Source organism: Miscanthus floridulus, chromosome 1 (assembly GCF_019320115.1).
Source record: "Miscanthus floridulus cultivar M001 chromosome 1, ASM1932011v1, whole genome shotgun sequence".
Classification (NCBI taxonomy): domain Eukaryota; kingdom Viridiplantae; phylum Streptophyta; class Magnoliopsida; order Poales; family Poaceae; genus Miscanthus; species Miscanthus floridulus.
Window position 1 is genome coordinate 22929153 of NC_089580.1, and position 67977 is coordinate 22997129.

The 67977-nt window shown below is 46.5% G+C and overlaps 6 protein-coding genes and 1 long non-coding RNA gene across 9 annotated transcripts; 3 read left to right on the forward strand and 4 right to left on the reverse strand.

Moving 5' to 3' along the window:
- The first annotated feature begins 13396 nt into the window (after positions 1–13396).
- Positions 13397–13879, forward strand: LOC136476006 (proteinase inhibitor type-2 CEVI57-like). The gene is made up of 2 exons (XM_066473674.1): positions 13397–13456; positions 13553–13879. The coding sequence occupies exons 1-2, from the start codon at positions 13399–13401 to the stop codon at positions 13762–13764; spliced, it is 270 nt and encodes an 89-aa protein (XP_066329771.1). The 5' UTR covers positions 13397–13398; the 3' UTR covers positions 13765–13879.
- Positions 13880–15964: 2085 nt separating this feature from the next.
- Positions 15965–16887, reverse strand: LOC136476016 (uncharacterized). The gene has a single exon (XM_066473687.1). The coding sequence runs from the start codon at positions 16803–16805 to the stop codon at positions 16302–16304; it is 504 nt and encodes a 167-aa protein (XP_066329784.1). The 5' UTR covers positions 16806–16887; the 3' UTR covers positions 15965–16301.
- Positions 16888–20903: 4016 nt separating this feature from the next.
- On the reverse strand, positions 20904–21474 carry LOC136476025 (uncharacterized). The gene has a single exon (XM_066473690.1). The coding sequence runs from the start codon at positions 21362–21364 to the stop codon at positions 21068–21070; it is 297 nt and encodes a 98-aa protein (XP_066329787.1). The 5' UTR covers positions 21365–21474; the 3' UTR covers positions 20904–21067.
- A 17377-nt stretch (positions 21475–38851) lies between these two features.
- Positions 38852–39432, reverse strand: LOC136476030 (uncharacterized). The gene has a single exon (XM_066473702.1). The coding sequence runs from the start codon at positions 39312–39314 to the stop codon at positions 39012–39014; it is 303 nt and encodes a 100-aa protein (XP_066329799.1). The 5' UTR covers positions 39315–39432; the 3' UTR covers positions 38852–39011.
- A 3300-nt stretch (positions 39433–42732) lies between these two features.
- LOC136476039 (folate transporter 1, chloroplastic-like) lies at positions 42733–47734 on the forward strand. 3 transcript variants are annotated; one of them, XM_066473711.1, is made up of 11 exons: positions 42733–42955; positions 43055–43134; positions 43721–43797; positions 44031–44124; positions 44396–44489; positions 45142–45215; positions 46050–46160; positions 46531–46605; positions 46705–46725; positions 46816–46883; positions 47391–47734. In XM_066473711.1, the coding sequence occupies exons 1-11, from the start codon at positions 42820–42822 to the stop codon at positions 47521–47523; spliced, it is 963 nt and encodes a 320-aa protein (XP_066329808.1). In that variant the 5' UTR covers positions 42733–42819; the 3' UTR covers positions 47524–47734. The 3 variants fall into 3 exon arrangements, with proteins under 3 accessions (XP_066329808.1, XP_066329813.1, XP_066329817.1); XM_066473716.1 differs by lacking the exon at positions 46531–46605 and having other exon boundaries at positions 46649–46725; positions 47391–47529; XM_066473720.1 differs by lacking the exon at positions 47391–47734 and having other exon boundaries at positions 46705–46747; positions 46816–46889.
- Positions 47735–49606: 1872 nt separating this feature from the next.
- On the forward strand, positions 49607–50400 carry LOC136476050 (uncharacterized). The gene is made up of 3 exons (XR_010763396.1): positions 49607–49795; positions 49883–50234; positions 50328–50400. It is a non-coding gene; the product is annotated as an uncharacterized lncRNA (long non-coding RNA).
- A 4045-nt stretch (positions 50401–54445) lies between these two features.
- LOC136455605 (uncharacterized) lies at positions 54446–60390 on the reverse strand. The gene is made up of 6 exons (XM_066455567.1): positions 60264–60390; positions 58745–58783; positions 56137–56330; positions 55539–55683; positions 55051–55172; positions 54446–54761 (listed from the first exon to the last, which is right to left on the reverse strand). The coding sequence occupies exons 2-6, from the start codon at positions 58755–58757 to the stop codon at positions 54756–54758; spliced, it is 480 nt and encodes a 159-aa protein (XP_066311664.1). The 5' UTR covers positions 58758–58783; positions 60264–60390; the 3' UTR covers positions 54446–54755.
- Positions 60391–67977: the final 7587 nt, after the last annotated feature.

Sequence of the window (67977 nt, forward strand, 5' to 3'; positions counted from 1 at the left end):
TCTGCTTAAACCCCGCTGTAAGTAATATGCGTACTACTACTCGCTCTTTATTTACTATCTCTCACCAATCACCCGGAGGGAATGTACCGCCCACGCCACAAACGCCATACGATCGGTTCCCCTACGGCCTCGCGTCCTCCGTAGACACATACGCTCGGGGGCTCCGAAGGATGCTGGCACCATCCCCCCTCACATCCGAGTTCGTGGGAGTGGCGGGCTGCGTTCCTGCCATTTTCCACAAACTCTCGGATGGTGATGGCGAGAGCGACGGTTCTAGCATCGGTGACGTGGCGCCCCGCCACTGTCCGTCCTGGGAGTGCGCTATGGTGGACGCTCCGGGACAACCACCGGTGGTTGCGGAGTCTGTACAAACTCACACCCCTCTAGACCCGCATGCAGGAGCCCTCACGTCTATGCAAGTACACGCTGAGGAATTACGACAACGACGGCAGAATCAGCCACCGCCTGCACCGGTGCTGTCGATACAGCACGTTGTGCCCCATGCGCCTGGCCCGGCGGGTGGCACCCGGGGTCGCGCTCGTCAGGTTCATCACGACATCATGAGCGTGGGGAACGATGTCCCATAATTCGCCCGGGCCGGCCAGAATATTGCTGCTGCAGCAATGCTTCTCCACGGTGTTCCCGAGCCCGTCGACCCTCAGGAGCGAGCAGTCTACCAGAACCTCTAGGTTCTAGTAGAGGCCATCGCCGTCCAACAGGTGGAAAGCTCCGCATCACGACTTCGACCCGTGCCCTCTCTCCCCACAGGGGGGACGAGGACGCACTAGTTGGATCGATTCGTTCGCTCGCCACCGTAGCCAGTAGGCTTGGCTCGAGGAGCGGCAGCCGCGCCACGGTCCAACCAGGTGCCTGCTCCACACCAACCGCACCAGGACGCTGAAAGGTCCTTGTGTGGTTTTGGTAATTGAGTGACAACTTAGGTGGACTAATTGAGTTTATGTGAGATACACAGGTGATTAGTCCACAGGTACATGTGTGTGAGCAACATATGCCATGAAGGTGAAAATGGCTTGGAGATGTTGCAAAGCTCACACATGTGATGATGAAGGAGCTTATTGAACATGAGACATGACATTGAGTCATGTGATCAAGGTGGAGAAGATCAAGACAAGACTTGGCTTGATGGACCGGTTGCAAGCGTGAAGGGCAAGTCGAAGGCTTTAGAGTGATGGACCGCGTGGCGGTGAAGCTTGAGCAAGACTTGGCGCCGATGGACGATGGCAACGGTGAAGAGCAAGTAAAGTCAAGATCGATGAACCAATATGATCATGTGATGATATGAAGTGGATCATATCATTGTTGATCGTGTTGGTGCATGTGTTGCATCGACATTGGAGGAGATGGAATGGAATGCGCAAGGCAAAGGTATAACCTAGGGCATTTCATTTCACCGGTCATAGGTGTGTAGAGAAGTTTATGACCGGATTTAGAATAGATGGCCGTACTATCAAGAGGGGCAAACTTATTTGCATATCGGTCATCTAGTGCCACTTGAGTGATCTAACTTTGCATCGTCGCTAGGATCGAGTGGCGTGGCAAGTTGAGTGGCTAACATCCTTTGGGAAATGATTGTGAAAATGCTAACACACATACACATGGTGGTGTACACTTGGTAGTGTCGGTGCTTTCGGGAAAATGGAATGCCTATTTTCTATTGCGCCGGATGCAAGTTCTTGTGGTTGGTACATAGGAGCAAGGGTGAAGAAGTTAGAAGTGAAAACGAGTTGATCGCGAAGACGCTGGCGTCGGTCAACTGACCGGATGCTGGGTCTGAAAGCACCGGACGCTGGCAGGTGTGTCCGGTCAGGCTGACGTATGGTGACGCAGAAGCTGGAGTGTGACCGGACACTGGGCTGCGTCCGATCAAGTGTGACCGGACGCGTCCGGTCGAGGTCAGTACCTTACTAGAAACGACCAAACGCTAGGGGTCCAGCGTCCGGTCAGTTAAAGCTACTGCGTCCGGTCGGGTCAAGTGACCGTTGGAGCTAGGACACGTGGCCATCTATGGGTGACTGGACGCTGAGGTCCAGCGTCCGGTCAACACGACCGGAGCGTCCGGTCGGCCTGATTTTTGCCTAGTGAAGGGGTAACGGCTAGTTTAGCCCTTGGGGCTATAAATAGAAGTGGCCTTCGGCCATGGCTAGAGTGGAGCACCTTGGGGGACTTTGTGTCCATGCTTGAGAGTGCTTAGGAGCCCTCCATCTCACACATACTTGATAGCGATCATCCAACTGTGTGAGTGAGCGATTCTAGTGCGATTGCATTGTGAGGTTGCATCGAGTGGCACTAGGTGATAGAGTTGCAAGCCAGTGGTGCTTGTTACTCTTGGAGGTTGCCAGCTCCTAGACGGCTTGGTGGTGGTCTCCGTCGAAGCGCGCAAGAAGCTTGTGCGGTGCTCCGGAGAAGTGCTTGTGAGGGGCATTGTGCTCGCCCCGTAGGAGCCACGAAGAGCAACTCTAGTAAAGCGTGTCATTGAGCTACCCTCACTTCCGGGGTAGGTTCTTGCAGCGCCCGACGTGCGGGCTTAGCGGGTGATGCTAATTAGCCGCCGAACCACCAAGTGAGCGGTCGATACAATGGGGACTAGCGTGTTGGCAAACACGTGAACCTCGGGAGAAAAATCACCGTGTCAACCTTATTCTTCCTGTTGGTTTGTATCCCCATTACACAAGCTTACAATTACTTTTATACATATTAAGCTTGTGTAGTTGCTCTTGTAATTAGATAGCTTGTGTAGCTTGCTAATTACCTTCTTGCTTGTGTAGCATAGAAGTAGCTCCCTTGCGTGGCTAATTTGGTTTTAGTAACCTTGTTAGTCACATTACTTAGTTTGTGTAGCTAAGTATTTGCGCTCTCTAATTAGGCATTGGTTGCCTTGTTATTGAGCATTGCTAGAGAGCTTTATTAGCTTTATGCTTTTGCTTACTAGCATGTGTAGGAGCTCTCTTATTGCTTAAAATACTAGTGGCATAGGTTTGTGTAACCGTGCTCCTAGAATTGTTTATGAAAGCTCTAACTAGCCTAGCACCTTTGTTGCATAATTGTTATCTTTGCAAGGTGCTAGTGAACACATATAGTGGGGTATAGTCTTGGCTAGACCGATAGTTTTAATTCCGCATTTGTATCAGTTAGCTGACGCGATTAAGTTTTAGAAAAGACTATTCACCCCCCTCTAGTCCGCCATCTCGACCCTTTAGACGCTTGTAGCGTCACTAGCAACCATCGTCGGGCCCGACACGACAACGACGTCCGCCATACGGCAGCAGGCGACATGGACCCTGGCTGAACCATCGAGGGAAGCGGTGAAACGCGCCCCAGGTGCGGTCGCCAGCTGGATGACTAGAGCCCCAGCCCTGAGGGCCCGGGGCCATGGGCCTTTAGCCGGCGCATCCAGAGAGCACCATTCCCACAGCATTTCCGGCCTCCCACCAACATCACCAAATACACCGGGGAGACAAACTCAGGCATTTGACTTGAAGACTTCCGGCTCGCCTGTCGAGCCGAAGGAGTGGATGATGACTTTTTCATCATCCAATATCTTCCCATTTGCGTCGGGGAACATGTTCGGGCATGGCTCAAATTCCTTCCACACGACAGCATCTATGACTGGGCAGACCTCAAGAGGGTCTTCGTCGGGAATTTCTAGGGGACGTACGGCCACCCAGGAAACTCCTGGGACCTCAAGAGCTGCCAGCAGGAGCCCAGTGAATCCCTATGGGATTACATCCGTAGGTTTTCCCAATGTTGTAACTCCCTCCCTAATGTCGTAGACGTAGACATCATCAGTGCTTTCCACTCTGGGACAAACTATGAGTCCCTGATCCACAAGCTTGGCTGCCTAAAACCCCGCACCATCCACGATCTGCTTGACGTCGCCACCAACCATGCCTCTGGCAAGGAGGCGGTCGGAGCGGTCTTCAGCGGAGGCTGGGACAAAGGCAAGCCCAAGCGTGCGGATCTAGATGAAGGCCCCTCCACTCAGAGGGGCAAGAAGAACAGGAAGGATCGACGCCGGTCAGACGACACCGTGTTTATTGCCGTAGCTGATCGCACACCCAGGCAGCCCCAATAGGGACTGCCTAACCACTTCAACAAACTCATGGATGGTTCGTGCCCCAATCATGCCTATCTCGTCAAATACCTCTACAAGGAGTGCGAGGTCCTCAAATGTTTTCCTCCGACAGGCCGACGCGCCAAAGGAGGGGGCGGTAAGGAGCCGGTAGCCAAGAGGGTGGCACGGCAGGCAAGGATGGGGATGGTTTCCCTAAACCTGAGGAGTGCATCATGATCTTCGGTTGGGTCCAACGCCATCTGGTCCAAACGCTAGTATAAGGTACGCTACAGGGAGGCGTGCATCGCCGAAACGACCGTCCCCTCCTTTCTCAGCTGGTCGGAATCCCCGATCACCTTTGATCAGAGGGACCATCCCTCCTATGTCGTGAGATCAGGATGCTACCCGCTCATCATTAACCCCATTGTCCACAAGAAGCGCCTCACCAAGGTGCTAATGGATGGGGGCAGCGGTCTCAACATCCTGTACGTCGACACCCTCGATGCCATGCGCATCCCCTGATCGAAGCTCCGCCTAGCGGGCTCCCCCTTCCACGGGGTAATCCCGGGAGCGTAGGCATGCCCACTCAGACAGATCAATATGCCCGTCACATTCGACAGCCGAGCCAACTTCTGCTCGGGGGTCCTCACCTTTGAAGTGGTAGACTTTCCAGGGTCCTACCACGCCATCTTGGGGCAGCCATGCTACGCAAGATTCATGGTGATCCCCAACTACACCTACCTCAAGCTAAAGATGCCGAGACCAAACGGTGTCATCACAGTGAGTAGCACCTTCTCACATGTTTTCGAGTGCGACCGCGAGCACTACGAGCTCACCACTGCGGTCATCAACTCATCTGAGCTCCTGCAGCTCGGGGAGTCGTCAACCCCAGTAGTCCTAGACTACAACAAACCAACCTCCTCGATGGCCTTCCGCCCACTCGAGGAAACCAAGGCGGTGGGTATCGACCCCACCAACCCAACCAAGACAGTATGAATTAGGACCCAGCTCTCGGCCCAATAGGAATGCGAGCATGTCGACTTCCTGCGCAACAATCATGATGTCTTTGCATGGCAGCCTTCTGACATGCCAGGGATACCACGAGAAGTCACCAAGCACGCGCTATGCCTTATCCCGAGCTCAAGGCCTGCCAAGCAACGCCTGTGTCGTTTCGATGACAAGAGGCGTAGGGCCATAGGCAAAGAGATCGCCAAGCTCCTAGCAGCCAGATTCATTAGGGAGGTTTCCCACTCCGACTGGCTCGCTAATCCCGTCCTTGTCAAAAAGAAGACCGGGAAGTGGAGAATGTGCGTTGATTACACCAGACTTAATAAAGCATGTCCGAAGGACCACTTTCCTTTACCACGCATAGACCAGATAATTGACTCCACCTCGGGTTGTGAGATCCTCTCCTTTCTGGATGCCTACTCAGGCTATCACCAGATTGCGATGAAAGATTCTGATCAGCTCGCAACCTCATTTATCACCCCGTATGGTTCGTACTGCTACGTAACCATGCCTTTCGGTCTGAAGAATGCTGGCGCCACCTACTAAAGGTGCATGCAGCAATGCTTCGCCGACCAAATCGACCCGCCTAATCAGCCTGACCAGGCTGAACGGTTGAAACCAACAATCATCGTCTATGTTGATGATATAGTGGTCAAAATGGCTCGAGCTTGCGACCTGATCGTAAACTTGGCCACAACATTCATGAACCTTCGAAGGTTCAACATCAAGCTAAATCCCAAAAAATGTGTTTTCGGGGTTCCAAGAGGAAAGCTGCTTGGATACATCGTATCCGAGCGCGGCATCGAAGCCAACCCCAAAAAAATCATAGCCATCTCCAACATGGGTCCCATACGCAATGTAAAAGGCGTACAAAGGCTCACCGGCTGCCTAGCCGCCCTTAGTCGCTTCATCTCCCGGCTTGGCGAATGGGGGCTGCCACTTTATAAGCTCCTCAAAAAGACATACACCTTCGTTTGGACCAAGGAAGCCCAGTAGGCTCTCAAAAGCCTCAAAACATCCCTGATGTCAACCCTGATCCTCGTCGCTCCCAAATGGGGAGAACCCCTCCTCCTTTACGTCGCGGCAAGTAACCATGTGGTGAGTGCCGCCTTGGTCGTCGAAAGGGAGGAACCAGGACGCCGCTCAAGGTACAGCGACCCGTGTACTTCATTGGAGAAGTACTTACCGACCCCAAGGTTCGGTACCCCTAGGTGCAGAAACTCCTATACGCCGTGCTAATGGCCACCAGGAAGCTCCTACACTACTTCACCGACCACGAAGTCATAGTCATCACTTCATACCCACTCGGAGACATCATCCACAATCGTGACGCCACAGGACGAATCTCTAAGTGGGCCCTTGAACTCATGGGCCATGACATCAGGTATACCCCCTGCACCGCAATTAAGTCTCAGGCTCTCACGGATTTTGTCGCCGAATGGACGGAGGTCCAGCTACCGGCCCAGGACGTCTCCCACGAGTACTGGACAATGTACTTCGATGGGTCCGTAATGGTGCCTGGCTCGGAGGCTGGAGTGGTTCTTATCTCGCCAGACGGGAGTAGGCTTCGCTACGCCATCCGCCTCCACTTTTCAGCTTCAAAAAACGACGTGGAATACGAGGCCCTTATCAATGGACTATGCATCGCCATCGAGCTCGGTGCTATGCGACTCTATGTCCGCGGCAACTCGGAACTAGTCGTTGATCAGGTCATGAAGGAGTCCTCCTACAAAAGTCCCCTCTTGACAGCATACTGCCAAGAGGTGCGTAAGCTCGAGGACAAATTCTAGAGAATCAAACTGCATCACGTCCCTCGAAGGGACAACGCCGCCGCCGATTTCCTCGCAAAATTGGCCGCCAGGAGAGATCTGTCCCCAAGCGGAGTCTTTATCAATGACGTCCATGAGCCGTCCACCCGTATCCTAGAAGGTTCGACCTAGACATGCCTCGACGGCCAGCTGACACTCGGGGGCTCTGATCCCAGTACCTCTATAACGACATCACCCGCGGACGTCGCCGTATTGGCACTCGATCAAACCGATTGGCGAGTACCACTACTCGCCTACCTCCTCGAGGAGGTTCTCCCACCTGAAAGAACTGAAGCCCGATGAATCGCTCGATGCACCAAGACCTTTGTTTTGCTTGGCAACAAACTCTACAAATAGAGTCCGTCAGGAGTGCTCATGAAGTGCGTTCCCGCCAGTCGGGGAAAACAGATCCTCCTCGAGGTCCATTCCGGGATACGCGAGCATCATGTGGCCCCAAGGTCCCTGGTCGAAAAAACCTTTCGCTAAGGTTTTTACTAGCCCACCGTGCTACGAGATGCAGATGAGGTCGTCCACAGATGCGAAGGATGCCAGTTCTACGCTCGACAAACCCATTTACCAGCGCAAGAGCTCCAAACCATCCCAATCACTTGGCCATTCGTGGTCTGGGGCCTCGACATGGTAGGACCTCTCAAGAAAGGTCCAGGCGATTTTACTCACCTACTCGTAGTAGTCGACAAGTTTACCAAATGGATAGAGGCCAAGCCCATCACCAATCTTCGCTCAGAAGAGGCGGTCAAATTCTTTCTCGACATCATCTATCGATTTGGTGTTCCTAACTGTATTATCACTGACCACAGGACTAACTTTACCGGGAAAAAGTTCTAAGACTTCAGCAATGGATACGACATCAGAATCAATTGGGCTTCGGTTGGACATCCATGAACTATCGGTCAGGTCGAACGCGCCAATGGCATGGTCCTCCAAGGACTCAAGTCGCGCATCTTCAACCGACTCAACAAACACGTCGGGCGGTGGGTTGCAGAGGTCCCAGTGATCCTTTAGAGCCTAAGAACAACCCCAAACCGATCCATGGGATTCACACCTTTCTTCCTGACCTACGGAGCAGAAGTTGTGTTGCCCTTCGACCTCGACCACGACGCACCGAGAGTAAAAGCTTTCGACCGTGACTGAGCCACGGTGGCTCAACAAGACACAGTCAACCTGCTCGAAGAGGCCCATGAGACAACCGTCATCTGCTCTGCTCGCTATCAACAAACCCTCCGCAAGTACCACGAAAGGAAGATCAGAGGAAGGATTCTCGAAGTCGGTGATCTCGTGCTCCAAAGGACCCAATCGACGAAGGAAAAACACAAGATCTCTCCACCCTAGGAAGGACCCTATATGGTAACCAAAGTAATCCGACCGGGCACCTACCGACTAGAGGACAACAACGGCAATGTTCTCAACAACACTTGGAACATTGAACAGCTACGTCGTTTTTTCCCTTAGAATCGGTCTAAACACCTTCGGTTAAAGCACATGCTCCTGTAAGAGCGCCCCCGTTCGAACACTTTCAACCCGGGTCGCTCAGGGGCTCCATAAATATACAAATATTGAGTATTGCCTCTCTTTCCCTTTACTTTCATATGGAGAAACTCCTTATCCAAACGAAAGGGCAGTTCGCTCCTTTGATTTACCTTACGCAACTTTACTTTAGAATGTTCCGACTGATTGCACCCCGCCTTTTCCTACGGCTACGACCGGCCAAGCCTTGCGAGCCATGCCCCGGGCTTGTGAAGTTGCAGCCCATGAAACAAATGGGCAGGTATGAGAGAGAAAGAAATTTAAAACAAAATTATGCTAAGGGAGAACTAAGGAACAAAAGGGAACAAGCTTCCTCGAACGGAGCAACTCCATCACAAAAACAAAAACCGATTGCAGTCATTAAAACACACACGAACATTTAAACACAGGGGTTCCCCCCCATGAACTTAACCATTACATTTTTCTACTATTACAAAAACTACTATGGCCACTCGACAACTTCACTTGAATGTCAGAAATCGCTCGGTTCTGTTCCTTCAAAACTTTGGCAAAACGCAATAGGTACCTCAAGAGCGTGGCACCTATAGATGCTCAGTAGAAGAACATGGAGCTCCTGACCTTCTTATGCAATCAAGGCAGCTCCTGAGGGGGGGGCACCGCTACCGAGGTAAGGTCGCCATGGCTGGAAGAATTCTCATCAAACTTTATGAACTGGCCAACTTGAGCAGCTGTAGGCACGGAACCCTCCACCAGCATAGTCATGAGTAACCTCCCCTCTGACGAGGCTCGCTCAGAAAAGATCCACCAGAAAGTCTACACACGGCTCTATCCCGAAGAAGACCTCACAGACCAGATCCAGCGTCACCTCCAATCTGACATCACTTACTCTTTCTCTCACTTAGGAACCACCACAACGTATAGGCACTCTCGGTGAGAAAGAAGAAGGAAGAGAGAGCGAGGAATCTCCGCCAGAAGAGACCACCAGACCTCCCTGAGTCGATTGAGTCACCTAGGAGGGACACCAGGCGACAAGTAAGGAGCAAAGGGACGCCTCATGTAGGCCATGTCGACTCCGTCTCGAACGACGAGCACGGGTCCCGGGCGGACATTTCCGACTAAAGCCCTCCAAGCCCCATCACTCCAGTCGTCAAGGTAAACGTTACCAAACCCCCCTCTATTTCATTACAAATCATTCATACATTCATACGTGCATTCATCTCATACGCCTGAACCCCCCCCCAGACGGTTAGGGCATGAACCGCCCGGGGGCTCGGGAACTAAGCATCGCACGTGCAGCGAAATGCACTGGAACGCCCCGTGTTGCGCCATGAAGCGGCGGCTTGCCTCATTTGACATGAGCAACCAAACAGAGCCAGGGAAGAAAACCGTAGATGAGGAACCGTGCGGCCTTCGCCCGGTCTGGCAAACCGAGTCATCTCAACCTTCTCGTTCGATTATGAACCTCTCGCTAGACCCACAGAATCTCCATCGAGGAAAGGCCGTCAGGCCACCCGGGTCAGTCTCCGGAATGACCTAGGCATCTGCCTAGTTGTAGGTAAAGGAGTAGTGGAATGCCACAAGAGGGCTATGCCAACCCCGTCATGAACGACGGACCCAGATTCCGCTCGATCACACCCGTTAGCGAGCTCACCGAGCTAGTCTTTGAGCCTGAGCGATCGGGACAGGCGACGAAACTCAGTCCCTTCGGTTGTGAGGAACCAAATGGGGTATCGCAAAACAACTCACATCGACCCCCACGAAGGCCCAACAAGGCTTGGGGGCTTAAATGCCATGGGACCGCAACTCCGAACTCGCGTCGATAGGATCGGCGACATCCGGCTATGGCTCTTGGGACCGCAACTTTGAACTCACGTCGATAGGATTGGCGACATCCAGCTATGGCTCTTGGGACCGTGATTCCAAACTCACGTCGACAGGATAGGCGACATCCGGCTACGGCTCTTGGGACCGTGACTCCGAAATCGTGTCGACTGGATCGGTGACATCCGGCTACGGCTTTTGGGACCACGACTTCGAACTCGCGTAATGGCTTCACTAACTAAAACTAACTCTCTCGATCCATGGCGAGCACCGATGCCTAGGTCTACTCGCAACTCCACCTTACCCGATCCCATGGCGCGCACCGATGCCAAAGATCAAACTCTATTGCATCCAAAACTAAACTTCCTCGCCCGATCCCCGATGTGCACCGGCGTCGGGATCAATAAGTTCTGTCTCAATCCAATCCCCGCGCTTAAAAACACCTCGGCTGCACAACGACGCCATGGTTAAACAAAATTACGTCTTAAAACTCAAAACACGCGCACCCATAGACACAACACAAAGAACCCCCCAGCCGGTTCTGCCCGAACCACCCGGGGGCTCAGGGGCTACACCCGTGGGTGCGCTCGCGCGCACCCGCCAGCAAGACAAAAAAATCCCCTGGACGATTCAGCTCAAATCGCCTGAGGGCTCGGGGGCTCCTGTCGGGTTCATAAACCCGGGGTCCCTCGAGGACCAGCTTCCATGCCCGGGCTCGACCCAGGAAAACAACATATAGTTCATGGGTCGGCCCAAAAATCTAAAACATAGCAGGCCAAAAGGGTAGTTCGGTCGCCGACCGGAAGGTCTACCCTTAAGAACAAGCGTTCGCTCGACAACTTCTTCGGCCCACCTCTCCAACTGGAGCGCTCGCTTCGGGCACCAGTGCGTCTCTGAGCGGTTTCTCCAATCGGAAGGCCTGAAACGCTGCTTCCTACTCTGACCCCGCGACTCCGACCCCACGACCGGGGTTCATGGGAACCCTGCTCATCGCTCTTCTCCGACCGGCGCACTGAGAGCCGACTGGAGCCATCTGACCGGGGGCTCCCCGTTCAGAAGGAACTAGAAGACGTGCGGAGAAAGGCAAGGCATGGCTCACAAGTCAAAACCACTGTACTAGGGACCATACCATGTACGAAACAGTGCTCTGCAGCCACCCTGACACAAAGTATTGTAGGGGCCGCTGGAAACTCCCATACGGTAAGCCCCCCGCGTGTCTCTGGACATCGATCGCAGTATGGGCTCTAGGATTTGCCATACCGGGTGAACATGGCGCAGCTCCTCACATGCCACTAGGCATCAAAAAGTATTTGCAGGTACCGGCATTATCCTTCCTGAAGAAGATAGCTCGATCTCCCGTGCACATCTGACATCCTACAGCAACATCGACGGTATTGGGGGGCGTCAACCATTATCCAGTTTTCATCAACGTAGGCAGCAAGGCTTAGAAACATCTGTACTCTCTCCCTCTCACCTGTAAAGCCATCCACTTCATCTATAAAAGGGGATGCGCTCCCTCCAACGAGGGGAGATCGACTTCACCAAGCTTAGACTCACTAGATCGACATCAATACCTTACAACCGCAGGACCACCAAGTTCCGACCGCAACCCTTCCGGTCAGAGCCAACCGAATCTCTTGTACACCCTCTCCTTTCTCATTCTTGTTTGTAACCCCACTACAGACTTCGAGCACCTGGGCTCAGGAATAAAGTCACCGACCGACCCCGACTAGACGTAGGGCACGTTGGCCGAACCAGTATAAATCCTGTGTCATTGAGTGCTAGGCCACCTCCGATCACAACGTACAGCAAAACTACAAATATTCACTAGTTGGTCACTTTCTGCACCGACAGTATAAGTTGGTGGTAATGTGCGGTTCACTCAACGTGCATAGTGTATCTAAGTTGTTTGAACTCTAGGGGTGTGTAAATGGTATCTAGGCTGACCTTCGTGGACACACACATGTGCCGGTACCGGATGCACGATCGCATATACAAAGAAGAAATATTTTTTGTCATCGTTCCGGTCATTGCCCAATTGTAAGTGTGTTGTACTAACGAGGACGTTGACCCAATTGAGAAAAGGAGGAGGGGTCATATATGTGACATTCAGGGGCTGTTTGGTTATACTTCTTCACCTAGCAACTATGTTGACTCGTTGGGCGAGGATATAAAGCCAACTTATTTGTTTGGATGCCTAGCCAGAGTACTTAGGGACCTGTGTGGGTAGGATTTGCTTTGCCATTGTGGGAGAGCCAAATTGTGTCTCCTAGATGGGCAAGCTTCTCGTTGCTTGCACCAAGGAGATGAGGCAAGGCAAGCTAGCCACACCTAGGAACCAAACATGCCTTCAATCAAGTTGGATTTAGTCTATAGTGACATGTATTATGTATTAATGTGAGATTGTAGGGGTTTAATATCACCTTGGTTGTTGAAAAGATTTGCCCTTATCCTTGCAAGAGAGCCAAATTGGCTCTCCTAGGTGGACAAGCTTCTTGTTGCTTGAGCTAGAGAGGTGAGGCCAGGCAAGGCTAGCCACACCCAGGAACAAGCATGCCCTGAGTCTAGTTTGGATTTGGCCCATAGTGGTCCGTATTATGTATTGAGATGAGATTGTAGGGTTTAATACCACCTTGGTTGTTGAATGTGGGTTAGACCAACATATAAAGGTTATAGAATCATTATCACCATCCCCGGTTAATTCTTTTGCGTAAAGTGAGAACGAAAACATGAGTTGGTAATAATGTATGGATCTGAGCTATTTGGACTATGGTATTATTCCTTCTGCTCGTTACGTATATGGATCTCACATCTCAATAAATAGTAAACAGCATTTCAGGTTCTACAAGAAAGAAAAGAGTGACGATTTTTTTTTCTTCAGGATCTACAAGAAAGAAGAGTGACGATTCTTTGACTAGACCATCTTAGCTTGGATCCAGATCACACTCTTAAATTCTGGGTCGGTGCTTACCTACAAAGTCAAAAGGAGAAATCAGAAATACACGCTAGTCAGACGCAAAGCCAGATTTTGCTGACTTATTGCAGCTCGCCTTCACACAAGTTGCATATCTTCAGTCTTCTCTTTTTTTGGTGCTGCTGCAGGATATATTGACCAAGCTTCCTATACACTATATATAAACTTCACTACTGCAGAGACCATGGCCACCATCAGAAGCTGTGAACATGGCCACCATCAAATCTTGCTCTTCCAGACTTCTTCCAGTGGCTCTCCTGCTGCGTGGTAAGCTGCCTCTACACCCTCTCTTCTCGCTTTGATTCTTCTCTGCCATCGTTCTCTTGCTCCGTCTTGAATGATGCTCATTTCTTAATTATGCAGGGCTCATAGTGATGGGCTCCACTCCAGGATTGGAAGCAAAGGACAAGGACGGGAAGGTGTGCATCGAGATCTGCCTGGAAGCGGACTACATGACGTGCCCGTCCACAGGCAACGCGAAGCTCAACCCGGCGTGCAACTGCTGCCTGGCCAACGAGGACGGCTGCACCATCTACTTGAAGGACGGGACAGTGGAGAAATGCCCAAGAACCTGATCGGCGGCTTCTTTTGTATGGCCAAACAATAAGATATGTCTTGATGTTGAATAAAAGGTCTATCCCTTTACGGACTTACATAATTGGGATAATTTCTGTTGAACCCAAGTCATCTTGCAAAAGTAAACGAATTGTGTCATAAACAATGATTCAGTGGCTCCATATGATTCCATCATCAGGTGACTTAGAAGTTACATTCAACCATTGATGGATAAATTTATATGAACACAGGCAGTGCCATAAAAAATAGGAACACAGAGAGTGAAACCAAAAAATACCAAAAAAAAACAGAGCTAATTCTGCTAGAAAGTTCAACATCCAGTTCAATACAGTTGAAAATGAATCGGAAGTGGTTGCTGAAGCTGCTGCTACAGCAGCACCCCTCAGCAGAACTGTAGTAGCAAAAAGCCACGGTTGCCCCGCTCCTAAAAAAGGGCCGCCGAGCAGGGCCGTGTGCTATCAAATCTCATAATTTCACAACACAACACATTGCTGGCTAAACAATGACAAGTCACAACTAGTACATGCACAATGTACAAGAAAGCTACAATCCACAGAGCTTTTATCCAAAATAACTTCAAGATTGGTCATGATTACTCACATGAATCATCAGAATGTTACAACATGATGCAACTGAGAGCATAACTCTTTTTATTCAACAATACTAAATTATTTAGCAACAGAACGAAGTAATGTTTTTCACCTGTCTTCTACAAACTCAACTCACATTTTTCAATTAGTACACTGAGATTTACAATACTAACTACTCTCATGTCAGAAGATTTAAATTTGCCTTCAAAGCAGAAATGTAGCAAGTGTAATATGCAAAGGAGATTACTTTGGTTTGTCTAATCCTACAACCTACAAGGTACCATGGTACAACAATGAGATTAAGAGCACAATTGCACAAATTTATGTAGGATAAGTACAGTGTATTCAGACAACACTTGAGATTTAGTTAGCAGAACTATATGAGAAATGTCTCGCTTCATTTGGTCCACAGGTTAAGCATGATTAATTTTCTTCCACAACGTTGCAGTGCTTGCATTTCTGAAATCTTGATGGGAAGAAATGACTTTCTTAAAGAAAATTCCCCTTAGGAAACCCATGCTATGCAATCTATCTACTACCACTTTCTCCTGTGTTAGCAGCCTGCCAGGCCATGCACTCCAATGGAGCTTTTCCTTTCTCCTTGGCATTCCCACCCGTCTATATGCTGAATCTAGCTAATTATTTCAGAAACTCCTTATCACAACTGTATATAGAAGAATTTGAAGACCTTAGCAATTATTGGTGGTAACATTGGTAATTCTGCAGAAACAACTAATTAGATTCACAAGTCAACTATTTTAAGCTAGCCAAAAATTACTGTTGAAACTGAAGTTCCACAAGTGTAATCAAATGTTAAGCATACCCGGTTTTGATACCCAGAACATTGACTCCAAACATGGGACATTAGCAAGATCTCAACTATAACCATGATATAGCAACTCTACATTCATATGCCCAATTGACAACCTCGGCTCAACAGATCAAAGTTATGTATTTCTCAAACTGTGGTGCTATAAAAGTAGTTTCACCAGGCCATGATCATTCCAACTAGTAGAGTCTCTAGTAGTTCAAATTTCAAACCAAATTCTGCAAAAGAAAAAGTAACACCTATCTTAAGAAACACAGTACCACCAATTTGATTCAAAATGCGACTACAGTAGCCAGCCAGAAATTATTGTGGAAATGAACTCACTCATGCATAATGAACAGGGTTCTCAGAAACATAATATTTGTTAATTAACTGTTAAGCATGGCCCTGAGCATGCACAGAACTAGATTGATTCTCAATACCATTCTTGGAATCTTATGAATGGCCAGACTTCAACTACAAGATAGCAACATTACATTCATCTTAACACTTGACTTCGACTACCTCAGCTGAAACATTTCAAAACTTTATAAACATTTTTGTGCACATAAAAGTACTCTAGACCACAATATTTCAGCAGACTACTCCCCTCTAGATGAAAACTTCTATAAGTTCATAGTTCAAACAAATATTGCCAGAAATATACTTACTGAAATGACATGCATCTCTCCTGCGTTGTTCAACAAAAAAATATTGCCAGAAATGATAACTCACCGAAGTACCAGTTTTTGTCCCAGTGCAAACAACTTAACAGTTCAAAGTATCCTTACTTGCAAAACCTTACCTAAAGATATCAATGATTGCAGCAACCACAGATCGGCAAGTGAAAGCCATCTAATTGCAATCCTCTCCTTAAAAAATAGAATCAGCAAAAGAGGAACTCTGATGCTACGAATTCACTATATGTCATACATCTCATAAAAAGCATTGATACAGAGCTTGAAACTTGATCACTAAGTCTAAGTTCGTATTCCCCGAAGCCCAATTGGTGTTTGCACTGGCAGTGAAAAGATCTCCAGTCAAATTTACTAATTATTGACTCCTTGTTCCAAAATTCTCTCTTTTTCGTACAAGAAACAAAAATCAAGAAACGAGGGCATACACAGCTCTCGTCGTCTCACTCGAGAACAATCTTGGCGCCGACCGCCCTCATCTTCTCGGCGATACTCTCCGCCTCCTCCTTGGGAACTCCGGCCTTCAGCACGGCAGGCGCCTTCTCCACGAGCTCCTTGGCCTCCTTCAGACCCAAACTCGTGAACGCCCTGAGCTCCTTGATGATCTTGAGCTTCGCCGCGGCGTCGAACCCCTCCAGCTTCACGTCGAATGCCATCTTCTCCTCCTTGGCCTTCGCCTCCTCGCCGGCCGCCCCGGGACCTGCTCCGCCGCCGACGAGCGGCGCGGCGCCGCCCGTGAGGATAGTTAGTGGGGGCAGCTGGTCCACGCCGAGGCGGCCGAGCAGGGCGTCGGCGAGGGAAGAGGCCTCGAGGAGGGTGAGCCCGCAGATCTCGTCGACGAGCGCGGAGACGCGCGGGGTCGGGGTGACAGCGGTGGAGAAGGAGGCAGCAGGGAGGGGGGAGGGGGGAGTCAGGAGGCGGCGGAGGTGGAGGAGGCGGGACGCCATTAGGGTTTTAGTGGGGGAGCGAGCTGACGCCGTCGCGGCGACCGGCCGGAGCGGAGCAGATCGCTTGAAGTGAAGGGGGAGAACGTTCCATGACTTTCATCATCAGTTCGTCACTTGAAGAGAGAAGGCGGATTCAATATATTACGTGTACTGAGTATGAAGGCGTATTAGAAACAACCAGATTTGTGAAAGAACAGTCCACGAAAAAAGAAAATTGTGTCAAGCTTGGTCGTCCCGTAAATTCTGCTGGAAATTCAATATCAATATTTGAAAAACTTAAATGGCCGAACCGAGATTGTTCATTGGTTACTCGACTCGCAACGAGTACTTATAGCTTTTCCAAATTTATTTCAGTAATAAAAAAAGGCTATGTGTTATAATGGATACAATTGCACGATCTGGACCCATGTCAAGTGGTATTCGACGATTAAACATGCATGATTGTGTCGGTGTAGTGGAAATGCAAATTCAAACACATTTCACATCGCTCAACATCTTTCTTGTCCCACGACTTGTAAATGCGTGTACTATTGCTCAAATTGATTGATTTCTATATTAATAGTTTAATACACGCCCGATTTTTTTATTGCCTGTGGCTTTTCGAAAAAAAAAGATTGATGAGGATGAGAGAATGTAGTGAGTATGTGTAACTCACTAACGCTGAGTTTGTTTTCAACTATAATTTTGCCATGGTAACAAGCAAGCAAGGGGGATCAGACGCAGGGATGGGAATGGAACTCCAATGGATATACATGGATCTTCTCTAGTTCAACCTGATAAAGTAAGTGCTTCCATTCCGAATTCTGAAATATAGGCTATTTAGTTTTGTCCTAAGCAAAATTTATCTAGCTTTTACTAAATTTACATAAAAATAGATTAATACCTAAGATACTAAATAAGTGCACTATTAAGGTATATTTCAAGGTGAATTTAACAAAAATAAATTAGTGATAATATATTAGTGTGTTTTCTATAAATTTAGTCAAAATAGGTGAAATTTGATTGAGGATAAGATTAAAACAATGTACCATTTGAAACAGTTGGAGTACACCATCTAATTGGCATGTTATTCGATGGTAAGGTGTTCGATCACAATTTCCGAATTCCTTGTCTTTGCCATTTATCTTAATGTGTTTTTTTTTCAAAAATGAAATTTCTATGTGAAAGTAAGAAATTTGAAACAAGAATCTTCGAGAATACATTCGAGTTGAAATTTAAAAGCATTCAAATCTATTTTTTTCTTTCAGAAAAATCACTGTGATGGAGAGTATAGTATGAAGTTGAGAGTAGAATTTCTACGAATACCAATGGTTGATCTCTCTTTTAGGCTTCCCCAACGCACCACCGTGCACTACTGCCTCAACTTCCACGTCTACTCCTCTAGTCCAAATCATCATGAGTAGTAGTCCCGTAGTGCGCCAGAGCTTCTTGCAGAGGAGTCCATGGCTCGACCTGACAAAAAGGATGAAGCATCCTTTGTAGCGCACGTTGCAGCTGAGAAGGGATCTGCCTGCCTGCCTCCCCTGGTCCCCAACAAATAAAGTTGAATACTTGCAGAGTGTTCGGCTGGTGGTAGAGCCCGCTGATGCTGATTTGTATGGTTGATTTTTTTAAGAGAAAAAATATTATACCGTAGCTTATAAGCCAGTAAATAAGTTGGCTGAAACAACCAGCCGAACACTCCCAATTGTCCGCTTGGATCACACCAAACCAGCTGCCTCCGATGTGAGTTTTGACAGCTCTACTTTTTTTTATCTACAAGTACAATTGCTTTTGGCCGAGGGCAACGTAGCCCGCTGTCGGGTATCAATATTAGAGATACCCAAAGCAAGGAAGTTAGCGCCCACGTTGACTTCCCCAGATGGCTCGAGACGTATTAAAAGGTCTTGCCCGATCCCAAGGCCGCGAGCAGCGTCTCGTCCGACCTCGAGGTCGCGGGCTCCGTATTGCCCAACCTCGATGCCGTGGCCTTTGCGGGCCCGTCTCGTCCGACCCCTTGGGTGCGGGCCCCGTTTCGCCCGACGCCAAGGACGCAGTTTTCATCTTGCCCAAGATTGCAGGCTCCGTCTCACCCGACCTCAAGGACGCGGGTTCGGTCTCGTCCGACAGGGACCCATACCGCCGCCAACCACTCCAGGTCCAAGCGTATGGGCCTGGGTCAAAACTCTAATGCCAGGGAAGAGGCTGACACGCCTCGATGTAACCCGTGGCCATGACGGACCATGCCTGGGGATTCACATCAAGAACAGTGTCGGACGTGCCGGTACTGTTCTGCCTAATCCTCGTACGGACGCTTACAAGCGCGTCAGTTCACCACGACGTCCGCCGGGACGGAGTAGAACGCCATGACCGGCAGATGACGCCTACGCATGGCGCCAGTGACAAACAGAGCCATGACATAGAGCCTTCCCTGTTGACATCTACAGGATCGACGGGACCCGCATGAAGGAGAAGAAGGACCTGGCATCTCTAGAAGCCTTCGTCTCTCTCTCATTCTTCTCCTTTTCCTTATCTGTAACCCGCGCTTTCCCTTCGTCTATAAAAGGAAAAGCAGGGCGTCCCATGAAAGGGGATCGAGATCGAGACACGGAGATCGAGACGCAAGAGCACGACACGAGCACACGGCTGAGTAGCAAGCGAGCTCTCAACACCCGTTCACTCCTTCCACCAGAGACTTGGGATCCTCTTCCTCTCTCGTCTGTTTGTAACTCCTACTGCAAACCAAGTGCCGGTAACACGAGCAACAGCGAATTGGACGTAGAGACGTTCCACCCGAAAGAGTATAAACCCTCATGTCCTTCGAGCACACCATCCAAGTTAGACACGCAAATATAAATTTACTCGTGGATGGTCCGAAAACACCGACACCTGTGTTGCGCACACGATAGAAATGACATCATGGAGGCCATGCACAAATACAGGTAGTAGTTGAGTGAGAGCATGCGATGTCTGTGGACTCGTCGTCACTTAGGGCACCCGCGGTGGTGAACCGACTCATCTGGGAGGCAGGCAGCCACGTAGACAAAACAGAGGAGTCGACTCCTAGCCCAACAAGTACCGTGGGCCCACAACAAAATAAAAAATCAGATGTAAGGCGAGGCGTACCCGTTTCTTCAACATCGGTCCCGTGTGTCTGCTCGAGGAGTAGCCGCGGAGAAGCGCCCGCACCTCTCACCCACGTTACAGGCTGTCGGAGTTCGCGTACATGGAGTGCGTCCCTCCCTCGCCGTCGCCAGGGGCCGCGTCCGAGATTTGGGGTACTGCCGCGCCACCACGCAAGGCGAGATTCCTCGGGGGCTGACGGGTACCGCCGCGTCGCCGTCGCCCCTCGACTCGTACCGCCGCAGCCCGACTTGCTCGCTGCACCACCGCTTGGGTTGCTCCACTGCCGCCGTTGCCGTCGGACTCGCTCCAACACCGCTCGATTTGCTTGCTGAAATCATTCTTTATTCGGGAAGAGTCAGACTCTGAATTCTGACTCGACTTTTCCCTCTCCTCGCCATGAGTCGATTCCTCTAGCCCTTGGGTCGATTCATCTAGCTCCCACATCATATGAGTCGCTTTTTCTTTTCCACGGGAGAAGCCCTCGAAGAATCTTCAGTGCAGTACTACTTGACTGGGTCTGGAATAAGAGACCATGTCGGACTTTCACCTGCTTCCTTCCCTCTGCATCACCTAACACAATTCAGAATGTTTGAATAATGTTACTGCTAATCTCCATCCCATCCCTGCCAAACAAATTGCGGTGTTCATGACCCTTCTGAACCGTCAACCTTGCAGTCAGTCCGCCCAAAAACGCGCCAATTGTCAAGGGTCGAGTTTTCTCGTTGCGTAGCTAGTAGTAGGTGACACGGTCCACAAGCTTTCGTTGAAGTTGAAAGTTTCCTATGCTTCCATCCAAGTTCTCCAAAAAGCTAAGCTCCAATTAATCCTCCGCCCCTTCCAACTCCAAAGTCGATTCCTCCAATCCGTCCACGATTGGTTTACGGTAAAGCACCAGCATGAGCATAGCTGCGTCAGGTCACCCTTAACTCTCCACTGTGCAATCTCGTGCTGTAAAATTAAACATCGATCAAAAGTATAGCAAGCTCATCGATATCCCTCGAATGATTTTTTATAGGGGCTTGATCAATTACAAGTTCCCGATCGACACTGTCTCTGTATACAAAACTACAAATCAAAGAATGGAGTAGACATGCATGGTCGCATGGATCATGTACAGCTACTTCTCCCAAAACTTGTCGCAGGAAATCTCTCCTAGCTCAGACAACCTCGTATCCGACGACCTGCGCGGTGTCGAACTCGTGGCGCTGGAACCCCGGCCGGAACTCCCCTGCCGCCGCGGACGCGAAGGGCCGCAGGACCGCCGCGGCGTCGAGACCGAAGGTCCTGGCCTTGGCGGCGTCGTCGGCCGCGCCCGCCGAGGAGGAGGAGGACGACGTCCCCGCCGACTGGGTCTGCGGCGGCTTGTAGTACAATCGCGCCGTCTGCGGGCAGTGCGAGTGGAACCTCGCCGCGATGCGCACGCCCATGTCCAGCATCTCCACGTACCGAGACATCTCCGGCGGAGACCTCTCTCGCTCGTTGCCTCCTCTTCCGCAGGCCTCCAGCAACAAGGCGGCTGGCGGAGATGTGGTTCAGTTGGTGGGGCACGAGGACGGAATCGAAGAGGATTCGCATGCGGTGTGTTATGTAGCTGGGCCGCGCGAGGAGCTCGGAGCGCGTGGTGGGGTGGGCGGGCGACCGGGCGCGGGCGGTGTTTCGCGTGCCTTTCGTGCGGGTTTGGTCTTCCGCGGTGGGGAGTTGACTAAAAACGTGCCCTTCTACGCTGTGCTTTTGGGTTGTTGGGTTGGGGTGTGAACGTGTGTGGCTTCCGTTTCCGTGCAGGCGCTAGCTCTGACCCCGTCGTTCCGCGCCGGACGACCACGTAAAACTGGAGGGGGAAGCGTGGTCGCAAGGGCACGCAGTAGTGGCAGTCCGCAGAACGCACGCACTGGGCTTGCGGCCGGAGTGGGCGGAAGATTTCGCGCGGCCCCATCGGCCCGCGCGGCCTTTTTGGAGCTCGTTTGCCTGCCCCTTCGGCCCTTTCACTGACTCAGCGCCTCGGCGGCCGACTGGCCGAGCGAGGAAGCAAATATTATCGCAGAGATGAATGGCGTGTCGCTTTCATTTGATTTGTCTCCATGTGTATTACGTCCGCACCGCTTCGTATTCTCGGCGCTCCAGGTGTGAACTATGCTGGCTGCAGTGCTCGTGCGTTCGCTCATAGAAAGATTTCAGATCAGTGGATGTGACTCGTGCTAATTGCACTTCCATTTCTTTATTTTCTTGTCATTCACTTGTCGAAAGATACAGCATACCAGATCCTAAATGTTTAGGGTTTTTTTATCTACGCCATTGCAAATTTTTTTAAGTACGGAGAAACGCCATTACAATTCATCTATTTAGAAAACTGCCATTATAATTTCATCTCTCCCTGGTTCATGTCATTCTCTACACATCTCGCATACGTGGACCCACTGTCAGATACAGAAACGCGTATATATGTTAAGCCACTGTCTCTCCGTTACAACGAGCCTGCTCGCGGCGGACGAGCGCTCGCCCACGGCGAGGTGCACGCGAGCGAAGCAGTGGCCTACGCCATTGCCCGCGGCGGCCTGCGCCATCGTCCCCGGCGGCGTCCCCGTGCCCTTGCCCACGCCATGGCTAGAGGCCCGGAGCCACCCTTGCCATGGCCGTGGCCGCCCTCTTCGGGACCGAGAGCTCGCCTGCGCCATGGGCCATGGCTAGAGCCGAGCTTTCCTAGCAGCGTTCCCGTCCCCGTGAGGCCTGGCGCGTGGCCTCGCAAGCCAGCTCCTGGTTGGAGGACGTGCAAACAAACTGGGGCAAGGTTGCCAAACGGTAGCTCCCGTGGGTCGCCGTCAATGAAGCCCAGCCGCATGAGCGTGACGAAGTTGTTGGTGATGGCCCGGTCGACGTCGGCCTCCGACAGCTTGCCGGTCAGCACGGCCGCAACCGTGTGCTGCGCCACGAAGTTGCCACAATTCAGGTCCAGCCCTGCCGGAGTTAGCACTCAGCAAACGTGTGAAGAAGACTTACGGATAATCTCGTCGAAATGGCAAACTGTTCTCCTGGTAGAGAGAGCATCAGCATGAACGAACATGGTGAAAGGTCCTAATATAGCTAGAGGGGGTGAATAGCCTATTTAAAACTCTACAAAATCACTAGAGTAATTTGTTAGTAAACTAAATGGCGAAATACAAACTTGCTCCAGCTCTATAAGGATTGCAAGGCACCTACCCAACAATTCTAGTTGCTATGATCTCTAGGCATACAAAAGACTAAGTCACTACTCACTAAGAGCTCTCAACAAGGCTACACTAAAGAGCCCCACTAGATGAAACTAAGCTACAAAGCAAGCTCTCAAAACTAGCTACACTAAAGAGCTTGCTACAACTAGTTTGCAAGAAAGTAATGGAGTAAGTAGGGTGATTATACCGCCGTGTCGAGGAATAAACCAATCACAATATGAAGTCAATCCAATCACCGAGAGAATTCCAATCACACAAGAGACAAGATTTTCTTCCGAGGTTCACGTGCTTATCGTCACGCTAGTCCCCGTTGTGTCGACCAACACTTGATGGTTCGGCGGCTAAGAGGTGTTGCATAAATCTCGTCCAACAAATGGACACCACAAGAACCTACCCACAAGTGAGGTAACTCACTGACACGAGTAATTTCCTAGAGCTATCTTGCGGCTCTTCACCGGGGAAGGTGCAAGATCCGTCACAATCACCGGAGCCGGCCACGAACAATCACTAACACGTGCCAAAGCTCCTTCGCTGCTCCAAGCCGTCTAGGTGGCGGCAACCACCAAGAGAAATAAGAAATCCGCAGCCACAACGATCCCCAAGTGTCACTAGATGCAATCACTCAAGCAAATGCACTTGGAATCACTCCCAATCTCATTATCATGATAAATCAATGATGAAGATGAGTGGAAGGGTTTGCTTAGGCTCACAAGGATGTTAGGATGTCAAAGTGCCAAGAGAGTGAGCCCCAAGCTGGCCAAACCCTTTAAATAGGCGCCCTCAAAGAATAGAGCCGTTGGCTCTGCGCAGGGCTGATCGGACGCACTGACAGGACGCGCCCCTATGTCCGGTCGGCCAGCGTCTGGTCGCCCACAGCCGTCCACGTGGCGCCCCTTCAAACCTCAGTCGTTCATCTTCAACAGTCAAGTCCCGAGCGCACGACCACTTAAGTCATGATCGGATGCGCCGCTGCGCATGACCGGACCCAGAGCACCCCAGCATCAGGTCAGTTCTAGTAAGGGTCCAGAGCACGTTTTTCTCGACCGGACGCGTCAGGTCCAGGCTGACCGGACGCGTCGGTGAGTCCGATATTCACTATGCCACTCCACATGCACCAGCGAAGCTGACGCCAGCGTACGTCATCATTGACCTGATGCGCCCCCTGCGTGTCCAGTTGCATGAATCCTCCTGCGTCCGATCACCGCCAACCACTGCGCCACCTCTACAAAAGTGACCGGACGCAACGCTGGAGTCAGGTCCAGCGTCCGGTCGCTCCTCGACCCTCTCAGCCAACAGCGTGCCACTGCCTATAATTGACCGAACACGTAGGTCCTCCTCGACTACTGTGTCCGGTCATAGACTTTCTTCTCCTTTTCTTTTTCTAAGTCCTCAACTGCTTTGCCCTTGCTTCCAACTTGCTAACCACAAAGTGTATAACTTGTGTGCACATGTGTTAGCTTTTTTCAAAGCATTTTACAAGGGTCAAAGTTAGCACACTAGGATCCTAAATGCATATGCAAGAACAATGTCATCTAGTGGCACTCGATAACCATTTAGCTAAAGATCTCCCCTCTTTATAGTACGGCTATCGATCCTAAATGCACTTACACCCTCTATGGTGTCTTAAGTGCCAAAACAAAAACCTATCTTATACTTTTGCCTTGATCTCCTTAGTTTTTATTTTTCTCTTTCTTCTTTTTCAAATGTGAAGCACTTGATCATCTTTTGGTCATCACCATCCATCATGATCATTCTCTTGCTCCACCACTTGGCATGGGACCATCCTTTCATGTCTACACACTTAGTACAAGGATTAATCCCTAGGTTTCATCAATTATCCAAAACCAAACTAGGGCTTTCAATCTCCTCCTTTTGGTAATTGATGATAACCTATTTACAAAGATATTCAATTAAATCTTTTTAGATTCATGCTGCTTGCACAAGTATATTAACATGTGTATAGGTTATGGACAAGTTTCATCAACCCAAATTGGTAGTATTAGCTCCCCATACATATGTGCTAAGAGTTTGGATTTGAAAGCTTGCACATATGCATGGATTGGAAGTTTGAGAGAGTAATAGCTACCAAATGATGCTAAGGTGTAAAGAACGGACCTTTGAAGCGTGATACCAATCGGAGTTGCCATTTGAACACCATCCTTAGCACCATAGTTTGCTAGATAGCACTTTAAAAGCAAAGACAAACTAGATACCTCATGAGATCAACATTAGAAGCAAGGTTCTAGTACCACTTGTAAAAGATCAAGGAATATCCAGCCATCCTATGCATACTAGTTTTTTATTTTATTAATCATTTTCTGCAATCTAGCATACACCACACAAGCATGGATAGAGATTTTAGAACTTGTGCCATGCAAGCAAATATATGTAATGCATATACAAATACAACATATAAGTTTATGAGCTTTCTCCCCCTACTTGTGTGCTTCAAATTTTAATTGATCCCCTTACAATATCAATGTCATTTCATTTGTTTGCTCCCCGTATCTTACTATCTTTGTGAATTTCTAAATGTCAATGTCATTTCATTTGTTTGCTCCTCCTATCTTACTATCTTTGTGAATTTCTAAATGTCAATGTCATTTTATTTGTTTGCTCTCCCTATCTTACTATCTTTGTGAATTTCTCTCCCCCTTTGTCAACAATTAACACAAAAGGTGAGCTCAAATTTTAGATAGGTTGGGGTAAAACCATGTGAACTGAGGATCATTTTCTCAATTTGGTTCAATCTAGATCACTTGCAAAAGATATTTAACTCGGTTTGATCCAATGACAAGCTTCTTCACACCTCATTGCAAGGGTTATCTTGACCATGTTAAGTTAAACACTTATAGCTCATTCTCTAGATAAAACACTAGGCTCACAAGCCCATAAATATGCCATATGCTACCACTAGATTATATCAAGCATGGAAGCAATAGTGGTACCATACAAGCATCAAATTCATTTTGATTTTCATGAATGAGCCTAAGACATGATAGGAATGACTAGATGCTCTAAACAAGTTCTTAGTAATGGATGAATGATATGTCAATCAACTTTACTTTGCTTTGCTCGAAGGAGAGGCATGTCATATAATGGGGGTGCATCAACACATATTTGAGAAGTCAAGTATGTTCAATTCATTTCTTAGCTTGCAAAACCTCTTCTCATCAAGTGGCTTGGTGAATATATCAACAAGTTGATCATCGGTGCCTACACTCTCAATGCAAATGTCCCCTTTTTGTTGATGATCTCTTATAAAGCGATGTCGGACATCTATGTGCTTTGTTCTTGAATGTTGAACCAAGTTGTTGGTGAGCTTCACGACACTCTCATTGTCACATAGCAATGGCACTTGTTTAAATTTGATTCTAAAATCATTCAAAGTAGCCTTCATCCAAAGTAATTGAGCGCAACTACTGGCCGAAATGCACTCTGCTTCGGCGGTTGAAAGTGCTACACTATTTTGCTTCTTTGATGACCAAAACACAAGTGATCTTTCCAATAATTGATATGTGCCTGATGTGCTCTTTCTCTCAACTTTGTATCCTGCATATTTGGAGTTCGAATATCCAATCAACTAAAATCTAGCTTCTTTAGGATACCACAATCCAACATTTTTGTGTATGCTTCAAGTACCCTAATATTCTCTTGGTTGCCTTCATATGACTTTCTCTTGGTGAGGCTTGAAATCCAGTGCACATGCATACACTAAACATCACATTCGCCCTAGATGCGGTCATATAGAGTAGGCTTCCAATCATAGACCGATACATCTTTTGATCCACTATGTTGCCACTAGCATCACTATCCAAGTTTCCATTTGTCCCCAATGGTGTACTAATTTGTCGAGGTTATAACCCCGGGGTGTCTTAAGGCACCGATTAGTTAGCAGGCTATGAGGCCTACAACGCGTTAGCTGGTGAAGGCTTGAATGACTGAGGCCTAGTCAAGCCGAGCAAGCTAGGCCAGACGCAAGGGCCAGGGTCAGCCATGACCTCTTCCTCTAGCCCTAGCCACGCGACGCTCACAAAGCACATGACCTCTCCCCATTATGACCATTAGAAGAGATGGGGAGAGGTCACATCCGGCCAAGCGCTCTAGCTCTGACAAAAGAGAGCACGCCGCACTGACCCTACAAGAACCGAGGGGACAACAGTCACCTCAGCTGTGGGGGTATAACCCCTGATACCCACTGGGTTGTACATGGGCCGAGCCACTAGGGGAGGCCTATCCCACAAGATCATGACACGCGGGGCACGTCATAGATCGGCATGCATCGCAAGACTGCGTGAAACTTCCTTGATGAAGAAGGAGAATCTAATCAGATATGCTAGATATCATATTCCTTGTAAACACGTATCATATAACCGATCAGGATAGATGCAACCGACCTATAACCCTATCCCTGAGCTATATAAGGCGGGTAGGCACTCCCCTTGTTTTCATTCGATATCTCATAATATAACATCAAGCTGATGGCCTGAACCTACCTAATCACTGTCTCTCGCATTCTGTGTCACTATCTAGTTCCTTCACGTGCACCTCCACCGATTTATCTACTACTGTGGGCATACCCCTCGGTAGACTACCAACCAGATTTCATCGATAGTGGCGCGCTAGGTAGAGGGTGTTCGTGCTGATTCCATGGTGAACTAGATGACTTGACTCACGATCAACTTGACGTTCTCGGTGGGATCGACCTTCGATTTCGTATGGGGATTTCTTCGTCAACTTCATCGACCAACAAGTGGCCAAGACGAGGTAGAGTCCTCAATGTGGTGTAGTGGCGTTCGTGATTCAATCCAGGAGCCTAGCTTCACGTCGGATGCAGTGTGAAGAGAAGGCTAGCTACTGAGCTGTAGGGCGCCGCAACCTCCCTAACGACATCAGCACAAGGCCTCGCCACCACTCATGCTAGATGCGGGTTCATCACCAAGCCCTGACCCAACGCGATCGTTCACGTCGATCGATGATGACACGGGGTCGCGTGTGTAGTAACATGTCTAGGTAGATGATCAACGTATTGATTATCCTTGCATGTCGATCTAAGTGTATATGCATATATGCATTACGCTTGCATGTTCGTGAGGGCTTTCTTATTTGTTGATCTATGCTTCGGGATGTGACTCCAACCTCATCGATCTAAACATGCTAAGTCATGCTTCACCATCGATGTGCCCTCATATGTTTCTTCCAATCTCTTCCATGCCTCACTAGCTTTCTCACAATCCTTGATTTGCTCAAACACCTTGGAATCAATAGCATTGTAGATGGTGTTGAGAGCCATTGTATTGCATCGCTTGTTGGCCTTATCATTGTTGGTGAGATTGTCTGGATCAAGAATCACATAGTCACTCTCGGTCACAACCCACACTTGGTCCATGATTGAACCAAGATACATCTTCATCTTTCTCTTCTATTAATTATAGCATGTGCCATCAAAGAACGGTGGTTTGCCCCCCACATGGTTGAACACAATTTGAGCCATCTTTTGACACCGAGGTTGTTAAGCCTTTAGTCAAACGGTGACCATGGCTCCGATAACACTTGAAAAGTCCTAATATGGCTAGAGGGAGGTGAATAGCCTATTTAAAACTCTACAAAACCACTAGAGCAATTTGTTAGTGAACTAAATGGTGAAATGTAAACTTTCTCTAGATCTACAAGGGTTGCAAGCCACCTACCCAATAATTCTAGTTGCTATGATATCTAGGCACACAAGAGACTAAGTCACTACTCACTAAGAGCTCTCAACAAGGCTACACTAAAGAGCTCCACTAGATGAAACTAAGCTACAAAGCAAGCTCTCAAAACTAGCTACACTAAAGAGTTTGCTACAACTAGTTTGCAAGAAAGTAACGAAGTAAGTAGGGTGATTATACCGCCGTGTTGAGGAATGAACCAATCACAATATGAAGTCAATCCAATCACACAAGTTACACAAGATTTTTCTCCCGAGGTTCACGTGTTTGCCGTCATGCTAGTCCTCGTTGTGTCGACCAACACTTGGTGGTTCAGTGGCTAAGAGGTGTTGCACAAATCTCATCCAATAAATGGATACCGCAAGAACCTACCCATAAGTGAGGTAACTCAATGACATGAGTAATTTCCTAGAGCTACCTTACGGCTCTTCACCGGGGAAGGTGCAAGATCCCTCACAATCACCGAAGCCGGCCACGAACAATCACCAACACATGCCAAAGCTACTCCGCTGCTCTAAGCCATCTAGGTGGCAACAACCACCAAGAGAAACAAGAAATCCACAGCCACAATGATCCCCAAGTGTCACTAGATGCAATCACTCAAGCAAATGCACTTGGAATCACTCCCAATCTCACTATCATGATAAATCAATGATGAAGATGAGTGTGAGGTGTTTGCTTAGGCTCACAAGGATGTTAGGATGTCAAAGTGCCAAGAGAGTGAGCCCCAAGCTGGCCAAACCCTTTAAATAGGCGCCCTCAAAGAATAGAGCCGTTGGCTCTACGTAGGGCTGATCGGACGCACTGACTGGACGCGCCCCTGCGTCCGGTCGGCCTGCGTCTAGTCGCCCATAGCCGTCCACGTGGCGCCCCTTCAAACCTCAGTCGTTCATCTCCAACAGTCAAGTCCAGAGCGCGCGACCACTTAAGTCATGATCGGATGTGCCGCTGCGCATGACCGGACCCAGAGCACCCTAGCGACAGGTCAGTTCTAGTAAGGGTCTAGAGCGCATTTTTCTCGACCGGATGTGTCAGGTCGGTCTTCACTATGCCACTTCATGTGCACCAGTGAAGCTGATGCCAGCGTACATCATCATCAACCTGATGCGCCCCCTGCGCGTCTGGTCGCATGACTCCTCCTATGTCCAATCACCGCCAACCACTGTGCCACCTCTACAAAAGTGACCTAACGCGGCGCTGGAGTTAGGTCTAGCATCTGGTCGCTCCTCGACCCTCTCGGCCAACAGCATGCCACCGCCTATAATTGATCGGATGTGCAGGTCCTCCCTGACTACTACGTCCGGTCATGGACTTTCTCCTCCTTTTCTTTTTCTAAGTCCTCAACTGCTTTGCTCTTGCTTCCAACTTGTTGACCACAAAGTGTAGAACTTGTGTGCACATGTTTTAGCTTTTTTCAAAGCATTTTATAAGGGTCAAAGTTAGCACACTAGGTTTCTAAATGCATATGCAAGAACAATGTCATCTAGTGGCACTCGATAACCATTTTGCCAAAGATCTCCCCTCTTTATAGTATGGCTATTGATGATAAATGCACTTACACCCTCTATGTTGTCTTAATTGCCAAAACAAAAACCTATCTTACACCTTTGCCTTGATCTCTTTGGTTTTTGTTTTTCTCTTTCTTATTTTGCAAATGTGAAGCACTTGATCATCTTTTGGTCATCACCATCCACTATGATCATGCGCTTGATCCACCACTTGGCATGGGAACATCCTTTTATGTCTACACACTTAGTACAAGGATTAGTCCCTAGGTTTCATCAATTATCTAAAACCTAAGTAGGGCTTTCATAGGGGCGTTGGTGATTCGACATACCTGCTTTGAACGAGATGGCAACGTCGGCCTTGGGCGTCTAAAAGGTGCGGCAACGCTGCTACGCTAGTGGTGGCGGCGTACTTGGGAGGGCTCGACAGAGAGTTCTTCTTATAACCACGCAGCGGCTTGGGTGCACGTGCGGCCATATAATGGAGGAAAGGACGTGTGGACTACCGGGTCACTCTATGGGCATGCGACCACAGCTAGCGTTGAGCTTGGCTATGGCCATGGTGCGAGCAAGGGGACGGGGACATCGTCGGGTGAGCTCGGCTCTAGCCTTGAGCCATGGCACAGGGATGAGGACGAGGATGCCGCCATGCCACGCCGAGCAAGCTTGGCTCTGGCCATGGCATGGGCGAGCTCAGTCCCAAAGAGGGTAGCCATGGCCACAGCACGGGTGGGCTCTGGACATGGTGCGGGCGAGGGGATGGGAACAGGGATGCCACTGGGGACAATGGCTTAGGCCACCACGGGCGATGGTGTAGGGCGCCGCTCCGCTCCGCTCATGAACTACTCCACCGTGGGGAGGCTTTTGTAACAGAGAGGAGGCGGGGATTTAACGCCGTACACGTCTGTGTATGCCTACATGCCTGATGGTGGGTCCACATATGTGAGAAGTGTAGAAAATGGTATAGATGAGAGAGAGATAGAATTATAATGGCAGTTCTCCAAATAGACGAATTGTAATAATGTATCTCTAAACTTGAAAAATTGTAATGGCATGGATCCAAAAATCCAAAATGTTTAGTATTTAGGGAGGAGCATAGGCGACATCCTTGGTCCTTTCATATGTCGTTATGATCTGGATGTGTAATTGTCGGCCCCTCACTTTGAGAGTCCTAGGTGCATTTGTATTTGTGCCAGAATCATGCACAAGTACACACAATTTAACAGAAATGGCACACAGATATTTAATAAAAATATTCCGAGCTTTAGTGATATCTAGAAAATAAGGTCTTACAACAGTGGCCCAAAGTGCTTGGCCATAGGCTTACATAACTAGCGGAAGACTACTACCGTGAAACGACACTTTATTACATCATGGTGCTCTCTAGTACGATAGTATTATACAGCATAGCGATATCCTAACCCACATGCAAACTTGAGCGTGGTCGAAACCCTAGCTTCGATGTCTTCTTCCTACGATCGTAAACCTCGCGTAACTCCTAGTCCTCGTGGTACGCTTCCTCGTCGAAGTCTTGGTCCTCCTCGGTGCTAAAGTCTATGAGTCAACAATGGGTGAGTACATACGTACTCAGCAAGCCCTAACCATAGGGTGGAAATAGAAGTGGAGTTGTGATCATAATTAAGGGTCAAGTCCTAGCTGAATATTACCATTCCCACTAGTCCCTGAGTTAATATTAAGGTTTCATAACATAGTTCCATTACACATAAAAGTAAATCTAATTATAGTATCCCGTCCTAGCATCTGTCTATTCCAAGGACGTGGCTATTCGAATAGATTTAATGAACTCTGTAGAGGTGTACAAATTTTCCCACACAATAGGCACAATCCCTTCCATGATCAACGGATAGAATAGGCCTAACGAGACTCCACACCCAAAAGTACACGACCTTAGATGTCCATATAATTCTACCACGACTTCTCAGGTGTTGGAAAACACACTAATCTCGGGAGGATACCTAATCATCCCATCTCATAATCCCGAATGATACCACATCATCTCATCATACAATCTTGGACGATACCTAATCATCCCAACATAATAGTGCCGATGATACCTAATCATCATATGAACAATAAAATGGGCTCGAACACGGCCAACATCAACAACAACATGGGCTCGAATGCGGCCAAAAATCCAAGGGCTTAACGTGGAGGACCACATAGCAACCACGCCAATCGGGCCACGAAAGATCACATAGCATCTGTGCCTGCTCCTGATATTTTGCTACCAACACCGGCCACCTAGTAGAAACTATACTTCTATCTAACGGGGTGTGGGATCAAGTCTACCCATATAGACATGTGGTTGTACGTAATATCTCACTAGGCGAGAGGGACTATGAACCGGTTCTTATGTGACTAAGGCGAGTATCTCCCCACAGGGTCCCTCTCCAGGCAATCCTGCCATGATAATCTACCTCCATAGATTACCACCACTCGCCCCCCTGTCAGGGTTTAGTTCTAGGTTTACCAATTTTATGTACCACAAATTATTATCCCCAAGTTCATTCATATCATGGAGCTCATGAAATAGAAAGATAATCATTTATATTAATTCAAAAGTAATCACATCATAATAATCGAGCTCATATTCTAGGATAATAATCCATTTAATGCATTTAGTAATAATTAAAACAAGATGGTAGAAGGGAGGGGGAGCTAGGACTTGCCTTTGTTGTTGTCTCCTTCTAGCACATCTACGTAGTCTGGGTCCTCGTTCTCTAGGTAATCACCGTCGTTTGCCGCGCGTAGCTACCAAATGAGACTACCGCCAAAATAAAATAAAAGAGCAAAAGCAAACATAGAACAATATGGTGGTACCTGGTGAAATGAATAGAGCTAGATTTTAGATGAATTTTAGAAATGGTCTCATGCGAAAAGGGGTTAGGATGCAAAAGTTATACATTTGAGAAATTTAACCTATAGTTAATTAACTAGGTGGAATTTTGTATGCATTTTGTGGTGCATGAAAATATGTGCAAACTACGACTAATTTTCTTATTGCATCTAGTTTATTTACAAATTTTTTGGGAATTTTTCTAAGTCAGGAAAATAGATTTCTAACCCTCTGTGTAATTACTCGGGTGCACCTAGCATTTTTAGATAGTGCACCCGGCGCTCTGTGTGTGCAGGCGTGGCATGTGTGCCTGACTGATGGGGCCACGGTGATGACGACGTTATGGTCGTGGGCCCGTACGTCAGAGGAAGGAAAGGGGAGGGGGACAATAACGGATGGGGACAACCGTTAATAAAACGACGTCACTGTCTGGTCCCACATGGCAGCAAGGGAAGAGAGGGAGAAGGGAAACGTCAGTGGGACGGGTTCTCGTCCAGGCGCCGAGAAATAGGGGAGGGGCTCAGGTTCACCGGAGTGGGTTACACTGGCGAGGCTAAGCCCCGATGCAGGTGGTGAGGTGATGGACGGGGCTTGGGAGACCAAGCCGCGACCATCGATGGTGATCTGGGTGCCGGGGGATGACTGTGGTGGTGGTGGCGTCTCGCCGGAGGAAATGCGGTGGCGCCGAGCGGTGGACTTGGCTTTAGAGGCCCTAATCAGTCTAGTTAGCTACATGTACGTGGGTGCGGGTGAGTGGCGAGTGCAATGGTGATAGTGTGGTGCTTAGCCAAGCCCTGTCGGTGGCGGTGGTCGGCCATGATGGCTCGGCGGAACGATGTGCACGATGGCGGCACAACATAGAGCAATTTATGGTCATCTAGCTATAGCAGAAGGTAAAAGGGAGGCTCTAGGACTCACCTGCCTCACTAATTTGCCCAGGATACAGCAGAGAAGGAGAAGGGGGAAAAGCGGCTCCAATGGCGACGGTGTCTTCCGATTTGGGGAAGAACGAGACTGAGCTCAGAAGGGAAGTGGAGAGGGGAAATGGAGGGGGAGATGAGGTGTTCTAGCTCCTAGCGAAGCTTAGAGTGAGGAGGGCGAGGGCGGAGCATCACCAATCGAGCCTATTTATAGGCCGGCAATGTCGGTTCGGCCGATGATATATTTTCTCGCCGCGCGCACCGCCATTGCGTGCACTCGTGCTCAAATTGGCTAGGTCGGTTTGCCACGGTGCGACCTTATCCATGCGCGTGGTGGAGGTTACTTGGTGGCTACCCATGGTGGTGTTGGCGGGGAGCGGCCATGGCGCCGCGTGTCGATGGCACCAAGTGAGAGGGAGAGAGGAGGGGAGGAGCGTCTATGGGGCCAGGAAGGTTCGCGAGAGCACGGTTGATCATATCCACTTGGTGCTGGTGGGTGGAACGTGGCCATGGCGTGGGTGAGGCGGGTGCATGACACGATATTCGCATCGTCTGGAGGTAGACGACGGTGATGACATGCGAGCCCCATCCATCAGTGAGTGGAAGAGAGGGGAGGGCGCTAGCGCGTGAGGGATGGGTCGGGTCGCGGCGACGGGCCAGCCCATTGCGGAAGGAAGGAAGAGGGAGGAGGGAGGGTTGCTGCTGCTATGGGCCGAGAAAGGGAGGGAGGAATGAGCCGACATGGCCTTTTTCATTTTCCAATTCTTTTTCCATTTCCTAGATTTGTTATGCATTTGTTTTGAATGCATTTGAATTCAAATTTGAATATGCATGCATGTAGGGTGTACCACCATATGTTCACAAGCAAGCAAACATCCACTCACACAATTCCACACATTAAGTTTATTCCTGTGTGAACCTATTTCTACTAACTAACACCTATGCTAGTTGTATATATTAGTTTCTATGCAAAGTTTTAAAAAGTTTAAATTTTTAGTGATTTTTAGATTAAGTCAAAATTTAGGGTGTTAGAGTAATTGGCTGCTACACCAGATGCAATGGCCATGTCGAGCGTGTACGTCACAAGCCCACGGGTACCGGTGGCAGGGATTTCAATTCAGACCGTGCAACGCTCGATTCTAGTGTTCTTTTTTCTCACCAGCTCCATCGAGTCCGAGGTTTCTGTTGGTGTTCTTGAGCTCCATTCTGGTGTGCGGATGTCATGAAGACACATCAGCGTAGTTGACGACATATGCCATCCATCCCCAGCTGTCCCATTAGAATAGACATCCTCCTTAGAAATTATTATTATATCATTAACTTTGGCTTTAACCGAACGATATTTTAGAGGATAAAAAGTTTCTTAATATTGTGCACAATGTATTATAATTGATAATGATACATCATGAGCGTCCGGCCGCACGGACTGACCCACCCGCCCGCGTCGTGCGCCACGCTCACCTGCCCCACTCCACGCACGCTGTTGTTGCCCTACTATGCCTCGCACCCTCCCTCCTGTCACGCGCGTAGCGTGCTCCCACCTGTCACGCGCGACTCCTACCTGGGCGAACCAAGGACGGTGCTAGTGGTGCTGCTGATGATGGTGCTCACGCGCCGTCGCTGGTGCTGTTGCTGGTGCTGATGGCGCTCGCGCGCCGCTGGCTCCCACCCCGATGCCTAGAATCAATTGTCCTCGGCCTTCGCTATGTTGTAAAATGCATGTTTCAAGTGTTTCAAATATTTCAGAGGTATGTTTTAGATGTTTCATATGGATGTTGCAATGGTAGTTTTCAGATGTTGCACATGTTGCAATAGTTATACACGTATGTTTCATGAGTTTGTTAAAAATGTTTCATCTGTTTCAGACGAGTGTTGCAAATGTTTTTATCTGGATGTTGCATATGTTGTAATGGCTATGTTGTAAATGTATGTTCTAAATGTTTTATCAGTTTTAGACGTATGTCACAATTGTTTCATCTGAGTGTTGCAAAAGTAGATCTGGATGTAGGTGTAGGGGACCGTGGCACCTAAGAGGGGGGGGGGGGGGGTTGAATTAGACAACTTAAAATTCTAACTCTAAACTATGGCCTCTTTTTATAACCTTAGCAAAACCTATGCAAAAGATAAACTATCTAAATGTGCAACTATGGTTTTGCTAGTGTGTTGCTATCTCTACCGCAAAAGTAGTAATACAATCAATGTAAATGCGAAATCTAAAGAGCAAGATAGAGATATGCAAACTCCCGTCGATGACTCTGGTAATTTTACCGAGGTATCGAGAAGCACGCAAGCTTCCCCCTAGTCCTCGTTGGAGCCCATCGCAAGGAATCCCTCGCAAGGGCCAAGCTCCCGATCGGGTAACTCCGTGGATAGCCTCGGGCCTTCCCATGCGCAAGTGGGTCTCCGACATGTCTTCCAGCAAGCCTCTCCCGGATGCTCCCCGCCGTCTTCACTATCAAGCTTCCGGTTGAAATGCCGCGGGCCTTGTTCCCTTTGGTACACGGTGGCGGCCACACCACAAACACGGTTGGTGTGATCTCGCAAGACTACAAGCCCATCCGATGTACAACAATGGTGCGCGCAAGCACCGAGTGGTAAGAGGTATGCAAACCTCACTAAACACTAGGCCTAAACCTAGAGCAAGCGCATAAGCGGTGGTCTAATCAACCTAAGCACTTCGCAAAGCACCTACGCTAATCATCTAATGAATCACTAAGCACTATGCAAGCGGAGATCACTAAAATGATGTGTCAACACCCTTGATATGTTTTCTTAGCTCCACACGCTTCAAATGGCCGGTTGAGGGGTCTATTTATAAGCCCCACTGAGAAAGTAGCCGTTGAGGACGAAATCCTGCTTTTCTGCTACTGACCAGACGCTGATCACGTCCTAACCGGACGCGTCCGGTCGTCCCGACCGTTGGAGCCGTGATCAACTGATCGGATGCTGCCAGCGTCCGGTCACATGCCACCGGACGCGTCCGGTCGTAATTTCGTCGCTCTGGAACCTTTCTGTACTCGATCGGACGCTGCAGTCCTGCGTCCGGTCGATTTGCTGCCAGCGTCCGATCGCTGCAGCTGACACCTTCTGTTGTCGAGCCTTTTGATCGGAGCGTCCGGTCGCTATACGCCAGCGTCCGGTCACCTTGTGAGCTCGTTTCTTCGCGATCTTGCGTCCGGGTTGGTTTCTATCTTCGTGCTTGGACTTTGCTTGATATCTTGGATCTTCTCTTGTGCTTCTAAGGTCTTGCTCATGGTGTTGATCATCGGATCATCACGTTGCCTTTGTCCAAGTCACGTCTTGCACCCTATTGAACTATAAAACAATCACTTATAAATTCATTAGTCCAATTTGATAGTGTTGGTCATCAAACACCAAAATCCAAAGTAAATGGGCCTAGGGTCCATTTTCCTTACAGTAGGGTTGTTGAGCGAGGAAGAAAGAGCTAGCGCAGGAGTCATGGCGACAGCGATGTGGGGAGGAGGCATAGGTCGTGCAACGTCGGTGTGGAAGAGACGGGGGAGTCACCCGAGCCGCGTGGAAGAGGCAGCCACGAAGCGGTGTAAAAGAGGCGGGCGAGGCGTCGGTGTGGAAGAGACGAGGCCGAGTCATTCGGGCAGCGTGAGCAGCACAGCGGAAGGGAGCGGTCCAAACATGGGCGGCGCATGAATCCGAGCGACAAGGGTGTAGCAGGCACGGGCATCCGGACATGCACAGTCATCCGGACGTTCGGGCGCTAGTCTTGGCGTATTATAATAGGAAGCTAATTGTAGGTGAAAATAAAATAAAGCAGCCAACAAACCGGGCCAACTCATAAGCGTACTAATCTTCCAGCATTGCAATTAGAGCAGTCTCAATGCTTAGTCCACCGGAGATACATCGTCGGTCCCAAAATAATCCAGTTGTTGGTGTACGTGTCACAAGTTTAACTCGATTTATAAAAAATACGTGCAATATTTGTATCTCCAAAAAAATTATTAAAAAACTAGATTCAAAGATCTTTCCAATGATACTAGTTATGTATTATAAATATTAATATTTTTTTAGTTAAAGTTGTTTGTCCGAAAACGAAAACGACCTGTACTCTTAGGGACAGAGGGAGTAAGCAGCTAACGGACTCCATGTGATCCGTCCAATTGATGACAGCACACCTGACTGAACCTAATGCACAACATGACAAGATCACCATTCCATGAACGCGTCATGAACTGCAAGCCAGGATTTGTTTCTTTCCTCGTCAAATGAGTTTCTTTTCCTAGGTCCACTGCATGCCAAATGAATGTAACAGACGATTCTTATATTTCTATCTGCTGCACCTGCATTTGATTGGAACGAATAAGTCGGTGTTCATCTTCTTCCTTTTCCACTCTGTTCTAATTGATGCAACAATTCGTAAAATTCAACAATATTACTGCTGACGATCTCCATCTTGATCAAAACACTGAATCCTCCATCCCCAGCCTTGTGATTAGTCCACCAAAAACACGCACCCAGCGAACTCAATGATGATCCATAATAACTCCATAAGTATTCGCTTCGTCTATGTTCACCAACTTCGTTGAACCCTCCCAAGCTTGAGTCCGTCCCAACTTCCAAAGTTGCAATCCGTGTCCGCCCATGATTGGTTGGTCAATGAAATGGAATCGTGCCAGCAGTCTTGGCATAGCATCGCTCTGAACTCTGCCCATCAGTTTCGTATAGGATGTTCGATCAAATCCCATCGAATAGCACGCTGAATGTGGATGAATGTTTTCTCAGTTCCTCTGTGTTGAATGAATTTTCCGACACAGACATGTACAAATCAAAGAACAGAGGACTAGCACTACACATCTCGCAATAAATTTCTCGCAACACTTGCAAGAAAAACACTTGCATGAAGCTTGGTCTCCTCCCCTCGTCAATTCCTCACACCACCTCGTACACGACGACTTGCGCGGTGTCGAAGCCGTGAAGCTGGTGGCCCAACCGGTCACCGGCGCGGAACTCCCCCGCGGCCGCGAGCGCGAAGGGCCGCCGCAGGGCCGACGGCGCGTCGAGGGCGAAGCTCGTGGACTTGGCGTCGTAGGCCGAGGACGACGACGACGTCGCCGTCGACTGGGTCTGGGTCTGCGGCGGCTTGTAGTACATGCGCGCCGTCTGCGGGCAGTGCGAGTGGAACCTCGCGGCGATGCGCACGCCCATGTCCAGCATCTCCACGTACCGAGCCATGTCGATGGCCGCCGATCCCTTCTCTCTGCCGCCGCCGATCGGTGTCGGTCCTCGGTCACAACACAAGCGGGGAGCGTGGCGCGGGATGGGATGCGCGGCGAGCAGTGGCTCTGGTTCCTTGTGCTTCTCTCGATGATGAGAAGCAAAACATTTCGCGCGTTGGTTATAAAGCTGGGTTTGGCCAAGGAGTCCGAGGACGGAGCCGGCGAAAGTTGGGTTGGGTGGGCGGGCGACAGCGCCGACGGGGGTGGTGTGGTGTTTCGCGTGACTTTCGTGCTGGCTGCGCGGTGTGGAGTTGACTAAAAACGTGCCCTCGCTTTTCCGGCGCGGTTGGGTCGCGTGGTTGGGCGTTTCGTGCATGCGCCTTTGAACCACGTAGAAATGACGGAGGAAGCGTGGTCGCAACGCACGCGAGCGCCGGAGTGGACTGCATATTTCCGGGGATTTTGGGGCGTTTCGTCACCCAAACGCGACCTTTCTGCCGTGCGCGGTGCGCCAGCGGCTGTGTCCCTCTCACCGCTCGGCGGCCAGAGCGGCGGAGGATGTAAAAGAGAGCAGAAAAGGGCCGAGGATCGAGGAGTGACGAGCCGCTTTGCTTTGGCGTGTTTGGATGGCGTCACGGATAGACAGTTGACGGTAGACAACGGAGTCATCCGAACTTAAATCGAACCTAACTGCTGGCTTGGATTCAGGCGTACAGCGGTGTCATCCGGCACCAGGCGATTCTGTGTAGTTACGGCTGCAGTTCAATTTTGAGGATGAATTCATCTGTCGCAAGAACAAAAGGCCACCTCATCCGGAGCCAACCACCTGATTACGCGAAGATTGTTCTTCTCTGTCCCTGTGAGGCTGAGCCCTTGTGTGAGCGCCGTTGGGCAAGGTGCGTTTTCTCGGCACGTGAGGAGTGAACTACCATGTAAAGTGATCATAAAGAGCCATATCGCTCCGTGGACTCTATCCGGTATCTGCATTTTGCATTTTCGCAGCAAGACTTTTGTTGAGCCCGTGTGTCGCTATCGAGGGTCACCGAGAAAAAGGATTCCCGATCGATGAATCGTGTCACACACGACTACACGAGTGCGTGCCACTTGACAGGAGCACCGAGCCCGTATCACGGGAAAGCGCCTGTTGAGAATATCGGGAGTGTTCGGCTGGCCGCTTAATAAGCCAAAATACTGTTTCGGCTGGAAGACACTGTTTATGTGAACAGTGTTGGCGTGAGTGGGCTGACCAGCCAGCCGACTTTCTCGACAAACTAATTTACTAAACAGTTTTTAAAATAATTTTTTCGTGAAGTTGAAGCTAAAAAAAATTATTCTATCAATAAAGTAGAGCTATACCAAATGGGACCTAAATACTATAATTTATAAGATCTTCTGTGTTTCACGAGTTTGTGTATACACGTGACCGGTCTCATAAGTATGGCTATTTCTGTTAATAGGGATGCGTTTTTAATGAATTTACCAATTTTAGGATATGTTATCTAGTTCTCCTATCTAGTTCTCCCATAGGTGTTTATAAGGTAAAGGGTCTTATGATGAATTTGTCAGTCTTAAGTCCATTCATTTAGTCATAGTTTCCTAGAGGTAGAGCCATGTTGTCCAGATACGGATATGTGTATCGGATATGACCTGTATCAGATACACGGATACACAATTCTCAAAAAACGAGTGACAGGGGGATATGTCTAGGAAATTTTTTAATAACAAAATTACATGATTTAATATGAAAAACACATAGTGCTAGTAAATAAGTGATTCAACAACTCAATAAAACCACAACTACAGTATAGGACATCGAATACGGGATATCGGACCCCATGGAGTATCTGCGCGTCATAGGGTAGAGGTATTTATATTTATGGTTGACTTTGTTAATATGAGGATTTGCTGGTCTAGTCAACCATAGCGGTATACATGCATTCATAATTAAGAATCTTACATACCTTGTCTGCGAAAAAATCCCTTTAAATGGTTGTTTCTTTTCTTCTTTTGATGACGTGAAAATGGTCAAAGTTAAGGAACACTCCATGTTTTAAACGGTCAAAGTTAAGTCCAGCCAGGATTGTCAAACTAACTGAAAACGATAATGATATATCACGGTCGTCCGGACGGGAACGGACGCACCCAAAGCCGCGCCACGCCGAACCGACCCGACCCGCCCCTGCCGCACGCCGTCTCCTGCACTCATCCTCACCCTTATCCTCTCCTCACTTACTCCCGCAGCCGTTCCTCTCCATTCTACTGTCGCCCCACCCGCCGGGACGGACGCCGTGCCCAGTTCTTTGCCCCCCCCCCCCCCCGCCCGCCTTTCGGCGCTCCCTCCCCCCTCCCGCGACTCCACTGGTACCCCGCACCCCCAGTGACACAGTTCCCGCTCCTCCCACCGAAGACGAGGACAACGGCGGCGGCTCCAATGAGGTAGGTCAGTTCTTCTCTGGATCTGAGCCCTCCTCCTCCTCCTCCTCCTCCTCCTTTGAATCTGAGCGCTCCTCCTCCTCTGGATCTGACCCCTCCTGCTCCTCCTCCTCCTCTAGATCTGAGGGACGCGGCGATGGCTAGGGTTCCGGCGAGCTCTGTTGCAGTAGCTTTTGTTTTGCTGTTGCAACAAGTAATATTTCTTTGTTGCGTTAGTCTCTTTTTTTTTGTTTTTGATGTTGCATCTCGCATTGCAGTAGCCTTGTTCTGATGTTACAACAAGTAATATTTCTTTATTGCATTAGTCTTTTTTCCTGATGTTGCTTTCTCGCATTGCGCTTTGTTCTGTTGTTGCAGTAGCTTTGTTCTGATGTTGCAACAAGTAATATTTCTTTGTTGCATTAGTCTTTTTTTCTTGATCTTGCATCTCGCATTGCAGTAGCTTTGTTCTGTTGTTGCAGTTGCCTTGTTCTGATGTTGTAAAACAAGTAATACTTATGATGTTTGCATCTTGCATTGCTCCGTGTTGTAGCAGATCTTCTGATGGAAAAAATTCTCATTGGACATTCGGGGTGATGGAGCACGGTGAGGATGGGGCGTGGAGGGCAACGGGCGTGCATGGGATGGCGACGCAATTAGGCACGGCGGCGTAGCGGAGGACGGGCTGCACGCGGGGGTGCGCTCGTTCTATTCGCATCGGATAGGTGGTCCCATGGGATGCGGCGGGGGATGGGTGGCGTGGCGGGAGGACGGGCCACGCTCTATTCGCATTGTATCTGAATCGAACGAGATTGGTCGGGATCGAAACGATACGTGGACTAGGTGACTCCAACGTGCCCGTGAAGGTGGGCGTCCGGTGCTAGGTGCGTCGGACTGAGAAACATCTCTTCAGCCCAGAAACAGGCCCAGTATATGCCAGTCCAGCACACTGCACATCCAAACAGCCCAAAGGTCCGGGAAGGAAAACGAGAGCCTGATTACCTGGAGAGGCCGCGGCAGCATCGACTTCCTGAACAATCTGGCGGCGGCCTCGGCTCCCAAGTTCACGAAGCGAGAGGCGCGAGCGAAGCGGCTACCTCTCGCCGGAGATGCCGCCGGGGACCTCTCCAGCGGCGGCGGAGGCCGAGGCATGGACGTGGGAGAACGCAGCGGCTGGAGCTGCCGCCGGGTTCACCACGGTCGCGGCCCTCCATCCGCTCGACGTCGTCCGCACCCGCTTCCAAGGTAACCCTCCCCTCAGCCCATATACTCTCGGACTTCAGAGAGACTGAGACGAAGAGCGACGAACGGTAACCGTGCTCTCTCTCTCGTGTTGGCGTGCAGTGAGCGGCGGGAGGGGGTGGTCTGAGGTGCCTCCGTACAGGAACACCGCGCACGCTGTGTACACCATCACACGATCTGAGGTATCATCAGCTCCTACCACATTTCCTTGGAATGATTAATGGACGCGTGAATGTCTCCAGAAAATCATCCTTAGCCTTGCGAAAAAGTTTGGGTTATTTGTGTATGTGATGCTTCCCAAAAAGTTGGAATAGAACTTGCCTTCTATGTACGGGTGAAATTGCTTAATAGTTGATCCTTAGTCGACAAATTTACTCAAATTTGATTCAGAATGGGTTCAAACTAGTCAAACGTGTGCTTATTTGTGCTTGCCCAAAGCTGATGTAACATGTGAACACAAATGCAATAACGCAAATCATTACATTTTAGATGTGTAGAAAGGGTTAAGCATGGTTTACCGAGAAGTGTGTGCATTACATATAAACTGCAAGTCACTGCATGTAATTAGCTTGTGTACAGTACATATGAGAAATCACCTGCTTTAAGAAGTTTGGTTCTTAGAAACTCAATGTTCCAGATGTTCATTGGTTGCATCTCTTGATGTTGTTGAAGTGTTCGTTGTAAGATAGGATCTCCTAACGATTAGATTGTTGAGAGATTCTGATATATTCACTATAAGCTATTTCTGAATTATTCAAGTTCTTGTAGGGCCTGAGAGGACTTTATGCAGGGTTTTATCCTGCAGTTCTTGGATCAACTGTTTCCTGGGGCTTATATTTCTTTTTGTAAGTTACTATATTATTTCCTCTTCTTTGAATAATGGCGGTGTGTTCTTTTTCTGTGGATCTACTAAAGTAGACTCAGGTAAAATAGCTACTTTCAGGATTTCACTTCCTATCTGAGAATTCAAGTGTCTCAGTTACCAATTTGGGCTGCTTTAATTTTTAGCAATCTGAATGCTACCTATAATATATGTTTATTAGCATTTCAATTGACATGAGATGCATTTTTTTAAAAGTTATAACAGGGCTAAACAAAGGTACTTACAGAGGAAGGATGACCAGCTTCATCCAGTTCATCATCTCATCTCAGCTGCAGAAGCAGGTGCTTTGGTTCGTACAATGACTTTTATCTTTTCTAAAATGATCAATGTTATGGATTGCCTTTTGTTTCCAGTTTGTTCAACCTTAAGATTTAGGCGTGACTGTTAACCGTCAATGTGTATCTAGGCCTTTTATGTTATGCATTACCTTTATGATTGTTTTGACTACTAACATATGTACTTTCGTAGCATTGTTTATTCATCTATCTTGCTTTTCATCATTTAAACATGTCAATTTATTTTTCATGAAACTGGTTTTATTGTTATTATACACTATACAGGTTTCCATGTTTACAAATCCCATATGGCTGGTGAAAACAAGATTGCAACTGCAAACACCTAAACACCATACTTCTCAGTATTCTGGGTTTTCTGGTAATATTTGCCTCCTTTAAATGTTGTATAATAAGAACTCATATTGTTCTGTACATATTTTTAAGTCTAGTATAGCAATTAGCAAAACACATCATACAGTGTAACTTTGTACTCTGTTTAGCATGACCTGTGCTATTCTCAGTTCTGTAGAAGTTCTAGAAGCTATGCCTATTCACATGGGTTTAGAAAAGAAAGGGCTGCTTCTAATTCTATGAAATATCTCTCTGAAGTTTAATTGATGAGATGTGGGGTTGAATGGAACTGTAGTGTAGGATGTAGCAATGGGAGTCTGCTTGACAATGGTGATTTGAGTAGGGCCCCCTTATACAGAAGATTCACCTAACAATTGTGGATGTAATAAATCCAAATAGTAACCTAGCTATTCCATAGATAAGTACAGATAATTAATTCATATCCTAGAAAACTAACTACTTATTTAGGTAAATGGGTATTCTTATTGGGGAAGGTTCTTTCGTCCTAATTATCTCTAGGACTATTAATGCAAGTTAACTGCCATTGCAGAACCTGCAGACACAACATTATTGATATATCTTTCAGTGAATTATTTCTGCTCTTCCTTGTTCACATATTCTTTTGTGTATATTTGATTTTATACATCGGTAACTTTGCTTACTTGTTTGTGTAAAGCCAGATGCTTTGAGAACTATTCTAAGAGAGGAGGGATTTCTTGCACTTTATAGAGGAATTGGACCTGGGCTTTTGCTGGTATGTATATCTATTTACTGCTGCTATCTTAGTTTATTCTGCATTTCTTCGTAAAACTACAACTATACTCATATAACTGCTAGTTACAGTAGTGGAGTACTATAATTCATTCTTGAGGTTTCTATTCTCTAGCATTTCTTAGCTGTATGCCCCGATGGTATGAAATTATGTTTCCAATACATAGCACTTAATTCACAATCAACACTTGAAGTTTGAGTTTTAGCCTCTTTAAGATTTGCTAAGCGACCTATCAAATTTATGGTTGTGAGATAAGATCCTCCAGTAACTCAACTTGGCGATCATTGTTTGTAATTCCACATTATAGTATCAATGGATAGTTGTGTGTTTTCTATATAACTATCCTGTTTGAACCTGACCTTTTTATGGAGATCATGTTTAGTTCTGGGTATGGAAAGATTGTACTCCATCCGTTCCAAATTATAAGTCACTTTGACTTTTTTGGTTCATCTATTTTGATATGTATCTAGACATATTATTATATCTAGATGCATAGCAAAATGGATGTACCAAAAAAGTTGAAGCGACTTATAATTTGGAACGGAGGGAGTATAAGTTAAGGTAAATATTATGCCTGGGTGTCGCAAGATTTCCACGATGCAAGCTTCTTTTCCCTCTATTGCGAGTGCTGTAGTAGTTGGGTCTGGAAAGTTTAATTTTGATGTACTAGACATGTTTTAGAGTAGCTCAGTTAGTGAAGGTATGCATGTCAAAGAATGTTCGCTTTTAGAGTGCTTAGTTATTCTTCTTTTGTTTTATGTATATATATGGATGGTTGATAAATCTAGTTCATGCCTCCATGTTTCTTCATGAAAGGTCACCCATGGTGCAATACAGTTCACAGCCTATGAGGAACTTCGCAAAGCTATGATATTCTTCAAAAGTACACAATCAAGGACAGACAACAGAGGAGGCGAGGAGTCATTGGTATTAACTGATCAAATGTGTGTTTGGGTGTTAAATATCCAGTTTAACTTGATTCAATAAAGACGTATTTCAGTGCCCCTAAATTATTAATTATGTTGTTTTTATATTCTTTCTTTAAACTGTTGTTGATGGTACTTATATCTAGAATTTTCATGCCATTCCACACATTTAGACACTGTTTCTCTATATTATGCAGTTTGTGAAATTGTCAAACTTGAGAATTGAACATTTAGTTATGACTTGTGAAAATAGTTTATGCAGTATCATATTGTTTGACTCCACCCAATAACATATGTAGATATACATCTACTATCCTGTGGGCCTTTACTACTTTGTCTGATATTCCATTCTCTTCACTCTTAATGCTTAGCTGAATTCCATCGATTTTGCGGTACTTGGGGCTGGTTCAAAAGTAGCTGCTATTCTACTTACTTATCCTTACCAGGCAACTTCTTTTGCTCCTACTTATATTCTCATAAACTCCATAGGTATATTCTACCTTCCCATTGAACATATATCAATTGAAGGTTTTTGTAATCTGCAGGTCATCCGAGCCCGCTTGCAGGTTTCAGTTTGAAAATTTTCATGTCCATACTATTTTTTATTTTAATCTCTTCCGAGTTTTGATCACTTATAATTCTTATGTGTTTTCCAGCAACGGCCTGGCACTGATGGTACTCCAAAGTACTCAAATAGCTGGCATGTAGTGAAGGAAACTGCAAGGTAAGACTTTAGTGGTGCTGTTGAAATCTTCAATTATGTAATGTTCAGAATAGCACTACTATATCAGACCTTTTCTTAGTCATATGTAGGGACTTGGTGCTTCTAGTATGAAGTAGATGTGCTTGCTGGATTTTCCCAAGTTCGCACCTACATTTGCGCTTACTAATTGTCTACAGTCTTCCCTTCAGTAATTAGCATACTGAGAACCATGAAATATATTTATAGAAGAGTAGTTTAAGTCTAAAGTGGCCTTAAAACACAACGACGAGTTTTATTGCAAATTATTTGCCCACCACATCTGCACATAATATTAGAAATTTGAAAAATTGAATGTCCTTGTCTACTCAGTGCAAGTGTATCATGGCATCACAGGGGAATTAATTATGCTTAGTGTGACATTCTGAACTGGGGAGAGGGATGGTTCTTTAATTCTTCTGAATATAACCTTTGTTCTAAATTAAGGGATTGATGTTCTGATGTGCTTTTGGGTGTATATCTCTACTGCAGGTATGAAGGCGTCCATGGATTTTATAGGGGCATCACGTCCAATCTACTGAAAAACCTTCCAGCTGCTTCCCTCACGTTTGTGGTGTATGAAAATGTTATCAAACTATTCAAAGCAACCAAGGAGAAGACATAGTTACTCACTAAATCCAGGAGTATTGTGCCTGTTCTGACATTTCCGAGTTCCAAGCGATGTCCATAATTTGATAACATCTTATATGACACTTCCGAGTTCCAAGTCATTCCAGGCGAATCCCATATTTCATTAATTTAGCATCGTATATGACAAATTTGTAACAGCAGGGGTTGTGACCAACCTGGTCGTGGAAATTTTTGTTTTGAGAACTTGCATTTTGTAGAGAGAAAATCCACTTTTTGTTTCTTCCCAAAGAAATATTTCTTTGTTATATAATCCAGCCTGGACTTTGGCGTTGTAGATCTCCGTCCTGATGTTTGGAATGGGCTGTGGCTGAGTTATGCCATTTATAACGTCTCAATAGAGTTACATTACAGTACTCTGCCTTTCATCTCCACTATAATTGAAAATCTCCACTATAATTGAAAACTTGTCTCTATTAAAATCAAAGGGTTCATAATAGATCTACGTCAAATCCAAAGGCCCAGAAACGATGTTTGATGGAGGCTTCTCACACCCCCTCACCTCCATGTTTCAGAAAAAAAAACAGGCCCATGTTCGAACGCATGCATTGAAATGCAAATCAGTCATCTTGACGTGATGCTTGATTTGCGCCAAAAACTGCATGCAAGATATATCTATCAATTCCTTTTCTTATTCTTTCTTTCTATAAATATCTATTTCTTGCCATTTCTTTTTTGCTTTCTTGTTTTGAACATCGTTAGCGCGCCCAAATCACGTCCTCGCCCGCCTGTGATAAAAGGAGTTCGTCGAAGACGGCCACCGGGAAGAGACACATCGACGCCTACGGAGGTCATCTGCATCAACGTGACGAACACGCGCCGCAGCAGCCCTACTCCAAGCGGACGAGGTCTTCGTCGCACACTACGACGAGCATCCGCCACGCCTGGTATGCTCGCTCTTGCCTTGCCTCCATGCTCTGCAAAACGGAGATCCGGAACCCTGATTTAAGCTATTTTGGCATTATAGAAAAGGGTACCTTACACCAATGGCGAGTGGCGACCAGCCGCCAACAACGTCAATGGAGCCGGAGCAATGTGAACTGGATCCCAATGACGGTCCGTACTTGTACTCTGGTTGCTCCCTATCAATCTTTAGTTGAATGAAGTGTCAACAACGTGCAACTCGCCACAATTGGGCAGTGGGAATAGAGACCTCGACATCTCTCATGTGAACGCAGAAGAAATGAAAAAGGATGTAGAGAGTGAGGTATCAATGGAACCTATTGGGAATTCTCAGATAGATGCCGAGGACGGAGACAAAGAAAACGTCAGTGTATGTATATATCTATATGGGTCAGTACATACGTAGGTACTAATATTAAAAACAACATTTAGCATTTATTATAATATCCCATAGCAGATTAATACAGATATAGAAAAATTGCCGATCAAAGACGATGGCAAAATAATACTAAATCTAGAGCCACACGATGACAGGAAGCGGAAGCGTGCTGACAAGGATGAGGTACGCAAGGAACTCTCAAGCTACTCACATATCCTCACTCATGTTTATCTATATGGGTTGCATCACCCACTAATAATATAATATTGCATATGCAGATAAGTAATAGAGATGTAGAAGAAGTGCGGATCAAAGAAGAAGAGCAAATCAAAGACGATGTCCTAGAAATAGTTAATATAAAAAAAGACGAAGCCAGAAAGCATGCTGACGAGGATGTGATTGCGATTCCTCAATATAATAAACCTAAGAAGGCGAATAATGCAAAGGTCCTGCCTCAGGTGAGTCATTTTCTTCAATAGTATCTTATTTTTTTATTTTTTTGAAATTAATTAATTAATAAAATTATTTTCAACGCAGACTATGAGTGTACAGAAGAAGATGTCAAGGTAATTCACTACATGAAAGGAAAAAAGGAAAAAAGTTTACTTGTCCGAATTGACGATGCTTGGGTAATTAGAGATGACATGGATTGCCTATTAAATGGTGATGTGCAAGTGAATGACGCTGTAAGCATTTTAACACTGCTTTTGCATTAGCTGATGTCCATGCAAAATATATGCCAATTTTTAATTGACAAATTACAAACCAGCAGGTCATAAGTGCGTACATCCAATTGATGCGGCATGAAGAACACCTGCTCCATAGAGAAGGTGGAGATGTTTACTTAGAAAACACCTTTATTACTCAATTGCTACATCGTGATGGAGAGCCCCCTGCAACGACATGGAACTATAGCAGAAATGACGTGGTTGAAACATGGGTCCAAAATTATTTGAAGGCTGATATGGTACGCTTGACCACAAACTCTAATAGATGCTACTTTTTGTTGATTAAAAGAAATATAAATAAATTGGATAAAACTCCATTATTGCAGGTGTTCCTTCCTATAAACATTGTGAAGTTTCACTGGTACGTAGCGATTGTTAATGCTTCAATAGGCGAGATACATGTTTTGGACTCTTTCGGAGACCAAATGTCAAACTTTCAAGATCTCGAATATACGGTGTGGCTTATGATTGATATACATACATACATATTGTTTTTAAATTTTTTAATATTCCCTTTCTAAAACTTGGTGTTTCGGTCATAAAGTTAATAGGAATGGAAAGAATGATAAAGCATGTAGCAGAGCATATCCAACTGGACCGACAAAAATGGAAACACGGTATCGAAGTGTCATCTTGGCCAACTAAACATATGATCACTAAAAGAACGCAAACAGATGGGTAAAAGATCAACTATACCTTTTGTGTACATGGCATTGTCACACCAGCAACAATACCTGTATCACTCATATTTTACTTGTAATATTTGCACAGTGTAAGTTGCGGTTTATGGATGCTTAATTATATGGAGTACTGGACTGGAACAACTTTATCTGACGCTGTGACCCAGGTAATTTCATAAGAATATTTCTAAATATTTTTTATTTTGGTTTGGTTAATAATCACGACTTGCTCATATTTTTAGGACGATATAAGTAACTTTAGGAAGCTACCTGCGAACTTGTATAACTCCACGCTAAACACAGCGAGAGGGTTACAGGATGATGAGCAAGATATGGAAGACAACAATAATCTTGATGATGATGTTGTAATGCTCGATAATCCAGATGAAATAGATATGATACTGTCGGGTACAACAACATGGACAAACAAACAAGACCTATTGTCTGCATTTCGTGCATGCATCCTGTTGAATAATGACCCTGAATCTTTAGAGTAAGTCATTCTAAAGTAAATTATTTTGTTCTAATTTAAAGATTTTTCATCACCCCTGCTACAACTGCTACGATAATTCATTTGTTTGCTGTCCTGGTTTTTTAGCAAAGAATGGGTCCAAAGCACACGACCGTATCCGATTTCTTTAACTCGTAGAAAAATTGGCGATATTTTAAACGAGAATATGGAGATGGATCATAATTGCTTGAACCTTGCTGTTTGGATGGCTGCATCCAATAACGCCTCTACGTTGGAGAAAGACAAATACCACTATATGGACCTCCAGTTTGCTGTAAGTTGATATAATTTTTCACTAATGTATATAAATCATTTGTTAGTTGTATCATTAATTAAATAGTGATAATTGTTGCAAAAAAAACAACAGTCGAGAACTCAGTTTGGACGAGATCCAAGGTGTTGCGACTGGATAGACTATGAAGAACTAGCAAAATTGCTTCAATGCAGGCTTGATAGGGACTACAAAATACAAAATTACAGCACTTTAAGATATATGTTCATTAAACTCCTTTGAAAACTTATATTTTGTATTGCACTTATGGTTTTTTTGTTTGTTTACAAATTCTATTGCCATATTTTCGAGATAGGAACTATATTTTATTCATATTTGACATGGGTAACAAAATTGTGCACATTCTAGATCCGCATTCTCCAAAACTATGGTACTCGGGTCTAGATCCAATCATGCCATATAATGGTATATTAGAGATAGTTTTAAATTATTTCAGTTTCTCCATGACATTGGTCAATCCTGCATGGAAAGATAATGTTTACCTCTGGCGTCGTCAATTAAAACTATATCTTCCAAAAGCTATGGACTGGTAACAACTTATATTGTGTTTATCTTATCTTACCATCAAATAAATAGTGATTTGATTTAACTACAACAAATAAACACTTGGGCTCTTTTTCTCCAGGAAATTGGCAGGCTTCCTTATCTACAACTACCTAAAGTTGTGGAATGGTGAAAGATTATCGTCGTTTGTCAACATAGTAAGCGTAAAATATTTCTATGTATATTTTATATGTTATCTACCAAATCAGTAAGTTAACTTATTATATATTATCTATATCATTCGCAGAGGTCAGATTCACTGAGGACGGAATTTTTAGTTGACATTTTGAAGAGCAGCGCAAATGAATGTACATATGATCCCTGGGGAACTGTAAGATCTATTTAAACTCATAAATTAGTAGGATAGATATGTCAGACATGAATTTATTATGCCTTGTTATGCATGCGTGTTTTCCAGATAAATACATCGTTATGTACCATTGCGTGTGACTTAAACTATCAAAAAATTTCGTTGTTTGGTTATTTTCATGTGATTCCCAGAATAAAGCCGTAGCGTTAGCACGGGCACTATACTAGTTATTTGTAATTGATATTTGCGCAGTTCTGTAACTTCCCCTTTCACTATATGTTTCCTAAAGTTTTTCAGTGATACTTTTATTTTCGCAAGTGTCACCTGTACAACTGAAATGTTCTTCTTTCAGTAACACACTATGGATGCCATTTATTAAACTGCAAGGTCTTACTACTTTGAGCCATACAATATAGAGCGTACGAGATTCTTCAATTCAAGGGCATTTCTGCACTCCCCCGTGGCCCCGTTCCTGAGGTGGATGGTGGAGCCTTTCTGGGCAGCGAAGCAGCAGTTGCACACGCCCGGCAGCTGCTTGGTGCCCGTTGAGTTGCAGGTCATGTACTCAAAATCCAGGCAGTACAGGGAGCAAAACCTCGCCCTCGCCCGCCATGCCCATCCGTGGTTTGGATGGAGCAGCCGATGACCATGAGCCCTGCAATATTCAGAAAAAAAACGTCGATGAGGCCATTCATGAAGGAGACCGAGAAAGTGTTGGAGGAAGAGGAGAGGACTAGGGACAGCTACGTACCACACAGCAGGAGAGCCAGAGCAGGTTTGAGGTAAGCCATGTCGTGTACCTTCTGTGCGTGTAGTCTCTCCGCAAGAGTGAAGTTTATATAGGAAGCTTGGTCATCATGTGAAGTTGTTTGGGACTAGTAGAAGGCGCGCGCCATCGCGCGCGTAGGAGGACACCAGGAAACATTTCGAAGACGGAGGAAATATGCTGGATGTATGAAAAAGACACAAGAATACCAGTTTGAGCATGGTACTTGGTAGTTCACATCCGAACATATGTATGTAGTTCTTTGAAGAATGGACGGAGAGTGGTTAAGTAAACAGCTGGTACATAGTCGGTGCCATTACACAGCCATAGTAGGCTACTTACACCTGAAGCTGCGATATGATATACAAAGATCAGTTCGAGCGTCATTTTTTTAAGTAGCCTGGGTTCTTTTTAGCCTGGGACTGTTCCTATATACATAGGGTGGATATGGTAAGGGAACGACGGGTGCCTTTGCCGTTGGAAATATAACCATTCGCATGTCTTGAAAACGCTGGAGCAGGCATCTTGCTGGTTGCCGTCAGTGCACCTGCTATAGGAAGGAACATAACGAATTAGTAAACGTTAGGGAAGAAATAGGTTAATTATATCTTCTCCCTTTTTTTGGAGGGGGGTGGGGGGGGCAAAGTACAGTAGCAGGCTGGGTAGGAAGAGAGCAGCATTTTGTCATTAAGGTGTCATGATGGGTCTTTTTTTTGTTTTTACACATGATAGTTTTTAACACTTAGGCTGACATAATTTTTTGTAGGGATGTATGCTTTCTATTATAAATGTAGAAGTGTGAATTTTTAAAAGTCTAAGAAGTACTAATATATGCTAGAAGAAAAGGGAACCTAAACCAAAAACTGCAAGTAACGAATGACAAAAATATTTAGCCAAAAGACGAACTGGCACATATGATGAATGGCACTAACTCAGACATCGAAAACCGACAAAGAGGAAGGCGTCCTAAAAAACAGGATTAGTTAATTTTTACCTGGAATGGGAATAGCTCCACAAACACATAGAATTCATAAGCATGTTAGCTGGTGACAGGCCGCGGCCTCAAGGATAAAGCACGGGGGTCAAAAAGCAAGGCACATAAAATACAGAAGAAGAACACTATGATTCGGAAAGGAAGCAACACAAATGATGTCACTTTCCTTTCCCCAATATATGCAAACAACTGGCACATGGTAGCAACCTGGAGAGTAATTACCTTGCAATATTAAAAGCTAACTGTAGATGATTAACTTTGGAAAACTGAAGAGACATGCTGCAAGAGAGATTTTTTCATGCTTTCAATTTACACTATCTAAAGCACCAACGAACATAAGTATCGTAACCTAGCCTGCATATGTTGGCTAAATATAAAATATCGTATGATTAAATGGCCTGTATATGTGGCGTCAGTAATTACCATAAGCATGGAGAAATAGATGAATAGCATAATGCCAGAAAAAATAGTAGGTATATTATACAATTGAAATGACACTGCACCTCTGATCTTAATGAATCAATGTTCATAAGAAATTGTAACTAACAAAATACTTCTACTTGATAAATCTGTGGAATGAGACATTTACCAGCTAGCCAGTACCAACTTCTCTGCCAAGAAGGGAACCAACAGGACGAAAACATTGCACTAGTTTGAAAATTTATCCTTTCAAAATCACAGCAGGCATGTGTGCTGTATAGATTAAAAAAAATCATTTAGCGTAAATAGTTTTGTCACAGCAGTAAAGCACGTAGATTTTTTCATTAGAAGTGTAGGACAAGGGAGCAGATCATTAATTCCAAAACATTAGATCATTCAGTTACCTGAGCATGAGTATAGGAATCTCGAACGAGAGTTTTGAAATTCACTACTACTCTGCATTTTACATGCTGTTGTTGGTACCCACAGTAGAGGAAGAACTATTGAAAGAAAGAATAAACAGCCTGGTCCTGAAGAACTATTGAAAGAAAGAATAAACATCTAAGCTGACAATAGCACACACAAGAGTAAAAAATAAAGGATGAGAGAAAGCTTGAAGGCACTAACCAAATCTTAGAGAATTTAGGTGCAGAGAACCCACCCAAACCTCAACTCCAGATGATTCAGACCTACATGGAGCATAGGAAAAAAATATTGAAATCATATATAAATATCTTCGAAAAGAGATAAAAGAAACCCCACATACTACTAAAATAGAGAATTGCACTGACAAATAGAACTACGTACACAACAGACCTAGTTATTAGGTAGAAAGAGCATCTAAAAAATAGCAAATCATAGTGTATAGGTATATAGCTTAATCGAAATGAACGATGCCAACCACACAATTTGTTATCCAGTATGATAATGAGTAAATGTATAAGAAATCTGTAGCAAGATGGTGTTATAGTTAAATACCATGACTGTTGTCTTATTAGAATACATAGCTGTTGGATTAGAAGCCACCCTTGTTGTTTCACCGGATGTGTTGAGCTCAAGCAGTAAGCATATATTTGCAGTAAACGGCCCAAACAACTTTACTGAACCAATCAAATTGTTATAAGATCTCAAATAACAGGCATCCCACAGACACAATCATAGGAGAAGCACAGCAATCAAGCGGCAATGAACAGAAACAATTGTTGGAAGCATTTACCATACTATTTGTGTCATCTCACAGGAAAATAACAATTACTTTGGCAAAAGAATGGAACAATGGTTTTCAGATAAGTCAATAAGCTACGATAACTTTCTCACTATTTTAAACTATCAGTATATATTTGAAAAGGACAAATGGATTTTGTAAACCCATGTTATTGAATAACAGAAGAAATAGAATCTATGAAGCAGAGTGCACAGTAGGACTTAGAGGTATTAAGAAAAAACATTGGACGAGTTTTTCTTACCAAGAGTGGCCATTCTGCCCCCTTTTTTCATGATAGAAGTAGATTTGCATGGCTTCAGATAATTTACTTTGATCACTGAAAGAAAATATGCCACCCTCTCAATTGAAAATAGGAGAGTTGACATCATCGCTGATCCAATGCAGCACTGGGAAAAAAATGGTGTGCATTAGCTCCATACCTCAACGTGCTCGTAAATTCAAATCGATGTGACTAATAAACTAAGAATGCAATATCCTTGGCAGGAAAATATCACTGTAATAAATACAATGGTATGATTACGTAGTAGGAAACACGGTAATTAGAGGCATTCAATTGATGTAATCCTTCAGTATAATATAAGGCATATTACCACATCACGGCAAGCATATAGTCCACATGTGGTAATTTAATCTTAGGATGTACAAATCAGTATAAAACACATTAGTAAATCGAAGCAAAGAACACAGCGTATCCATGGTTTCTTTTTCACACTTCACACCTAGTTATGTCGAAGCCAAAAGCATGTAAAGGACCTGGCTTTGGTACAAATGGAATGAACCTGTGAACCTGTAGCAATCAAGAGAGGGAAATAAAGAGAGAAACATGTGTCTTGTCTCACCTGAGAGACGGCAAGAAGCGAATGGAGCAGAGGGCGGGCTGCGCCGCAGCCCAGGGGTGCCGTCGCGCCCCACCAAGGCGCGGGCCTAGCTGGCACGCCGGGATGCGGGGGGTGACGATGACGCACCGCGCGCTGCCGGCGCGTGGGAAGCGGGGAGGTGTGCCGATGCAGGAGCATCCCGTCGCGCACACCTTCTGCGGCCATTGCGCGCGTTCGTAGGGATAGGTAAGTTCACACTATGCTTAAGCTCAGTGCAAATTTGGTTTATACTTGTTGGGCTATGGCATGAAGGCATTTGTATTGGCTGAAGAACTGTCTTTTTCTTTTCTCTTAATTAGTACGAACCACAAGATGAACTGGAACTGAATGCAAAGAATAAATATCACAGTCAGTTTGTCAGATCTTTTTGTGAAGTCATATGTTTGTTCTTCCAATTGGAAGCTGGACAGTAGCAATCTAAAACTGCAGCAGAAATGGCATTGTCCTATCTGACAAACGCAGCACCTTGCCGTATGTGCTGACCCTTGGTGTCTACCTCTGAACCTACAATATCACCCGAAATGGCCTACTCCTATATACGTATATAAGAAGAATACATTGACAGTCAGTCTACACATATCGACAAAGGGAAACTACACAAGAAAATCAATGTTGACTATGAAAAGGCATAACAACTGTTATAAGTACCTGAATCTGAATCATGCTGGAAGCCAAAAAAAAAGAGTCACTATAGAAAAAATGGAGCAACATTTTTGTAACCATGAAGTGGCATACCTTTCGGATCGTAAGGTACATAAAAAAACACAAACAATTAGAGTACATAAAGCTGGTGTCAATGAAATGAGCGACGTGTCAAATTTTTAAAAAAATGGGAGGTTCTGCACAGAAGCATATATGGGTGAATTCCGTTTATACGTCACAAGAAGGAAAAAAGAAAAGTAGTATGACTATGATTATAGAGTGCACAGATAAGAGAGAAGTCAACATTGGATGAGAAATCAAATAGATAGATTGATGGGAAAATATTGTAGTGCTATAATAAATTTGTAAGAAGAGCATGTATATTAGCTATAAAAAACACAACAGGAAGTAAATACTTAAGTTGCGGGCTAAACCTCACATCAGCTATACAAACTACAGAGAAACTGAAACGGCAAGTGTAGACCATGGAACATATATATGTTGCATTGGAAATTTCAAAGACGAACTAAATAAATTTACCATCAATTTCGTAGAGTAGACTATGTAAATATAACATTTGCTTTGCGTGATCCTAGCAAGTTCATCATTCATAATACCAGAAAAAGTTTTAGAGGCAACCATGCATATTCAGTCTCCAGACATACTGGGTGTTTTTTTTCGTACCACAATTAAATAGGAAAGCACATCTACACTGAGAACAACAACCATAGAAATCAAAATCCCCAAATCTTAGTGAATCCCTAACCGTAAAGCAAAGAAATAAGACCATTTACTTACACTTGTGGACCACAAACGGACCGGCGGCAGGGTGCAGCACCATGGCCACAGCCACGCCGATGCGCCGTCGTCGCAGGGGGCGGCCACCGCCCGTGCCGCTGGCCTGCCGGTGCGTGCCGCCTCGCGCTACCGTCGCGCTGCAGGGCCCGCGTCCGTACGGCAACCGCGCCACCGCCATCGTCGCACCGCGCGCGTGAGGAGGGAGAGAGGGAGAAAAGGAGAGGGGAAGTGGAGAGGCGGAGGCGCCAGCGCGGCCGGTGTCCTCCGGCGTTGCTGTGGCATCGAGAGAGACGGAGAGAGCGAGAGAAGGTTCTTTTTTTTGCCGATGCGAGGGGGAGACGGGAGATATTTCGTAGGAGATGTGGCTAGGGTTTTTCTAGCGACGTGGTCGGCTGATGGCCAAGTGAAGGAAGCAGCGGAGGTGGACCAATAGAAGAGGCTGGAGCTGACGGCTGGACCAATCAGGGATTTGGGGGCGACGTGTCCGGGCTGGCTGCCCAGGAGGCCCCAGCCGAATAGAGGGTTAGATGAGGCACTCAAAAAATTGTGACATGGTATGTTTATGGAAGAACCATTGAAAAACTGAAATTGGCAGAGCACTTGTCCATGAAACGGATCATGGCACTATATGTAAGATTAATAAAAAGAAATGAGCATGTACTATGAGAACCTAACATCAAAGAAACAGGATACCTTAGAATGAGCTACAAATATCATCAACCCGAGATCCTGATAAGGGAAAAAAACCTGCATATCAGCAGCCATGAATAGGATCAGGCCACTATATCTAGTCCAGGGAACACAGGTTGTTAATGCACCATTTAATGGTACAAAATTGATGGAAATGCATACCACTTTTTATCTGTACAGGTACCTTTAGTTACCTAATAGAAAGCAGAGGTAGAACCATAATGCAATTATTCCATAGAAGCACACACACGTTTCATTTCAGGATTTTTCAATTTGATACCGACAAAACCTCCAGCACCACTTTGCTCTAAAAAAGCTACACCCTGAATTCTCTTTAGCCCCAACGTATTAAAGGCATATAATAATTAATGGAGGATATGACAGCTGTAGCATTAGGAGGGAAGACATTCAGAGATCTAGAAAAAAGATTCATAGATACCTGAGGTCTCCATCAGCTTCCTCACTGGCTCTTGTTTCTCTGAAAAAATAGAGTGTATCACCATGTTAACAAATTACTGGAAGCAAGATACAAGGCTAGCTTATGTAAACTTAAAATGTAATCTTCTCAGAAGAGGCATTATAAAAAAAATAGCAGATCAACCAGATGAAGCAATACTCTGTACAATAAATCGACATTAGCAGTTAAGCAGTGTCATGAAGAGGGAGCTTCAAATTTAAGTGTGAGTAAGCACAAGAAACACAATATTTTAGTGAATGTACAAAGCATCATTGATTTTGTTCTTTTGATCCCAAGTTTGCAATGGATAAATTGCTTGTTAATGTGGTAAGCAAATCTAGAACTACCAATGGAAATTCAAGACTTGTACTATCATACTATGAACCTCTAATATGTGTGTAGCAGAACTTTGAAACAAGCAGGAGATAGAAGACAATACATTTATTTTTATGTATGAAAATAGAGAACAGTGGATTCTAAATGGATGCAAAGAAGTACCTGATCAGCACTCAGCTTTCAGTTTTAAACAGGAAAAAGTAGATAAGCATTTTACAATGGATGCAACGATTCAAGGTAAAACGGATAGGATCAACCATGACTGATAACTTCCTTTGTGTAGAGTCATGGGAATTAGGAACTGAAAAAGCAAATGCAAATAAGATACCTGTATTCGGAATTCCAGAATAGTACAAATTTGTTACACAAGCTACGGAGTGCATAGATAATATTGGCCTAGCTACAACTGATGTTTTCCTGGTAGATTGCAGGCACCGAAATCCTACTACTTCCCGATGACTAAAACACTGAAAGGAGATGCAGCTACCAGGTTCAGCGGATTGAACTGTTGTCCAAACTCAGTCAGCAGCTATCTGGCGGTCGGAGGAATAGCACACGCTGCATTGCAGCTAGACTGAGAAACCAAAGCAGCCTGCCAACTATTGCTTCTCAATAAGTTTCGGAACAGTACATAAGCCTGCTGACTAAACAACTCTCAAATCCACCAAAAAAAACAAACCAATAAAAGGTGGGAAAATTAGATAAGGACAATGAGTAGGTAACTGTTGCTGGGAAGGAGTCACGGTTCTGAAAATTAGAAGAGTGCTGCTTTTGCTATTGCTGTGTATGTGAAAACCATTGTTTCAAAAGCACAATAGTATGCAGTGTACAAACGGAGGCTGTCAAAAATTCACCAGGAATGGGTTCAAACCCAATTTGATTCTAATAAAACTCGAACACACCAAATCAGTCAAACATTAAGAACGGAACTCACCGAAAATACGGTGAATTCTAGAAAAAGAAAAACACAAGAAGGAAAGATCTCCCGTGATCATTGCTGTAAAAGTTAGACATAATTTATGATGTAATCATCAGATATTATAGATCATCACCTGATCATGTTGTAGGAGTATCTGGCCATATACATAGAAAATTACAGATTGGACAAAAGCACAAGAAAGTCATCAGCTTATATGTTTCCTCAAAAGAACTGATTGGTCAGTACCTCGTTTCTCTATCAGCGTGTTCCTCCTGTAATCCGCAAAAATCGGAGAAGATTCAGTTCGAATCACCAAGAATCGAAGAGGATTCGAATGGAATCCTCGAGACCAAAGAGGAAAGGGACAAAGGTGAAAAATACCCCTCAAATAATTTCATCTGTGGTGTGCAGCAGGAAGAGCACGAGGGGAGGCAGAAAAATGGAGCCTCACCAATAAGTATCTGGAATGGAGGAAGGGGAAGATGGGCGAGAGAGGAATAGCCGGGAAAGCCACGAGGTGGTCCTTGTTGGTCTGCTCGTGTTGGAGCCGTGGCGCGCTCCGCCCAGTTGCCCCAAAGCCGCGCTCACCGACGTGGCCCGCCAGAGGGCGCACCGGCCCTGCGCCGCCCCATGGCCACGCATGGAGGGCGCACGCTTGCCCACGCCACCGCACGTGCGCGTCGCTACGCTACGGTGCGCGCTCGCACCGGGTAGGGTGCTCGCCTCGTACCGCGCCTTCGGCACCACACGGAGAGGGAGAGGAAGAAGGAGAGGGGTAGGGGAAGAAGATGGTGATGCACCGCCATACAAAGCTGGCGAACTTGGCCGCCGTTGCTGCCGGCGAGAAAGACGCAGCTAGGGTTTCGTCGAGCGGGCGCGGACCGCATGCAGCGCAGGGGGCCGGCGAGGAAGAAGAGGCAGCTAGGTTTCGCCGCGCCGCGCTGCTGGCGCCGGTGGCCGCCCTGGCCGCGCGTCGGGAGAGATCGGGAGAGGGAGGGAGCGGACGAGAGAGAGCGAGGAAGGGGGATCGGGAGAGGGAGGGAGCGGACGAGAGAGAGCGAGGAAGGGGAAGGAGAAGCAGAAGTCTTGGGAAGGGAAATCCGAAGCTGGGTATTATATTCGTTTCGCTGGATTCTGAGAAGAAGCCGTATAAGGTAAATAAGAGTGCGAAGAATTCGAAGAAGCCGGAGAGGACGACGGGAAGCTGCTCCGGACGAGAATCAGCTTCAAGAGATCTAGGCCATCGATTCGAGAATCCGACGGCGGAAAAAAATTAGAGCGACAGTGGCCGGTGTCTCCTTCTTGGAGTCCTTTCGGGCTTGTTTGGGTAAATGTGGCCTTAACTTCTTAAGCAAGGCCCTGTGTAGATTCCAAAAATTTTCACCCTAAAGTGTCACATCAAATCTTGCGGCACATATATGGAGTACTAAATGTAGACGAAAAACAAAACTAATTGCACAGTTGGGTGAGAAATCGCGAGACGAAACTTTCGAACCTAATTAGTCCATAATTAGACACTAATTGTCAAATACAAACAAAAAGTGCTGCAGTAGCCAAAACCAAATTTTTTTTGCCAACTAAACGCGCCCTAAACAAAGTCTATCTTTGATTTTTGCCTCTCTTTTTTTATTGATTTTGCATGGAGTTATCTTTGCAGAACTTTCCCTTTTGACTTTGCAAAAAGCAGGCACTAAGCAGTAACCCCTACTCAAGAGCGTGCATATGAGACCATGATGTGTAAAAGATTGGTCACATTTGGATGTCTGGAAATAAAACGGATACACCGCACAGGACGGTATAGATTGTTGACGGTCAGCTCCGGTCCTAAATCGAACCGAACCTACACAGTTCGATCCTGTGAAGTTCAGTTCACAAGCTCCAGTGTCGCATCCGATCATTGCTTAGAAATCTGAATTGACCTCTCGTGATGGAGCTTCACGCCTCTGACTGCACTGCCTCACAGTCACGGCTCACGCCAATTGCACTTGCACGTAGTATTTTAATAGCCAAGTCGCCGGAGCAGTCAATGCCTAATGTGCTCTATTGGCTTAATGGAGACGTATGCTTTCTCCTTGGTTCGATTTGGGCTGAAGCTGCTAATAATTTATGACAAGTGATGTCACACAAACCACGTAACACAGCGAGTCCGTCTGCAACTCATAACCGTTCATCCTGATTTCTGTGTGCAGAGATGCTATTTCTAGTCCGTCTACGCGGCCTCCCTTTTTGCACTTTGGTTTGATTGACAGGGAAACGGAGATACAAAAATATAAGTTCGTGGCATAAGTTCGAACCATCGTTTTTCACAAATCATAAACAGTGAACTGAGAAAATTGTTTACTTCGCCGCTTGCCCAAGTGCACAATGCCATCAAACGTCACCAAGAGTCTGGAGAGGACAGAATGAGAAGCGAGCAACATCAGTGAAGGAAGTGTTAAGCGAAGTGAGAGAATAATGTGATCGATGCCGCCGTACGTGATGCGTCACTGTCTTGTGTTACCGGTTAGGCTGGGAACAACTCTAAAAAAAAAAGTCAGTGCATCCTCAGATCGATCTAGCGACCTTTATTCGAGTGCGTTCTTTTGACTGTGCGAACTACGGGCCTGCTTAGTTCACTTACAAAATTTACTAAGCCAGGTATTTGACAAGTCATGATTTTGGCTATCATTTGGTTGGCTACCAAAACTTACCAACTTATCACATTTGGCTTGCTAAATCTTTGAACTTTTTTACTCAACTTTTAGCTATCAAATCTTTGGCATGGTAAATTTTGATCGCGAACTAAAGCAGGCCCTACATACCCAATCTGCTAATGAAAAGCCGTCTTGACGGGTGGGCTCCATGCATTGCTAATGGAAAGCCATCTAATGCGACATGCATCAATGCATGAACACACTCATCTGATCTTGTCGATCAGTTTCGTTCGCCCCAAAACACCTAGCTGCCCAATGCAATGACCCAGAGCTAGCAGCATTATTCGACTCGTTTCAGTAGTTATTGTTCGACAGGGTACAGCTTGAAGCATTTATTGGTTCGACTCTACTCGAAGACGTACTGATCGGTCGGTCGGCTTCGGCTAGCTATTCCTTGTTGTCGCTGCAGTTGTAAGTGGAGCACGCAGTTCCGGCCGTTATTGGGCGCGCAGACGCAGGCGCAGCCGTCCAGCTTCTGGTACGGGTAGTTGTCGCAGGTGATGTACCCGCCCTGGATGCACCGGACCGTCGAGCAGTCGGCTGCCATGGCTCCTCCGATCTCGCCGGACACGACGAGCGCTGAACGTACCAACAATCGATCGATTCACAGGTCAGAACGTGCACTCCTTCAAAGGAAAGGTCCAAGAAACTTGATGGATGGAACATGGAGCCGAGCATACATACCGGAGAGGAGGAGGACGAAGGTGAGGGAGAGCTTCATGGAGGCAGCCGCCATGGTTGTCCCGTGACCCGTGTGAATTGCGAGAGAAAGATCGATGCACGGCCGGGGGTTTTCTGTAAGCAAGGACGCAAGGTGGAGTTGCAGTTGCAGAGTGCAGACCAGCTTGGCACCACTTATATTACCAGACGGTGTACGCGTCTTCAGCTACACTGTCCGGATACGCCGCTTCCTCTCACTCGCCGTATCCGTACCTGACGCAGCTTTCGCCGTTGACAATGACAAAGGAGATGAGATGGACCATGCGTGTCTTGCCATTTTCTGCGTAATTTTTATGTCGTCGAGTTGCCTCTTTGGGCATGCTCAGCTCAGCGCAGAGTTGCATCAGCATGTGGTACATTCTCGAGTTCCGTCCGGTCAATAGAGCTGGGATCGGTTAAACTAGCATATCCTGCGTGCGATGCGACTGCTTTATTTTGCTGCCAATGTAGACCACTCGGATCGGTCAAAGTGCCGGCCTGAGCAATCTGATCTTGGTCCTGTATAGCAACCTGAGCTCCAATCTGAACAGCCTGAATGTCTGCTTGGCCAGGTTGATTAGCTTGCTCCATGTCTTGGTCCATCTGCTCAACAAGGTTTTCTTCCTGCTCATCCTCAGAGCCAATTAGCTGATCAAACGGGACTTCATCCACCTGCAGATAAATAGGTGAGGCTGGTATGACAGGTGAGTTGTTGCCAATAGCCTGAGCTTCATCCCCTTGATGAATTTCATCAGCTAATGCCATAAGCTCCTGCTCCTGAGGATTTAGCTGATAAACTTCATTATCTTGTTGCAGGAGATAGTGAACTTGTTCATTGCCTTGGAGATCATTGAGTTCTATGAAATCTCCATCCTGAAGGGGCTGGATAGGATTGATTATGACAGGATCCAAGTCCAAGTTCATTGGGGGCTAATTCAAATCAAAAGCAACTTGCTCTTCAAGTACTGGTGGCTCATTCAGGTTCATGAAAGGTTCAGGTTCTTGTTCTTGGGCCTCCTGCATTTGCTAATCCTGGGCCTGAACCTCTGCTGGCTAGGGGTCCCAAGCACCCTGCTCCTGCCCCTACAACTGATTGCCTGGAGCATTTGGCCCATTAACAGGTTGCCCGTGTCCAAAGAAATCAAAGGGGAGCCCCAACTCTAGATTCAAGTTTTCAGGAATGGGGTCCTCTTGAGGTGGAGCTTGCCCTGGTACGGTGGCCTATGCTGCAGGACCTCACACTGAATGGTCCATGACTCCCCATCAATGGTGTCCGGGTCTTCATAAACTATGAACTGCGGCACCTTCTAAACATCCTTGACCCTTGACCTAACTAGAAATCTGGCCAAGTATCTTTCGTCTGCCTCATACAATAGCACCCTAGCAAAATTGCCCATAGCCTGCTGAATGTGCCTTTCAGACCAATAAAAATAATCACTAGGAAATCCCAAAAGCAAGAGCCAGCACTTAAGATTAAATTTAGCCCTACGCCAGTTTCTGCCCTCATCATGCTTACAGAAGGTAACATTGACATTATCAAAAACATGCGGACTCTCCTCCACTAGCGTATCCCGATCAAAGGTATGAGTGAGACGAACAAGAGCCTGCCCCAGATTGATGGGCTGGATGTCTAGAAAGGTGACCCTCTTCTCTAGATGCAAGAAATCTCTGATCACTCCACGAACAGCAGCAAACTGAAGGGAAGTACCAGGTAGAGGGTCGATGGTGACGATTGCGAGATTCTCATTCCTCGTCGGCGGTCGAACAGGAGCCACCGCCCGCACCATGAACTCCCGGTTGGGAATGTCTTCATACTGCAGGTTCTCCGGGATAAAGGGAGTAGGATCGGAGCGTTGGAACACCATGAAATCTTGCAGAGATGGAAGGACAGCGGTGGTGGGGGGAGCGAACTATAGAGGAGGCGTGGGGTTTTCTCCACTGTCTACAGTTGCCGTGCAGGGATGCAAACGGCAGGTATACGAAGGGGCGGAGAGTTCCCAGGCGGAGGGGTCCAGGGCCGCATATAAATCGTCAACCTTCTGACTGAGTGCTATTGGGTCGCACCGCGCCGTCCATCGCCCCAGCCACATTTAAGTTAGGCACAAATTTATTCGTGGGCCAAAAAGAACGAGCCATGTCAGCGAAAGAATTGAAGACAGGCGGGCTGGAAGGAGAGGGCCGCCCAGAAACATCAATACCAAACCATTTTTTCAAAACATCAGTCGCTCCATTCTTGGGCTTGCCAAGATCCTTGCCTGCTCCAAAGATCTCCAAGTTATTACAGGCAGCGGCAACATGCCCGGGTTTTCGGCACGCGCGGCAACGTATTGGGCCTCTGCAATTGACTCACCAGTGACCAGTAGCAAGGCAGCGGCTGCATGCCATTGTCGGTTGCGTGTCCCGAGCCATGGCCGAAGCAGAGGAAGAAGAACCAGGGGCGACGGCGTAAGGAAAAACAATGCCATGGAAAACCAAGCGCCGCGCCGGAGCATGAAGGGAACGTTGCTGGCCCAAGGGAACCGCATTAGCTCCCGAGCGAGGGGGAGATTTGACAGCTTCATCAAAGGTTTTGCGGTCAGGTTTAGAAGCAGCAGAGGACCACGAGTTGGCTTCTTCAAGCAAGTAAAAGTCAAGCTCACGACGCCAGTTAGGACCGCCATTGCCCCAGAGGAAGAACAAGACTTTGAAGGAACGAACGAAGATTGGCAATGAAGAAACCCACAAGCTTGGTCGAAACAATGAACTTGAAAGTACGCCAAGCTGAGAGACCTTAAACTGGGCAGCAGAGCCACCAATAGCGGCTTGCAAGAGCACTCCAGCAGATGCAGGGGAGAGGCGGAATTGGAGCGGCCAAAAGCGGCAAAAAGGAAGAACGCCGACTAATTAAATCCAGGCCGAGAGACCGGCCCTCTTTCACTCCTCTTATATTCCGTACTTTTTAGTTTATTTTTTTTCAGTCGAAATAGTATTTTCTCCGTCACAATAAATCAGAACAGTGTTTCGGCTTAGTTTTTTCACGAAGCGAACGGGGCCGATGTCAGCCTGGATCTTTAACCCCGGCGAGAACGAAAGGCCGGGGAACTCCATGAGAGGAGGAGAGGGCAGAGGCACACCTTGAGAGAGGACGGAGAAGAAGGCACATGCGGAGAGCACCCCACGAGACAACCAGGAAACGACTCACCGGAACGGAAAGGAGGGCGACCAGCGGTGGGCACCAAGCAGGTGCTCACCGGCGGGGAACCAGCTCCCTCAGCGTTCTTTTTCAGGGCTTTACTGCTGTTATATGGATTTTTATTAAGATAATTTATTTATAACTGTATAGAAATCAAATTGCTAGTTTTTATTCTAAATTTACTGTTTATTGTATTAGGCATAAACACTTTTATGTGTTATTCAAACTCAAACTGAATGCAGGTCCGAGCCGTCGGTGGTGCCCTCGGTGGTGAGGGCCGCGCAAGAACGTTGTCTTGTGTTGGCTGGAGCCTGGAGGTTTACTGTCAGTCCGTCACCTGTTCATGTTCATGATCATGAAATTCAGAAACACAAAATCTGTACGTCACTCAGGCATTCTTTTGCCCTTTGTCACACGATTTTCGCTGCCGTCCGATCTGTTCTCCGATCCATCCACACCTTGCGTTGGTTTTGGTAGGGCTGTCCCTGAGGGCTCCATCTGGATGCCTTGAAGAGACCATGCGTAGGTGTGGAGCTTCACTGTATGCTGGCGGGGACCATCGGTCGATTGTAAATTTTTAATTAAAATAGTATTTTTTTTCTTATATTAAATCAATCACAGTAATAATTAAATCATAATAATTTACGGTCGTTTATGTCCGAGCCGAACAGGATGCATGCATGCGCGGGTTGGACTTCGGCGTGCTGTGTCACATCCCATCTAGCACCTGCTGACCCGTCCCATCATCTCGTGCAGATTATTCTTTTAGGAGTAGATTTCATGTCATTGTAACATATTTTACGGTTTCTGAAAATTATGTGTTTAATTGATGTAAACTAATTCTTCGTTGTTTTCCCTTTTATTATGAAATTTGTATGTTTTATTTGATTTTTTTGAAATTCTTCCAATTTGCCTTTCATAGAAACAATCTGTTAATTTGTTTGGCATATTTATTTTAAATCTGTATGTTTTCTTTGCTTCTTCTTTGGAACTCTTACAATTTGTCTTTCATAGAAATAATCTGTTGATTTGTTTTGTTAATCTGATCTGATTTTTTTATTTTTCTATTTTTCTATTTTGATTTTTGCATTTATTTGATTTTTTATATTTGGTTCCTTAGATGTGGATCGTGTGCTTATGGAAATCGAGTGTTTCCTAGGCCTAAAACACTCGATTTTCTTGGTCCGGTAGAATCGAGTGCTCCGAGGAGATCTGACACTCGGGTGTCAGGTCCTTGTGAAACACGCGAGGGGATGGTAGACACACTCGTGCCGTTGCTACACTGCCCTTGGGTAGAGTAATAGACCACCTCCTATTTGCAACTGGTGAGCTCGATCGTGAAGTTTTCCCAGGATTTGGTTGATAATTGATCGCTGTTTAGAATTCAGAGCAACGG

Bases quoted from the DNA above. Each gene is read 5' to 3' on its own strand.
- LOC136476006 (XM_066473674.1), top strand. From the start codon at position 13,399: ATGGCCACCATCAAATCTTGCTCTTCCAGACTTCTTCCAGTGGCTCTC. The intron at 13,457-13,552 runs GTAAGCTGCCTC...TTAATTATGCAG, and splicing joins AGTGGCTCTCCTGCTGCGTG to GGCTCATAGTGATGGGCTCC.
- LOC136476030 (XM_066473702.1), bottom strand. From the start codon at position 39,314: ATGGCTCGGTACGTGGAGATGCTGGACATGGGCGTGCGCATCGCCGCG.
- LOC136476039 (XM_066473711.1), top strand. From the start codon at position 42,820: ATGCCGCCGGGGACCTCTCCAGCGGCGGCGGAGGCCGAGGCATGGACG. The intron at 43,135-43,720 runs GTATCATCAGCT...AAGTTCTTGTAG, and splicing joins ACACCATCACACGATCTGAG to GGCCTGAGAGGACTTTATGC. The intron at 44,490-45,141 runs GTAATATTTGCC...GTGTAAAGCCAG, and splicing joins TCAGTATTCTGGGTTTTCTG to ATGCTTTGAGAACTATTCTA.
- LOC136476025 (XM_066473690.1), bottom strand. From the start codon at position 21,364: ATGTCTCGGTACGTGGAGATGCTGGACATGGGCGTGCGCATCGCGGCG.
- LOC136455605 (XM_066455567.1), bottom strand. The intron at 55,684-56,136 runs GTGAGACAAGAC...TTTTTTTCCCAG, and splicing joins CGCTTCTTGCCGTCTCTCAG to TGCTGCATTGGATCAGCGAT. The intron at 55,173-55,538 runs GTAAGAAAAACT...TGATTGGTTCAG, and splicing joins GGGCAGAATGGCCACTCTTG to TAAAGTTGTTTGGGCCGTTT.
- LOC136476016 (XM_066473687.1), bottom strand. From the start codon at position 16,805: ATGGCGTCCCGCCTCCTCCACCTCCGCCGCCTCCTGACTCCCCCCTCC.